Here is a 72,089-nt window from a genome sequence, read left to right as displayed (position 1 = left end):
GGCTGGGGGGGGGGGGGGGGGGGGTACATATCATGAAGGCTATGTCATCTTCTGTGTGAATGTATGCCATGAAGTGTGTATGTCGGCGTGTGTATTTGTGTCAGTAAGTGTGTTTGTGTTAGTGTGTGCATGTCAGTAGGTTTGTGTGTCAGTAAGAGGTATCAGTCAATAAGTGGTGTCTATGTCAGACAGTCAGTCAGTCAGTCGTATCTGTGTGAATAAGTGTGTTGTGTGTGTCAGTAAGGGGTATCTGTGTTAGTAAGTTTTCTCTGTGTCAGAAAGGTGTGCCTGTAAATATGTATGATAATGTGTCAGTAGGGGATATCTGTCAGTAAGTGGAGTCTGTGTCAATAAGCATGTGTTTCAGTAAGTGTTTGTGTCAGTAAGGGGTGTCAGTAAATGTTTGTATCAGTAACTTGTATCTCTATCACTAAGGGGTGGCTCTCAGTATGTATATGCCAGTAAGTGGTGTGTAAGTAAGGTGTGTTTGTCTGTGTCAGTAAGGGTGTCTGTGAGTAAGTTTTGTCTGTGTCAGTAAGGGTGTCTGTGAGTAAGTGTTGCCTGTGTCAGTAAGGGTGTCTGTCAGTAAGTGGTGTCTGTGTCATTAAGTGTATGTGTGTCAGCGTTTGTATCAGTAAGATGTGTCTGACATGTCAGTAAGTGGTATCTGTCAGTAAGAGGTGTCCATGTCAGTAAGGCAGTATGGGGGCAGTATGTATGGGGGCAGTATGTGTGTGTGAAACTGCATGCAGTTGAGGGAGGGGGGACCTACACTGATGGTCTAAATCTGGCTCTGGATGGGGGTACAGCGAATTGCTGTAGTGGGAGGAGCAGGCACACACAAAATGGACATAACCAGGGGGGTAGTTCTGATAAGAGGGCCCCCCTATCTAAAGTACCCCAGGCCCCCTGAAGGCTTAATCCGGCCCTGTATATATATATATATATATATATATATATACACACACACACACACACACACACACACACACACACACACACACACACACATATATACACACATATACATAGCATATTAAACATGAATATATATACAGTACACATATATATATACACACATGTATATATATCATGTGTGTGTGTGTTTATATGTATGTATATACATGTGTATATATGTATGCACATGGATATATAGTACTATAATTAAAATAAAGTAAACTTTTATTAAGCACTTATAAGTACCACCAGGAAGCCAGCAGGCATAATAATAGTCATGCAGAAAAAAATATATATATTTTTTTCTTTAGTGAGGAGGGGTTTCTGGGTGCTCGGAAACCCCCCCTGCGTGCGCCACTGATTCATATTAGTCCCCGCCCTTTTGGTGCTTACAGTGTGAATTCCGCAACACCTCCCAGTATATTTTTGTAGTGTGGGAGGAAAGCCATACAAATATGGGAGAACATAAAAACATCATACAGATGTCAGTAATGCACACCAATGAGTGTGTGAGTCTTGTTTATATTATTTGCCTACATTTTTATTTTTATTTAAAATCAACAGACTACGAAATGAGTTTCACAAAGAAAAGTGAATGCAGAAAATTCAACAAAGAATGGACTCCTAAATATTTCTTTTTACCTTGTTGGTGAAAAAGCAGTGTGCTTAGTTTGTAAGGAATCTCTGGCAGTATTCAAAGAATATAATTTAAATCGTCATTTCGAGACAAAGCATGCTTTGAAGTATAAAAATTTATCTGCTGAAGACAAATCGGAGAAAGTCAATGAGATGGCCACTCGATGCAAAAAGAGCAAACATTTTTCACAAAATTGTCATCTGCACAGGATGGAATTACAAAGGTGAGCTATTTAATAGCACACAAAATCGCCAAGAACAGTAAGCCGTTCACTGAATTAGAATTTATAAAGGAATGTATGGTTGACTCTGCCGCAATACTGTGCCCAGAACTGTTGTGAGGCGCATCGAGGACATATCCGAGAATATGGAACTGCAATTAAATAAGAAAGTCAACAATATGTCATATTTTGCTTTAGAACTGGATGAAAATTGTGATGTCAAAGCCACAGCCCAGTTGATGATTTTAATTTGAGGTATCAATTAAAATTTTGACATTACAGAAGAACTGGCATCAATGCAGTGCATGAAAGATACAACTGGAATGGATTTATTGGAGGCTGTAAATCAGTGTGTGTCCAAATTTGGAGTGGAGTGGGAACAATTGGCTGGTGTGCTAAAAAGAATTCAAGACCAAGTCAGTGAAAAAAATCCAGAACTCAAAATTGTCTTTCTACATTGCATCATACATCAAGAGGTCCTTTGTAAAAGTGTTTTAAAATTAAGCACCATTGTGGACACTGTTACAAAAGTGGTCAACTACATTCACGCAAGAGGATTAAACCACAGACAATTTGTAGCTCTGCTAGAGGAGACTGAAGCTAAGCATACAAATGTCCTGTATCATACCGTCTTCTCCCGCACGCTCAGCACACATCGCGCTGTGCTGAGCGGTGGGAGAGATGTGTGCTGAGCGGTTCGCTCAGCACACATTTCTCCCACATCGGCCCGTGAATACAGGCCTTAAGACTGCAAGGGAAGGGGCTTTTTGCTCATGATCTGCATTTCAGCGTGAAGTCATTTATGACAAAATTGCTGCTTTTCTCCCGTCATTTAGGAAGCAAGCAGTTCACTCATTTCTATACTTTGCAGCAAGTTGCTGTTTCAGATGAAAATCTGGAAAAATACGCATCATCAATACTCGATTTACATGGAGAGTATTCATGGAGATTCAATGATTTCAAAACAATAGAAAACGATTTATCTTGAGTCCTATTGGAGAAAGAGCGCTATATAAATAAAATTATTATTATTATTATTATCTTTGGTCTCCTCACCTTTCACATTTGATGTTGACAATGCTCCTTGTGATCTTCACCTTGAGGTTATTGACCTACAGTATGATGCTTTGCTTAAAGAACAATTCAAATCAGAACCTCTTCCACAGTTTTATGCCTCTCTCAATGGTAAAAGCTTTCCAAAGATCAAGGCTCATGCGCGGAAGATGCTTGTGCTATTTGGTTCAACCTACATATGTGAGCAGGCATTTTCTCTGATGAAATTTAACAAGTCAAAACACAGATCTTCCATTAATGATGAGCACCTTGCAGCTGTGCTCCGAGTTGCGACAACAGAGATGATGCCTGACTATGCTTCTCTGGTTAATGCACATCAGAGGTTTCAGTCATCTCACTGACTCTTTTATGTAATTGTTAATTCCACTTTTGATAGTTATTCTTTTTTTTTAACTGACGCTCACTTTGATTGTACGAAGGCTTGAGTGTTTGTTATTCTACTGCCCCTGGTTTTCTCTCTTCTCCTCCTCTTCCTCCATTTCTGTTCCTTGTACTCCTACCTAGACATTTACTGTTTTCTATATTGTATCAGTGTTCATTTTCTTATTCTGTTTGTCTTGTATAATAAAAATATTTTTTTATAAAAATCTTACAGCATTTTTGTGATAGGCATTGTATATACAAGATATTTTGTGTGTGGCCCTCGAATATTCACTGGAAGTGTTAAGCGGCCCCCAGCTGAAATAATTGCCCACCCCTGCTCTACACCCTGTGACAGAGTACCCTCCCCTACCTCTATGTCCACCTCACCTTCCTCCATTTCTGACCCTTCATTATCAGAGTCAGAATGCAGGATATGGGCCAAGGTATGTTTTTGTGGACAAATGTTAGAGGACTGAGACGCTGGTCTGGGTACTGAGTCCTTTTTCATAAACTCAGCCATAGACTGCCTTAAGTATTGCGTCTTCTTATTACGAGATAATTTCGTAGAAATGGTGGAAATCATTCCCCTAATGGAGTCCAGCCATGCTGGTTCTGCCCCACTAGCCTGGGAAGGGATACTACACTGAGTACACACTAGTGAACCCCCTGGAGAAGAGGAACACTGTGCCTTACATGAAATACACTCTTTGCCTGACATACTGTAGCAGTGACAGTACACACACAGGAAAAAGGTTAAAAGCACAATTAACCCACAAAAAGCCCTTCCAGAGAGATACAGAGCGAGTATGGAACCAGCACAATCGCTAATGTCAAGCTTAGCTGGGTTGCAGACTAAGTACCTAGATTAGGGACTTAGTACACTAGAAATCTCTCCCCCCTGCTATGACCCCCTGGTAGCGCTTAAGGTAAACTGGAGGCTTTCCAGAGGAGCTGCGCGTCCCCGTCCGTCAGCGTCTGTGTCAGCTGCAGTAGGGAAAAAACAGGATTTTAATACCTACAAGTAAATCCTTTTCTCTTAGTCCGTAGAGGATGCTGGGGACACCAAAAGGACCATGGGGTATAGACGGGATCCGCAGGAGACATGGGCACACTATAAGACTTTGAATGGGTGTAAACTGGCTCCTCCCTCTATGCCCCTCCTCCAAACTTCAGTTAGAAAACTGTGCTCAGGGAGACGGACATTTCGAGGAAAGAATTTATTGTTTAAACACGGTGAGTGTCATACCAGCTCACACCTCGAACATGCCGCAGAACGTGGCATTCAATAGTACACCAGCCGACGGCATGAAAAAATATACAGCAAATATGCTGACCGAAAATGTAACACAACTTGTGTGTAAATACGACCAATAATCGCATACCGCATGGCATGAATAACGTCAGCAACCGACTTGACTGAAAATAAACACCACATGAGTGTAACCACCAATAGCTGCAAATACAGTACGCACTGGGACGGGCGCCCAGCATCCTCTACGGACTAAGAGAAAAGGATTTACCAGTAGGTATTAAAATCCTATTTTCTCATACGTCCTAGAGGATGCTGGGGACACCAAAAGGACCATGGGGTTTATACCAAAGCTCCAGACCGGGCGGGAGAGTGTGGACGACTCTGCAGCACCGATTGAGCAAACATGAGGTCCTCATCAGCCAGGGTATCAAACTTGTAGAACTTCGCAAAAGTGTTTGAACCCGACCAAGTAGCTGCTCGGCAAAGTTGAACCGCCGAGACTCCTCGGGCATCTGCTCCAAGATGAGCCCACCTTCCTGGTAGAATGGGCCTTCACCGACTTCGGTACCGGCAATCCAGCCGTAGAATGAGCATGCCGAATCGTATCACAGATCCAGCGTGCAACAGTCTGCTTAGAAGCAGGGGCCCCACTATTGTTGGGAGCATACAGGATAAACAGAGCGTCTGTTTCCCCAATCTGAGCCGTTCTGGCGACATAAATATTAAAAGCTCTGACTACATCGAGAGACTTAGAATCAGCCAAGGCTTAAGTAGCCCCAGGCACTACAATAGGCTGGTTCCTGTGAAACGCAGAAACCACTTTTGGCAGAAATTGTTGCCGAGTTCTCAATTCCGCTCTATCCACATGGAAGATCAGATATGGGCTCTTCTGAGACAAAGCCGCCAATTCTGACACCCGCCTTGCGGACGCCAAGGCCAATAGCATGACCACTTTCCAAGTGAGAAATTTTTAGCCAGCCTTTCGTAAAGGTTCCAACCAGTGTGACATAAGAAACTGCAACACCACGTTAAGGTCCCATGGTGCCACTGGGGGCACAAATGGAAGTTGGATGTGCAGCACTCCTTTCACGAAAGTCTGAACTTCTGGAAAGGTGGCCAATTCTTTTTGAAAGAAAATTGAAAAGGCCGAAATCTGCACTTTAACGGAGCCTAACTTTAGGCCTGCATCCACACCTGCTTGCAAAAAATGGAGAAAACGACCCAGCTGAAATTCTTCCGTAGGAGCCTTCTTGGATTCACACCAAGACACATACTTCCTCCCAATACGGTGGTAAAGCTTTGCCGTTACTTCTTTCCTAGCCTGAAGCAATGTGGGAATGACTTCACCGGCAATACCCTTTCGGGCTAGGATATGGCGTTCAACCGCCTGGTCCGTGCTGTAACAGGTCCTTTCGTAGAGGAAGAGGCCAGGGATCTTCTATGAGTAAGTCTTGAAGATCTGGATACCAAGCCCTCCTTGGCTAGACCGGAACAATGAGGATCGCCTGAACCTTTGTTTTTCTTATGTTTATCACCTCCGGAAAGAGTGAAAGTGGAGGGAATACATAGACCGACTGAAACACCCAAGGTGTCACGAGGGCGTCCACTGCTATAGCTTGAGTGTCCCTTGACCTGAAACAATATCCCTGAAGTTTCTTGTTGAGGCGAGACGCCATCATGTATAATCGAGGAATTCCCAAAAGACTTGTCACTTCTGCGAAATCTTCTTGATGAAGACCCCACTCTCCTGGATGGAGATCGTGTCTGCTGAGGAAGTCTATTTCTCCGTTGTCTTCACCCGGAACGACGACCTCTAATAGAGCGTTTACATGCCTTCCGCTCATCGGAAACTTTTGCGGCTCTACCATTTCCGCTTTGCTCCTCGTTCCGCCCTAGCGGCTTACTTACGCCACTGCTGTTCAGTCGTCCGACAGAATTAAGACGGGCAGAACACGAAGATGTTCCGTTGTAAATAGCTCTTAATTCAAGAAAGCTTATTGCAGACAAGCTTCCCGGCTTGACCTTTCCCCCTGGAAATTCTTCCCCTGGAAAGACTGCTCCCCAGCCTCGGAGACTTGTATTCGTGGACACCAGGATCTAATCCTGGATACCGAACCTTCGTGCCTTCATAGGAGGTGAGAACTGTGAAGCCACCACAGGAGATATATCCTGGTCCTGGAAAACAGGATTATTTTCCGGTGCATGTGCAGGTAAGACCTGGACCACATGTCCAACTGGTCCTGCAAAAACAACTCTGTCATTTGACCTGCTCACCGAATGGCCTCGTAGGCCGCAACCATCTTCTGCATCAACGGAACGTTTCGACGGGTTTACACTGGTGCAAATCTGATCCGACTCTGGATCATCAGATCTCTTTCCACAGGAAAAAACAAACTCTTAACAGATCAGTATCTAATCTTATTCCCAACTCCGACCTCTGCGTCGTTGGGATCAACAGCGATTCTTTGTGTTGAAGAACTGTCAGAGAGAAACAACGAATTGTACCACTTGTTTCTTGACCTCGCCGTAGTCAGGAGAGCGTACCAGTACAGAATAATAATGGCTCTTACTATAGAAGGAAAACCATCATACTACCATCACTGGTGAAATGGCAATGACAATCCTGAATAGCAAAATCAGGTAAGCTTAATGCAGATGACACCGCATTTAAACCCTTTTTCTTCTTTTACAGGTTGGAGATCCCTGTCCTGAGAGATTCCATTTTGTAGTTCAATTTCTTGAGTAGAAATCTTTTTTTGGGATTGTTCCGACCAAGCTGTCCGGGCTCAGAAGCACCAAAAAGCTTGAATAACAGCTTTTTTTTTTCTTTTCTTTTTTTTTTGGTGACAGGGACAGCAAGACAATGTCCTGATCCTGACCCAACTCTTGTATGGCGTCGCATACTACCTCTCCAGAGGAGAATCGGTAAGATCTATTTGAAAATTCAGTGAGGGGAATCATTTGGAAAACTCGAGAATGTCCCCCTTTGGACTCTATTCTTAAATCACTGTGTCAAGTCCATTCCAGGACTGACTGAAGAGTATTAGACGAGTTCCCACCGGTGTGGGCTCCAGCAAGATAGACCCAGCGACCTGCGGTGGATGTGGTAGAAACTGAGGACGATATCAGGTTCTGCGAAGTTGAAAAGGCTGCAGACCTCTTACCTTTTCACCTCCCTCTACCTACAAAGAAGGGGAATAAAAATGGTATCCAACCGGTCAAAATGACTGCATCCCACAAAAAATGCGTCACCAACTGTTGTGATGGAACATAGCACAAGAAGGTAGACTTACCAGTGGTATCTGCCGAGATCAACTTAACCAAGTCATCCCCAAACCAGATTATCCCTTCATAGGGAAGATACTCCAGTATTTCTCGGAGTCAGTGCCTACCTCTTGTAGTCGCACGGCAGCAAGCTGCAATGTTCTAGATAAGACCCAAGGAATATCCCATTTCTCCCCAGGGTAATTATATCGGATAACAAGGTAACTGACCATTTCTGAATACAAGCACTCCCCCATGCGTATGTAATGCAAATATCATCAAAGCATATAATTAAAATATCACTTAGCTTCCTGTATACGATCCTTTGTGACAGTGCCCCGTGCAGACCTGGGGTTGACATTCACTTTATTCTATCCACGGCGGGAGAAGAATAAACACTCAGACTCCTGGTGAGGATTCGAGACCATCTTGTCACGGCTGACCTAGAGCTTCATCAACAGAGCGACTAGCACATGAGAAGGAATAACTTTACTTCAGCATTCATAATAAATTGAAATATAAATGTACACATTTAAATACACATATATACACATATATCTATATATACATCTCATATATATATATATATATATATATATATACACACACAATCTGTCAGGAACATCAGGGTCCCTAGTGACATTAATGTGTTCTGAATGTGTATGAACATGTACAGAAAGCCAAAGTTGTGGATCTAATCAGGAAACATTATGGCCGACATAGAACATAGTATTCGTGTCGACAACAGGGAGTAGTAACTGGGCAAAATAACATTTTTGTGACCCCGAGGGGTCTGAGGGAAACATATACCTAATTTCACTAGGACTTCCCACAAATACTACCACGTCTGTGCTCGAGCTACAGCTCACTGCAAACCATACATATATACACATACAGGTATAGGTTTTTTATATTATTTTACACCCAGTCCTAATAGTTGGTGCCGACAGGGTCACCCACATACGTCTGTGTTCCCCAAACAGTATTTACTTTTGAAAAGCTTACAATTACTGACATGCTGACACTTAATCTCATGAATCAAGTACCATCTGGAGTCGGCAATGCCGACAGAGGGATTCCCTTATCTGTTTGTGGTAGAGCACTCACACATGTCGACACGCGTGTACCAAACACCCACCAACATTGCTAAAATGGGCAGATTTCTGACAGGGAAAACACAGAAACTCTAACCAACTCCTTGTACACTCGCTCATTATATATACATATCTATAGTGCTTCACGGTTAAACCTGTATTCCACTAAATAACTGTGCCCCCCCACATTTCACACTGTTAGGTGTTTAACAGTGTTTTGGCGGGCCCAGCATCTCTGTGAGGAGAAAATGGCGCTGTATAGAGTTGTTAGGGCTAAGCCACGACCCCTTCTCGGCGCACTTCAGCCCCGCTATCTTTTTACATTTTTATACTGGCGGGGGTCCGTATACAGTGCCAATGCACTGTATACATCTTTGCCAGGCTTATTTTATGAGGTATATTGCTGCCCAGGGCATCCCCCCTGCACCCTTGTAGTGCTGCTTGTGTGTGGGAGCAATGGCGTGCAGCGCGACCGCTGCGCGTTACCTCCGAGACTCTGAAGTCTTCTGCCGTCACTGTAGTCTTCTGTTCTTCTAATACTCACCTGGCTTCTTTCTTCTGGCTTTGTGAGGGGGGTGAGAATGCTGATTTTCATACAGGACTAAAAGCAACACTTTAAAAAGACATTTCATACACTTTAAATGAAGCCGCTGCGGCCGCTATACTTAATCCGCAACCTACGGACTTTTTACACCGTTAGCGTACAGAGTCCCGTACCGAGTACAGACCTTGCGTACAAACGCCGCACTGGCTGTACAAAGTATACACAGCGCGTACACACCCAATGATACACCGTGAACCCTTAACAGCTATGCAATGCAATAGTAATACACTTTAAACCTTAGCAGGGAAAGGAAGACACGACCCTAGATTGTAATTAAACTACTGGGTTCCGACACCACAGCGTATTATTACTGAAAGGGGGTTACAATAACAAAGCAATACAATACAAAAGAATAATGGCTACAGTCAATGGTACATACGTGATTGGATTCGCCGCGCTGCCCAGTCTGGTCCTTGGTCATCTGATAGATAACTTTGTGAGTCTTGTGTCTGACCAGGCCTGCAGCAGGCTCTCTTTATACAATTCTTCCAAAACATAATACAATAGACACTGTGTGCCCTTCTTCCATTGGTTCGGGGGTGGGACATATCCTGTGCACCGGAGATCATTGGTCAGCTCAAGAAGTGAGCGATGGCTAGGACTTGAGATGTGGTTTTCTGTTGTTTGCATCTGAGTTCCCGCCCCATGACCAGTTAAACCCATCACATTAATCAAACATAAATCTGGTATTATTAATAACTTAATGTGGTAATATATAATATTCTTATTCCCATCAGATTAATGTTTACGTGACTCTGAACAATATGATCCCACACATATGATTATCTATTTCCATCCTCAAGATATACATATATCCACATATATCCATATACTCATATATATATATATATATATATATATATATATATATGTACACACACACACACATACTCCTGCTATTACAATTTGTTAGGATATATATATATATATATATATATATATATACCAACGTGGAAAGATGAGGCGGCACTCAGAGTCTTGAAAAAACTTAAAACTTGTAATAGTGCATGTCAACGTTTCGGGGTCTCCCCCTTCGTCAGGATTAGTGCATTACAGTACATAATGTGCTTAAATAGAACTTACCCCCCATAGGAACATCCCCTCCAGCGTGTGCCGCTGGCCGCGCCGTCCCGGCGTCCAGCCCGTCGTCTCCGGCGTCTCAGCGGAAGTGACGCGCCGGTGCCTGGAGGTGCGTCCATGGCCACACTGCCTGGCAACAGAGGAGCATGTAAACAACCTTAGTAATACAGTGCCGTGGACCTTACTGGTTAAAACAGTTAATGTGCCTGTTGAATGTTAGAGAGTAACTTGGTAACATAAAAACAATATCAGAATTAAAGTGCTCTCATTACTTGATGCCAGGTTAATAAACAACTTATACACACTTAAAAACAGATTTTTTGACATAATAAAAAATATGTGAAAAAAATAAAAATACACAGATGAACCAACCTAATTGCTACACCACGACCAATTGTTAACTATATACATAGAGAATCACATGTCAATACAAACATGTTACTGATACCTAGAGCTGATGTTAAACTTATACCAACTTTCCTGGTTTTTTGTTTTTTTCTACTTTTTTGCTGTTTATTTTCTCCCTTACTGTCCTACCTTAACATGATATCCATAGAATGCCAAAACCCTCTACAGTGGTTATGGAACAGATATCACGTCTCTAGACCAATTTGGGGAATCTCGACCTCCATTAAATAAAATTAATAAGACCTAAGTTGTCATTTAGACCAGCAGGTCTAAGGGTGTTTAGTCTATGAATCCACATAGACTCTAATTGTAAGAGTTTTTTGCCTCTATCGCCACCCCGCATAGACTCATGTACATGGTCTATGATTCTATGCTTGAAAGTGGCCATGGTGTGTCTAAATTTCACAAAATGTTTGGCTACAGGTTGATCCCCCTTGCCTGATGCAAGGGCATTCCGGATAGCCAACCTGTGTTGTGCCATCCTGATTTTAAACTGGCATTCGGTCTTGCCAATGCAGTACCTACCGCACGGACAAATGATGACATAAATTACGAATTTGGTGGTACACGTTAGAGGCCATTTAATGGGAAATTTTTTACCTGAGCAAGGATGCGTGATGCTATCTCCCACCGACATGTGTGAGCAGGTCGTGCACCCCGTGCATTTAAAGCAACCGTTCTTACGTTGCAGAAAATGCTTTGGAGTTTCCTTAAATTTTGCCATGTCAGTTTTAACTACCATGTCTTTAATGCTCCGCCCTTTCACATAACTGGGCATCACTCTCTGATGGCGGAACACAGGCAAATCAGGGTCAGTTGATACAAGGGGCCATCATTTTTTGACCTGCTTTTGTGTATGGTTACTGTGTACATTAAAATCACAAACCCAAGGGATGACATCACCCAATTTTTTGGCACTCTTTGGTTTCAGACTTTCAATTCTATTTTTGCTTATCGCTGAGGCGCCGGAGACGACGGGCTGGACGACGGGACGGCGCGGCCAGCGGCACATGCTGGAGGGGATGTTCCTATTGGGGGTAAGTTCTATTTAAGCACATTATGTACTGTAATGCACTAATCCTGACGAAGGGGGAGACTTGATAGCCATACACTTTTGTGCATATACTGAACCCTGCACGTTCCATGACCTTCCAGGTGCTATTAGTAATTGAATGTATATGAGATCATCTACAATTGGTGTTTTAATTATAGTTTGATCACTCAGTTATAATACATTGGCCCTCATTCCGAGTTGTTCGCTCGCAAGCGGATTTTAGCAGATTTGCTCATGCTAAGCCGCCGCCTACTGGGAGTGAATCTTAGCATCTTAAAATTGCGAACGATGTATTCGCAATATTGCGATTACACACCTCGTAGCAGTTTCTGAGTAGCTCCAGACTTACTCGGCATCTGCGATCAGTTCAGTGCTTGTCGTTCCTGGTTTGACGTCACAAACACACCCAGCGTTCGCCCAGACACTCCTCCGTTCCTCCGGCCACTCCTGCGTTTTTTCCGGAAACGGTAGCGTTTTTTCACACACGCCCTTAAAACGGCCTGTTTCCGCCCAGAAACACCCATTTCCTGTCAATCACATTACGATCGCCAGAACGATGAAAAAGCCGTGAGTAAAATTACTAACTGCATAGCAAATTTACTTGGCGCAGTCGCAGTGCGGACATTGCGCATTAAGCGGAAAATCGCTGCGATGCGAAGATTTTTACCGAGCGAACAACTCGGAATGAGGGCCATTGTACACTAATATCATTGTGATGTTTTAACATTGTTATATACCCCCGGGAGGTTGTTGTAATTTATATACATTTTTAAAATAAATGTTTTCAACTTTCTGACTGTCAAGCGCCACTTGTTATTTGTTTGGTATTCTTACTGGTTAAAACAGTTAATGTGCCTGTTGAATGTTAGAGTAACTCGGTAACATAAAAACAATATCAGAATTAAAGTGCTCTCATTACTTGATGCCAGGTTAATAAACAACTTATACACACGTAAAAACAGATTTTTTTGACATAATAAAAAATATGTGAAAAAAATAAAAATACACAGATGAACCAACCTAATTGCTACACCACGACCAATTGTTAACTATATACATAGAGAATCACATGTCAATACAAACATGTTACTGATACCTAGAGCTGATGTTAAACTTATACCAACTTTCCTGGTTTTTTGTTTTTTTCTACTTTTTTGCTGTTTATTTTCTCCCTTACTGTCCTACCTTAACATGATATCCATAGAATGCCAAAACCCTCTACAGTGGTTATGGAACAGATATCACGTCTCTAGACCAATTTGGGGAATCTCGACCTCCATTAAATAAAATTAATAAGACCTAAGTTGTCATTTAGACCAGCAGGTCTAAGGGTGTTTAGTCTATGAATCCACATAGACTCTAATTGTAAGAGTTTTTTTGCCTCTATCGCCACCCCGCATAGACTCATGTACATGGTCTATGATTCTATGCTTGAAAGTGGCCATGGTGTGTCTAAATTCCACAAAATGTTTGGCTACAGGTTGATCCCCCTTGCCTGCTGCAAGGGCATTCCGGATAGCCAACCTGTGTTGTGCCATCCTGATTTTAAACTGGCATTCAGTCTTGCCAATGTAGTACCTACCGCACGGACAAATGATGACATAAATTACGAATTTGGTGGTACACGTTAGAGGCCATTTAATGGGAAATTTTTTACCTGAGCAAGGATGCGTGATGCTATCTCCCACCGACATGTGTGAGCAGGTCGTGCACCCCGTGCATTTAAAGCAACTGTTCTTACGTTGCAGAAAATGCTTTGGAGTTTCCTTAAATTTTGCCATGTCAGTTTTAACTACCATATCTTTAATGCTCCGCCCTTTCACATAACTGGGCATCACTCTCTGATGGCGGAACACAGGCAAATCAGGGTCAGTTGATACCAGGGGCCATAATTTTTTGACCTGCTTTTGTGTATGGTTACTGTGTACATTAAAATCACAAACCCAAGGGATGACATCACCCAATTTTTTGGCACTCTTTGGTTTCAGACTTTCAATTCTATTTTTGCTTATCGCTGAGACGCCGGAGATGACGGGCTGGACGCCGGGATGGCGCGGCCAGCGGCACACGCTGGAGGGGATGTTCCTATGGGGGGTAAGTTCTATTTAAGCACATTATGTACTGTAATGCACTAATCCTGACGAAGGGGGAGACCCCGAAACGTTGACATGCACTATTACAAGTTTTACGTTTTTTCAAGACTCTGAGTGCCACCTCATCTTTCCACGTTGGTATTCATATGGTTGTTGTACCTGGAGGAGGGCACCTGAGCAAACCAGCCCCATCGTCGGGGCAGTGCCCAGTGCCGGAGCATAAAATTGTTTTTTTATATACGGGTTGAGTATCCCTTATCCAAAATTCAAAATCCCACATTTTTGGGTCCCCTACTGAGATAATGACACATATACATATATATTATATTATATATCTATATAATATATCTATATATACACATAATATATAATATATATGTCATTATCTCAGTAGGGGACTCAAAAATGTGGGATTTTGAATTTTGGATAAGGGATACTCAACCTGTATATATATATATATATATATATATATATATACACAAACACACACATCTCCAAGAGTTTAAACTATGAATGTTAATATCTCAGATTTCTAAATGTCTGGTTTGTATCTTGGTAAGCTATTTGCTAATTAAGTTTCTCGCAGCTTCGGTTCCTGGGTATTGTCTCTTCGTTTGTTTTTGTCTTCATGTGAGACAATGACAATCCAGTACTTATTGTTTTAAATAGAAACTCGGCTATCCTAGTAAACAAAGGTGTTTGCCTTCTTCATAGAATTTCAAAGCCTAGTGCAAATAAGGCCATTGTATTTTAGTCTCTGGGAGTTTTAATTTATGTGTGACCGATCTTCATGCTATTTAGAAGAAAAAGCAGACAGTGTGGGATTTATACAATATATAGATTAGATTTATGATATGTCTTTGTGGCTTTTCCATGAGAGTACAAATTCCACTGTAATTACTCATACCACGCTCTAATGCGCAGGACTGCGGGAGCGACCATACGCAATTTGCGTACATGTGCAATAACAGCCGAACACGTACGCACACGGAGGCCATCTATGTGGTGTTTGTACGCACTGTATGTGTTGTAATATTTTCTGACTTCGACAGTCCACCCTTTGGCAGTCATCAATAACTGCCACTAACTAATTAATAAACAGGAAAAAAAAAATATTACCTATACAATGGGGTATATGCAATTCACGGCGAATAGCGGCAAATTATCGCCGTTTTTTAATTCGACACAATTCGACAGGTGAATTCCGGCAGGTGGCTGCCGGAATTCACCATATTCAAATAAAAACAGATTCGACATTCCCGCGGGCGAAAAACGTCCGATTTGCCGGATTTTGCCGCAAATTAAAAAAACGGGAAAAACCCAGGAAAAAATGGCGTGAGGTCCCCCCTCCAAAGCATAACCAGCCTCGGGCTCTTCGAGCTGGTCCTGGTTCTAAAAATGCGGGGAAAAATTTGACAGAGGATCCCCCGTATTTTTAAAACCAGCACCGGGCTCTGCGCCTGATGCTGGTGCAAAAAATACGGGGGACAAAAAGAGTAGGGGTCCCCCGTATTTTATACACCAGCATCGGGCTCCACTAGCTGGACAGATAATGCCACAGCCGGGGGTCACTTTTATACAGCGCCCTGCGGCCGTGGCATTAAATATCCAACTAGTCACCCCTGGCCGGGGTACCCTGGGGGAGTGGGGACCCCTTCAATCAAGGGGTCCCCCCCAGCCACCCAAGGGCCAGGGGTGAAGCCCGAGGCTGTCCCCCCCATCCAAGGGCTGCGGATGGGAGGCTGATAGCCTTGAGGAAAATGACAGAATATTGTTTTTTCCAGTAGTACTACAAGTCCCAGCAAGCCTCCCCCGCAAGCTGGTACTTGGAGAACCACAAGTACCAGCATGCGGGAGAAAAACGGGCCCGCTGGTACCTGTAGTACTACTGGAAAAAAAATACCCAAATAAAAACAGGAGACACACACCTTGACAAGTACAACTTTATTACACACTGCCGACACACACATACTTACCTATGTTGACACGCCGACTGCCACAGTCTCCGAAGATCCGAGGTACCTGTGAAAAAAATTAGACTCACCTCAATCCAGTGTCCGGGAGATAATCCACGTACTTGTTAAAAAAAAAACACGAACACCCGTACCATGCCGGACTGAAAGGGGTCCCATATTGACACATGAGACCCCTTTCCATGAATGCCGGGACACCACGTGACTCCTGTCACTGAGGTCCCTTCAGCCAATCAGGAAGCGCTACTTCCGTGGCGCTCACCTGATTGGCTGTGCGCGTGTAACCTCTGACAGCGCATCGCAAAGCCTCTCCATTACTTGCAATGGTGGGAACTGACCGGCGGGTGACCCCACCGCTAGCCGCAAAGTTCCCACCATTGAATATAATGGAGAGGCTTTGCGATGCGCTGTCAGCTCAGACGCGCACAGAGCCAATCAGCAGAGTGCAAGGACGTTGCGCTCGCTGATTGGCTTACAAGACCTTTCAGTGACAGCTGTCACGGGGGGGGGGTCTCTCTGCATTCGTGGAAAGGGGTCCCATGTGTCAACATGGGACCCCTTTCAGTCCGTGTGGTACGGGTGTCCGGTTTGTTTTTTTGACAAGTTCGTGGATTTACCTCTGGACCATGGATGAGGTGAGTGTATTTATCTTTTCTTTTCAGGTACCCCTGGATTCTACTTGGAGAAGAGGAGCGATGTCGGCGTGTGAACATAGGTAAGTATGTGTGTGTCGACGTATGAAATAAAGTTTTACTTTCACGGTGTCGGTCTCCTGTTTTTATTTGGGTATTTTTTTTTCAGTAGAACTACAGGTACCAGCGGGCCCATTTTTCTCCCGCATGCTGGTACTTGTGGTTCTCCAAGCACCAGCTTGCGGGGGAGGCTTGCTGGGACTTGTAGTACTACTGGAAAAAACAATATTCTGTCATTTTACTCAAGGCTATCAGCCTCCCATCCGCAGCCCTTGGATGGGGGGGACAGCCTCGGGCTTCACCCCTGGCCCTTGGGTGGCTGGGGGGGGGACCCCTTGATTGAAGGGGTCCCCACTCCCCCAGGGTACCCCGGCCAGGGGTGACTAGTTGGATATTTAATGCCACGGCCGCAGGGCACTGTATAAAAGTGACCCCGGCTGTGGCATTATCTGTCCAGCTAGTGGAGCCCGATGCTGGTGTGAAAAATACGGGGGACCCCTACTCTTTTTGTCCCCCGTATTTTTTGCACCAGCATCAGACGCAGAGCCCGGTGCTGGTTTTAAAAATACGGGGGAACCCCTGTCAATTTTTTCCTCGCATTTTTAGAACCAGGACCAGCTCGAAGAGCCCGAGGCTGGTTATGCTTTGGAGGGGGGACCCCACGCCATTTTTTTCAGGGATTTTACCATTCCATCCAAAAAAATAAAAAATAAATATTATTTTTAAAAATATATAAATAATACTTGTGCCTCCAAAAAAGACAAACCAAGTACCTAATCCCTTCTAATATAAATAGATATGATATTACCAAGAAAAAAAAAACACAAAAAAAACATGTTTTAATTTTTTTTTATTAGTTTCACCCTCCAAAGTGTGTCGGATTGAAAATGACGAATTTACTGTCTAAAAGCACTGTTGTCGAATTTCCAAACTTCCATTGAATAGACTTTGGTCGAATTGCAGCATGTGTATCATTGCAAAAAAGTCGAATTTGTCAAAAGTCGAATTTCAAAAAGTCGAATTTTGAAAGTCCGTTTTTTTGTCGGAAAGTACTGAATTGCATTGTCGAATTTTTTTTTTTGCCGAAAAATTCCCGAAATTCGACAATTTCGGGAATTCGACCGCAATTGCATATACCCCAATATATACAAAAGCTTGGATGATCGGGGAAGAGTTGTAGGTGGAAAATGTATGACCTAGTGGGATAGTAAAAAGCATGTATGTATGAATCCATGTCTGAGGGGCATGTATCATCGTGCCGTATATGTTCTAGATAAGCTTCGAGGTATTGCGAAGTATACGTTAAATCCTTCTCATCCCGTATTAAGGGTCTGTAAATGGGCCAACAAACACTACCGAGCTCTTTTCGGCTTTTTTTTTGTTACAACAAATGAGGTGCACATTTAGTTGATGATACATGGAGGGGGAAACATATGTGAGTGCTAGTATATGTGGATATCACCTGTCGACTATGTGTGCCATTAACTGGAGGTTGCAGAGATGAAGATAAGACACATAAATAAAATACATTCACATAAACATTTTGGGTAGAGCTGATGTCTTTTCCGGATGGATGTATCTGGGCAGAGGGGGAAACAAAGGAAAAATGGGTGAAAGAAACAGGCCATGAAATTCATTTGCAATCCTTATCATAACACTGTCTCTATGGATGGGTCATAAATTAAATATGCTGCTATAACAGCGCCCTCGCTCCTTAGACTCATCAAATTTGTGCCGTGCTTGCGCCGCATTAGAATTTGAACACACCTAAATATCGAACCAATAATTATGACGACTCCCTGGATACAAAGGAGAAACTTCCCCACACTCATAATGACATTTTGAGCCCACTCTCCTAAACCTGAGAACCGTTTGCGTGGGTTCAACCAGCCGGTCAGTTCATTACTCACAGTCGCTAAAGTAAGGTTGTGCTTCCTCCTGAACTCCCACTTCAACTGCAAGATATCGTCCATCTTTCGATCGTTAATCTCCGTGGGGTCGTCAGTGCTGTTCGTAATATACGTACAGCACTTCACACCATATTGATTTGCCAGAGTAACACAGTACCCACCTGTCACGGCTGTGACATAATTAAGGACCATCCTGTGCTGAATCAGTTCCTTCTTGTAAGCTTGTAGCTCCCTTCCCATATACCTGAAGGTGTCGTCAGTGATATTATCTATCAAGTTCGCTAGCGCATGGATATACCTATAATTTATAGTTCCTCTGGCAGTACGGGTGATGTCTAATGCGAGAAGGAACTGAATCCCGGTGGATTCGTGGATCAAATCAGAGGCGTGCTCTGCCCTATCTATGAGGTGTCTCTTGATGATGTGTTCGTAGTGAGTATGAGTATAAGGAGCCTGAGCACTGCGGTGAACGTCTTTCATCTTATCATGGGTTATGGTCATGACCTCTGGCAGTACTCTCCCAATATAACACAATCCCTCTGAGCTCGGGGCAAGCCACTTGTACGCCTTCCTCCCACATATGAAATAGGCATCATCTGGGAGAACATAGGGGACAAAATATAACATTACCATATTACAAATTTTCCAAGTAAAGAAACCAATCCCTAGTTCTCACATCTGTTCAGTACAAGTATGGGGCTGGATGATATGAGCACAATACCCTGACGATACTCTTCCAACCCAACCCACGTGGTCTTGCTGCCACGAGTATACCTATACCGAAAATACCTCCCACTGTTGGCTATTTGGCATGCAAGTTCAGAGTCTATGGGTATCCTATCAGCTCTGCATGAAAAGGTCATTGTCTGGTTATTCCACGTCACTTCCCAATTTCCCGGTTTTCGGTAATTGGAAATATTAAAACACAATAAGGACCTGTCTACATGATACTGGTGGAGCTTCAAACTAGGGGGCCTAGAGATATTGAATTTCTTGTCCACCGGTCTCCCACCCCGTAATTCGAGTACCTCATCTATTGCTAAAGGGTACGGTACTAATCCTGACTTGCTCTGACCTTGAGGTACCTGTGAGCACACCCAGCATTCTGTCTGGTTTAAGACCTTACCCACTAGTGAGTGGTAATCACTCAATGGATGATGGTCCATGTCGATATTAAGGTTGGACTGACATCTCTGGATGCACCCATCCTCTACTATATTCTCACAATTCCTACAAATACAATATTCATCAGACAATAACCCCTCACAGTGCCTCCGAGCTCCCTGACTACCAGAGCGCTTACTGATGCCAGCCTTTACTAAAGTGATGTGCTGATCCTGAGATCCTACAAATTCATACTTGCCATCAGAACCCATTCCAGATCCCTGCTCGACCTCTCTGGGACCCTCACCAAAATAAACTGTCCTTATCAAAACCAGAATTACTAACAGGACCCGAAACGCAGTCTCTTGTGATCGATCCATTTCGTTAGGGGAAATGAGGAAAATAAGAGGGAGAAAAGAAAGGAAAAATGCAGGGGGAGGTACGACAACCGTTCTAGGTCTTGTTACTCTCTGTGCTCAGATGCCTTTCAACAGTCCTGCCTCTCAACTTTCCCGGAACAGACACTCCAGTGATACGAGATTCTCTGCACTCTGCTCTTTGTCACGAGTTCTCTCCGGGTCAGCGACCTTCTTGCAGTGGGACGAGTGGACCCAAGTCTCTCTTTCGGCGACCTTCAATGCTGTCGTGCTGGTTAACAAGACTTTGTATGGTCCTTCCCACCTGTCTATGAGGCAACCTGATCGTAAGAAATTTCGAATCATCACATAATCCCCAGGCTCAATGTCATGACAATTACTGTTCGGTAGGTCAGGAATCACCAGCTTTAAATTTCTTTGTTGATTTCTCAGCTGCTGGCTCATCCCAACCAAATATTTCACAGTCACTTCATTATTACATTTCAAATCATCCTGGGGGTCTATCATTACATGAGGTTGTCGACCAAAAAGAATTTCAAAGGGTGATAGGTTTAAAGGGGAGACCTGGGAGTGGTTCTGATGCTGTTCAACACTAGTGGCAAAGCTTCTGGCCACGACAATCCAGTTTCAGCCATTAATTTGCTCAGCTTGTTCTTAATAGTGCTGTTCACTCTATCCACCTTTGCACTCGCCTGTGGACGGTACGGAGTATGCAGCTTGCTATTAATTCCCATCAGTTTGCACATGACCTGAAAGACTTCACCTGTAAAATGGGTACCCCTGTCACTTTGAATTATTCTAGGGATACCATATCTACACACAAATTCCTGCACAATTTTCTTTGCAGTGAACGTAGCAGTATTTGTGGCAGCAGGGAACGCTTCTATCCAGTCGGAAAATACATCAATACAAACTAACACATATTTTAAATTCCTACAGGGTGGTAACTGTATGAAATCGATTTGTATTACCTGAAAAGGTCCGTCTGTCAGAGGGACATGGGATGGCTCTGTTGGTATTGACTTTCCAATATTCTTCCTCAAGCAAGTAAAACATGTCATTGCTCTCTTACCTGCATGAGAAGAGAATCCTGGCGCACACCGGAAGGCTCTTAGCAGCTTGCACATACCCTCTTTGCCCAGATGAGTCAGACCGTGTGCCACCTCAGCTAAGCTTGGAAGATATGCTCTGGGGGCTACCGGCTTACCTTGTCCACCTGTCCACAGTCCTGAGGATTTCTGGCCATACCCCTTTGACCTCCAGACTGCCTTTCCCTTTAGGGAACACTATTTTTTTTTTTCATTTTAATTTACTATCGTGTGTTATCAGTTGTGTGAAGTAAACCGTCTCTGGATGAGAGAAGAGAGGGGGATATAGTAAATAAAGAAGAGAAAAATGTCAGATTTGGAAATGTCAGGTTTGGCATTCACCAACAGGCTGTCACACCATCACGCATATCGGTGTCTGTACACAGTCTCCCTTCACCAGTATTCTCATTCTCCACCCTTTGTGCATGACCAGGCACACTGCATTAATACTGGTGTCCTTATGCTCTTATACTGGTGAGATATACTGGATTTGGGCAGAGCTCTGAAAGACCGAGTAGGCATGTGGCATCTGAACTGTAATCCTGTCGGTGAACGCAAGAGATAAAGAGGAAACTTTGAAGACAAATCACATAGAGTTTAGTAACAGATAAGTTTGTAGAGGCAAAGAAGATTTTACAAAATTTGACATCTGGATTGGGCACTACGGGGGAATGATTCTCTACTCGGTCTGCTCCCCTAAAAAAAATTCTATGTGTGTTAAATCTCTACTGGGACTATCCCAGCCATGAATCCAGTGTCCTGTCCATTTTAATTTCATAGGGAACCCGGTATCTTTGAGATAATTTTCTCTACCTGTGATGGACATGCATCTAGAACAGTGAAATGCAACATTATTCTTCGTGGGTATCCAATATACTTTGTGCTTCCTGGGCGGGAGCACTCAATATGTATTCCATCTCTAACAAAACTCCTGTTAAGTTAATTAGAGGTCACTTCTGCTAGAGGAAGAAGCAAAAGTTTAGAGGCCTCCTCCTAACCCCAGCAAGTTCTGTCAAAAGGGTAAGTTGCATTTATTCTGTTCTTCCCATTAACCGAATCTGTGTTTTCGATATGGCTCGTGATTCCTTACTATATGTCCCTTGATCCTGTCTATGTGTTTTAATAACGTGGCTAGTTTTCTCTGTCTAGGGGTCTATATTGACTATGTGTTCTACTATATCTACAATCTCTGGCAAAATGCCCTTCCTTGCTACAAGTGTAACATATCCTTGGCCTTTTCTTACCACCAGGGTTTTGGGGTTTAGGCTGATGAGACTTTGGTGTAAGAGCCTGTATACTTTCAATCCTCAGCCTCTCCTCCTGTTGTTTTCTACGCCTAACAATATTCTTGTGGTGTTCAATTGCGCACTCTCTAAGACAAGCTACTGTGACCCCTCTCCAATTAGTCAAAGATGTTTGTATCCTGTCCCTTACTGTCTTATTGAGTCCGTCCATTAGCACAGAGACAGCCACCTCCCTGTAATTCGCATCGTTCCCTGTATCTGATACCCCAATGTATCTATCCATTATTTGCAGGGCCCGATGGAAATATTCAGATGTCATTTCATTTTCCATCTGTTTTATGGAGAAAATTCTTCTCCACTTAACAGTTGTGGGGAAATACAACTCTAGTTGCATGTTAATTTGCTCTAAGTTCTCCTGATTGTGTTTGTCAGTCATACGACTATCCGACTCTAATCTACAATCAGTGATACATTTTTTGGGTGTCAATATTAGGGGGTAGGCACGCTTTCAAAAATATCCGCCAGTGTTTATTTGTCGGTTCATACGCATTACCCAGATCTCTGATAAACTTCTGACATCTGGCTAAATGCTTCTGAGGGTCAGGGAATTCTGAAATGATTGACCGCAGCTCATCTCTGGGCCACGGGCAATACATTGCATTATTCCTGGTGAGGATTACTCCCTGACTATCAGTTCCCCCATTGGGAGTTACTAATTCCAAAACAGGGTGTAATTCTACCATTCCGTTCCTAATCTGTTTACTGTGAGGTGTTGTTGTCTCTGTGTAATGAACTGTCTCACACTTACCGGTAGCTGTGACCTCACTAGTTCTTTCATTGGGAAATATTGTTACTGCTCTACCTGGTTGGATAGGCCCCACCTGAGTTTCTTGCAAAGTGACTGCTTGGAGGAGAGCTGCGATTTGGCTGGATCCTTCATCTTCCTGTGACCTATAACCTTGAAAAGACTTCAAAACAGGATACAACTTGCAAAGGTTAGGGTTAATACATTTCTCTCATACTATTTTCATTTACAGATGTACCATTGATTGTAGCCATCTTTTTTTCTTCGACCTGTGTCGGTAATGGTGTGTTTGTGTCTCCATTCCTGCTAGGTTTGGAACCTGCTTTACGAGTTTGTTCCCTTTGCACATCCCCCCTCCTGTTGCCATACATTTAAACAATCGTTATGTCTAATCCTTTGTTTTCTGGATTTAAGGAGACATATTTTACTGCTTAAGTTCTGCAATACCTCTGGTTCAAAGCTGCCCACCCTAGGGAATGGTTCCCTATCTTTGTCAGTCATACGTTCCAATTCAGACAAAAAGTCTTCAATACTTTTTCCTTTAAACTTTGCTGACCCCCTGGGCCCCTATTGACCTATATTTACTGGAAGTTTTTAGGAATAACTTACCCTTTCCAGTAAAGTATCTGTCGTTGGAGATTTTCCTGAGAGAGACCAGCGAAAACTCCCTATGCACTTTATTATACACAAATCACGCTTGCATATGCTCTACACAGCGCTAATTATACCGCGATTTTACGCAAAAGCTCGTAAAAAGAATATCGCGTTGCGCTATATATCGCACCCACAAACGCGCGGTCCAATCGCTCAGCATATAGGTACTTGTTACTTATCTGCCGTACGACCACTGGAATCGAATCACAAGCTGCGAAACCTCAGCCGGAGCGTATCAAAAACTATATGGGTCACAACACAATTTACAATTCCCTACCATGCTCCTGTGTAAGTCTCCTCATGACTTACGTATTAAACCTTATACTAACGTGAGTCAGCCGCCTCACGCCACCAAGCCTCCACTCACTCGGTGTGCCACACGATGGGATCCTGAATTCCCTGGGTTCAAATATCCACTCACTCCTACGTTCGCTCACTCAAATACACTTTGTTTTTCTGTACAGAAAATTTGGATTCATTCAGGTTGGCAGCTTTACCCCAGAGGCAATTTAAAAAATTTTTTTTAATACTAATCTGCTTTAGAAACCGGGCAGTTTTGTGCTATTGTAGCATGGCTACTGTCCCACCTTTAAACTAAACGAACTATTGTGTGGTTTTATTATGTGCACACAACCCTACGCAAGCTTGCGTAATTACGCAACCGTGCGTACCTCTATGCAACGTGTGCGGCCTTGCGCCACGTGCACGTTTTTGTACGCTGTCCTTACGTTCCGTACCACGTGTACCAATGTGCGTACACAATAAAATAAATCACACAACTTCTATAAATGTGAGCAATACTAACTATAATCGCTCACTTAACACAACACAGTTTCTTTCTGTATAAACCTTTACAACCAGGCCAGACTGCATTTGTGCTTTACACTTACTTCCTTAAACATTTATTTTAGTTTTAACTATATAGCAACAAAATGTAACCGGTTTCACACAGATCTAAATGAATCAAACAATTTGAGTCTTATGGCAACAATGTGAGAGGGTATACAAAGGGTATGGGTGCCTTTTGTTGTGTACGCTTTTGGCGCCAAAAAAAATCACAGATTTTTAAATAGCTTTTTTCCTGTTTACTTTACGGGTTCTACCAGCATCTCTACAAACCATACAGAGCAGACGTCATCTAATCAGCACACAAGTAGGGTTTTTAGTGTATCCACCGACCAAGAATAGGTTACATAGGATACTTTCTGTCCACCCTTTTGCTGATAGATTAAGTCTGCTGTGACCTGTTAGGCTGTGAGTATGTGGAATCCCTGACGGAGCCCCCAATTGAGAATGCTGATTTTCATACAGGACTAAAAGCAACACTTTAAAAAGACATTTCATACACTTTAAATGAAGCCGCTGCGGCCGCTATACTTAATCCGCAACCTACGAACTTTTTACACCGTTAGCATACAGAGTCCCGTACCGAGTACGGAATTTGCGTACAAACGCAGCGCTGGCTGTACAAAGTACACACAGCGTGTACACACCCAATGATACACCGTGAACCCTTAACAGCTATGCAATGCAATAGTAATACACTTTAAACCTTAGCAGGGAAAGGAAGACACGACACCAGATTGTAATTAAACTACTGGGTTCCGACACCACAGCGTATTATTACTGAAAGGGGGTTACAATAACAAAGCAATACAATACAAAAGAATAATGGCTACAGTCAATGGTACATACGTGATTGGATTCGCCGCGCTACCCAGTCTGGTCCTCGGTCATCTGATAGATAACTTTGTGAGTCTTGTGTCTGACCAGGCCTGCAGCAGGCTCTCTTTATACAATTCTTCCAAAACATAATACAATAGACACTGTGTGCTCTTCTTCCATTGGTTCGGGGGTGGGACATATCCTGTGCACCGGAGATCATTGGTCAGCTCAAGAAGTGGGCGATGGCTAGGACTTGAGATGTGGTTTTCTGTTGTTTGCATCTGAGTTCCCGCCCCATGACCAGTTAAACCCATCATATTAATCATACATAAATCTGGTATTATTAATAACTTAATGTGGTAATATATAATAATATTCTTATTCCCATCAGATTAATGTTTACGTGACTCTGAACAATATGATCCCACACATGATATGATTATCTATTTCCATCCTCAAGATATACATATATCCACATATATCCATATACTCATATATATATATATATATATGTACACACATACTCCTGCTATTACAATTTGTTAGGAAATATATATATATATACAAACACACATCTCCAAGAGTTTAAACTATGAATGTTAATATCTCAGATTTTGAAATGTCTGGTTTGTATCTTGGTTAGCTATTTGCCAATTGAGTTTCTCGCAGCTTCGGTTCCTGGGTATTGTCTCTTCGTTTGTTTTTGTCTTCATGTGAGACAATGACAATCCAGTACTTATTGTTTTAAATAGAAACTCGGCTATCCTAGTAAACAAAGGTGTTTGCCTTCTTCATAGAATTTCAAAGCCTAGTGCAAATAAGGCCATTGTATTTTAGTCTCTGGAGTTTTAATTTATGTGTGACCGATCTTCATGCTATTTAGAAGAAAAAGCAGACAGTGTGGGATTTATACAATATATAGATTAGATTTATGATATGTCTTTGTGGCTTTTCCATGTGAGTACAAATTCCACTATAATTACTCATACCACGCTTTAATGCGCAGGACCGCGGGAGCGACCATACACAATTTGCGAACATGTGCAATCACAGCTGAACACGAAAGCACACGGAGGCCATCTATGTGGTGTTTGTACGCACTGTATGTGTTGTAATATTTTCTGACTTCGACAGGGGTGACAGCACGGCTCCGGGAACGAGCAGCTAGGCGAACAAAGTGATCAGACCCTGTGGAGCTAATGGTGTCCAGTAGCCTAAGAAGCAGAGCCCTTGAACTCAGAAGAAGTAAGTCTGACTTCTCTCCCCTCACTCACACAATGCAGGGAGCCTGTAGCCAGCAGGTCTCCCTGAAAATAATAAACCTAATATAAAGTCTTTTCAGAGAAACTCAGGAGAGCTCCCCTAGTGTGTGTCCAGTCTCTCTGGGCACAGAGTCTAACTTAAGTCTGGAGGAGGGGCATAGAGGGAGGAGCCAGTTCACACCCATTCAAAGTCTTATAGTGTGCCCATGTCTCCTGCGGATCCTGTCTATACCCCATGGTCATTTTGGTGTCCCCAGCATCTGCTAGGACGTATGAGAAATGGCGCTTGTGAGCTGCTGGATCCGCTCATAGTGAAGCCCCACCCTTCAATGGCGTGCGGTCTTCCCGCTCTTCTTTATACTGGCTTTATGTGTCTGTGTGCATAAAATGGAGTAAGCCCCCTTTTATGGCTATAGTGCCAGTCTGGGTACTGTGTACACTATAGCAGTGGTTTCCAAACTTTTTTGAATCACGGCGCCCTAGAATATCAGAATTTTTTTCACGGCACCCTTAGGCCAAAAATTTCTTATTGAGAAGTTTAGAAAGAAATATTACATTAAGTGGATCGCGTTTATATGTCATCCTTAGGTTCAGTTATGTGGTGAGGGACAAGATTTGCTTCTGTTTGGCCACATATTTTATGACTGGCAGCCACCAGCACTGGTTTTGTCTATTATATTGACCATGAATAATTTGAATTGGTCCTGGACCACCAACCCAGGGCACCCCTGCAAGTGTCCCGAGGCACCCCAGGGAGCCACGGCACACAGTTTGGGAACCTCTGCACTATAGTGTACTTAGTCAGGAGACTCAGTCCACCCCGTTTAGAAGCCGCGCGTCTCCGTACCCTCATGCCGTCATAATGGCTGGCGACCTGCTAACCGGGATGCCAGCTTAGTACTCACCACTCTACATTCTTCTTGCTCTGTTAGGGGTGGCGGCATGCTGCGGGAATGTACGCTCGCCGTAGTGGGGCTTGTGAATAGTTCCCTCAGGAGCTAGCATCCTTTCAGCGGGGAACGGGACCATTAACTCTTAGTGCAGTTGGGCCGTTCTCCCCCTTAAGTCCCACGAAGCAGGCAGGCTGCACATGCGCACGCAGGGGGGGGGGGGGGTTTCCGAGTGCCCAGAAACCCCCCCAAGCTGCCGATCTATAGCGCAGCAGTTTACCTTTTTTTTTTTTTTTACTACCCATTCACGGCGGTCTGACTGCTGCTTGACCTTAAACCTGCATTGTGATAGTCTCTCTGCGCAGGTGCAGCAGTTGCCTCACACACGCACTAGGAGGCTGCAGCTGCTCCTCCTACATGCAGCAGGCTGAGAGGTAAGACAAGCCAGCAGCCAGCCCACGGAATCTGGATTGCAGAGCAGCGAGGACCAGGAGGTGATTTTGTGTGTGTGTGTGTGAATGCCGGGGGGCAGGTGCCAGTATTTAATAATAATAGATTATTCTGTAAACGGCGCCAGTATGACTGCAGGGTCCGGGGAGGGGGAACAGCGGACGGAGAGAGGAGGTGCTGGTGCCTGTATTTCATATTAAATTATGCGTTTATCGGGGCCTCTGCCTGCTTGGGGTAATGTAGTCTGTCATTACAGTCGGCCTGTTTATTTATGGGGTTCAGGATGTTTCAGTATTATAATGATAAATTGCTAACTGCCTCTTTCCTCATTTGTGTAATTGATTAATGTATCCAGTTTGCAATGCACGCTGGTGAATTACAGGTATGTCATAAAACATAAATATATTACAATGACATGTTTGTACTTCTACCAAACATAGGGGAATACACAATCACTCTTTTAAACCTATTGGAACACTGCTCAACTTGTATTTTCATTGGCCATGGTGATGGCTCTGGCATTGAACAGATAGTAACAGGCCACAAAATCAGTTCCAGAACTGAGAAGAATTAGAGAAACTGACTTTTGCAGATCCTCACACAGGGGTGTATTCAATGCTTGTTGGATCCTTTCCGACAGAAAGGATCCGACAATGCAGTATTCAATTTGCGGACAAATCCGACAATGCCAATCCGACTTTTTTTCCGAAAGTCGGATTGACATTGTCGGAAACGGGGCTAAAACCTGTTGGATTTGGCCGCGAATCCGACAAAATACGTGGTTCTTAAGCCGCCAATCCACGTGCTTTCGAACAAGTTGGATTTTCTGACTTGTTGGATAAACGGGAGTATGAGTGAGTAGGTTGAATCTGGATTCGACCTATTACTCCAGTTAATCCGACAAGTCGGGAAATCCGACTTCAGTTGAATATACCCCTACGTAGCACAACCCACCTAATACATAGCAGTTAGGAGGTGATGGTCAAAGGCACCCTGCTCTGCTACTGTTACTGGCATAGGCAAACACTGGTGGGACGGACAACGACTTCATTACATCCCGTTCACTATCTAGTGTTTAAAAAGAATAATGTGCACATATATGTACCAGGGTCAGTATTAGTTTCTTCTACTGCTACCTCAGACTCACGCAGTTGCTCCAATGTTCTGCAGAGTGTGAGATGGTATATTTCATTTGGAAACCCCCCTCTAGAAATCCTGCGTTTGCCACTGGGCTGGTGCCATCCAGCCCTACCTGAAAATAAACTTTTAAAATAAATGCAGAAAACTCTTCAGGAGCTTCCAGAGACGTGACCGGCTCCTCTGGGCACATTTTCTAAACTGAGTTTGGTAGGACGGGCATAGAGGGAGGAGCCAGCACACGTAATCAAACTTCTATAGTGCCCATGGCTCCTAGTAGACCTGTCTATACCCCATGGTACTAAATGAATTCCCAGAATCCCCTAGGATGTAAGAGAAACTGGGTTATCCCGAGTGGGAAGGAAAGGTGTGGTGGATAGGAAGTAGGGAGAAAAGTAAGAGGCGGTCAGAGTGAGGGTGACCAAGGAAGAGTCTGGAGAAGTGCATATGTAAGAGACGGGAAGGAGGAGGAAAGAAACCAGCAAGGCAGTAAATGCATATGCATGAGACACTTACAAACCCGCACCAGGACAGTTATAACACCGCCCGCACATCCCCAACCTCGGCTCCTTGCGTCAGTGACTGTGTCACCAAATAGAAATACACCTTATAGAAACACCACCCGATGAGCCTACAGCCGTCTCTGCTGCTCGCTTGGACCTGCTCATCTAGCCATTGGCCCTTCTGGTGAGGGCTGTTTCTAGCCAATTTGGCTCCCAGTGCGAGATTTAAAAATGCGCCCCCCCCCATGACATAAAAAAATGTGCCCCCCCCCCCCCACACACCTAGATGAAGAAAAAAAACTTGCGCGTACACCCGGCAAGGGGGCGTGGCCTCATCTAAATGGGTGTGGCCTCATTTAAATGGGCATGGCCTCGTCTGAAAAGACTACCTCACAATCCAGTTTTTGACCCTGCTCCAACAGATCACGACCACCACAGGAAAAAAAAAATTCTACCATATTAAACCCCACACAGTAATGCCCCCTGCACCATATTATGCCACACACCGCAATGCCCTTGATACATTAAATCCCCACACTACGGCAGGCAAGAGTCCCCATTTCACACATTACGGCAGGTGTCCCCATTTTACACATTGAGAGAGAGAGAGAGAGAGAATACTTACAGAGGCGATTACCGCTCTTCGGCCCGCCTCACCAGTCGCTCCTCGCGCCGGCCTTTCCCTCTTCCTAACTTGGATCCCCCTCTGTACTCCGCTCGGGGGGGGGGAGTTTCGCGGAGTGACAGGGTTGCGTCGTGACGTAACGACGCAACCGTGTCATTACGTGAAACTCCGCCCCCCAAGCGGGTTACTCGGGGAGAAATAGGAGGGGAAAGCAGAGAGCCACAGTTAGTGCCGCGGCGGGCGCCCAGTGCGGTTGCACTGCTCGCCTGCCCCAAGAAACGGCCCTGCTTCTGGCATTTGGTGGGCAGTCCGGCCGTGGTAGGGGCCCCCACACCTTCAATGTAATCAATGTAGTTGAAATTGTATTACATGCATATAGACGTGAGGTGAAGAAGTGATGTTTAAGTTCCATCCAGCACCATAACAGGGCGGCAGTGCACTCTGGGTAGATGCTAGAATCAAGTGGGCTAAGGGACCTTTTCCGTAAGGGGGAGGAGTGCACTCTGTGCTGGCCCGCCCCCTAAATCTGTGATGTAATGCCTAGTGTGTGAGGCCACTGACTCTGGAAAGTAGAACTCTATCTGGAGTGTCCCTTGGATGCTCTGGAAGGCTCTCCAGTAGAGCTACTGTCTGCAAGGTGCTGTCCCAGGCAAGCTGTCCCACATGTAGGTGCCATCGGTATGGGACATCTCCACCCGCAGGGACCTGAACCTGTGCAATGGCACCCCTCACACACCGCTATTTGTCCTGCCCTTCTGGGATGTGTTTCATTAGTGAGGAGGGCGACAGATTTGACGACAGCAATTTTTACCATTTAGCCTCTCCTGTTGATACTGGCAGACAGAGTTGTTATTTACTATAACTTGTAACAAAACCTGTTATCAAAATCTAATAAATATCAAACACTGAATAATTTAATATCAATGCACTCTGAAACTTGTGATTATTTTATATTTTGTTACAATGTTTCTCCCTTTTCAGAATCTAGGTTGTACATTTTACTGCCAGCAGATGGCAGCGTTTCTATTAATAGTCATAAGAAATGTACGCAAGATTAACAGAAGAGATATAAAGAGCAGAATAAACCATTAGCTAAACAATTAATATAATCAGAGCTACATTTTTTTTAATCTTATTACTTATGCTGCACTGTAGTTTGCTTATTCCTTTCTTTTCAAAATAATTAAATCCTAAACATTTCACAAAACTCTATTCATAGATTTACGAGTATGAGGATAAGTGGTTCTTTAAAATACATGTTTTTTTTAATCTAATCACTATTTACTGTAACTAGATAAATAGTAGATTTAACAATTTAGATACAATTATTATTATTATTATTATTATTACTACATTTTCTAAACCTGGTAAGTGGTTTTTATTTCTTACATGATACAACCTAGTAAAGAGCTTTAATAGCCCGCAAAAGTAATATTTTCACAATTTCTATGAAAAAGATGCAGTGCAAGCTACAGTATGGTTTAATGAAGATGAATGAGCAATACTATTCTACAGTAGCTCATTTACCCGTAGCCAGAAGAAGATGTACTGCAGGTGTCTGACATCACCATCATCATCATCAGTCCCTCTTGGAATAAATACAGCTCCTGACTTCATTCCTATTCAAGCTCTGGAGATGAGTAGTTCTGCCTACTGCACTGGCTTCTACTTGAACACAATAACAACTTAGCAGCCTACCAGTCAAGATTATAAAAAGCATTTCCTTTATTTCATGCTTTATCCATTACTATATTTATTATGCAGTTAATATGTACTATTTTATCTTTGCATATGCAGAATCAGTAAATTACTAATTGGAGTTTCTACAACAGCTAAAAGTCTCTTGAATACTCTGTGCTGTAACCAATGCACATTAACACCTCTCTGGTATGACAATCAGGGGACAGGGAGCTGAAAGCACACACACAGAATAATGATGCCGAGGTGCAAGGACATGGAGAGGTCTAGCTGACATTACAAAGCTATAACTGATAACTGAGGCCGCTGGATGTTTTTTACCCTAAACTTTTCCTAAAAAAAAACAAAACAAAAATAACATTTAGCTTGTGAGCAGACCATTTATGGCTACATAACTGCCATAGGAAAAAGAAAAGTCCGGACCAGAACACTTTTATTATTTTTGTCTTTGAAAAAATGCTATTTCCCTTGATGGATACAAGTTGCATCTTGCCCTAGTTAAATTCATTTTTTATATATTTTATTGTACAAGTAGCATGATCCGTCCTGTGAATTAGCGTGAAGGTTCCTTGTATACATTTAAAATCTGCTTTATTCTGCAAGAGAATCACTTGTGATAGTTCTATATGGCATTGGCAATCCATCTATTCCCATTAAAAGGTAAGCCTTATATTCATACTACTATTATTATTCTGTCTCCATAGTACTCTGTATTGAATTTTATGTGGGCTGCATTTTATTTACTTATTGAACATTCAGAAATGAAAAAAAAGAAGAAGAAATGTCTGGAAAATAAAGGGGCTTAAATGGTGTATTTGAGATAGCTGTATTCCATATATACATTTATCAGGAGTGTGTATGATGGGTATCATACAGGTTTGATAACAATGAAATGTTTTACCATGACCACAGGAACTTTCAAATTAAATGTAACTCACCCACAATCTTTAGTATTCAAATATAACCCCTGACTTTTGAATGCTCGGTGCAATAAAAATATCAGCCACAGTGGCTATCATTAATATGTACACAAGACTAATTCTGCAATTCATTGTATTCGTCAGCCAGTTGACAAATGCTGCATTGTGGCCAATTTCTTTGAAATGTTTCTGAAGTTCTGCTCTGCTGTAACATATTTGCTAGTAGGACAAATTACTGTACTTTGCTCTAGTTGTACTAGTCCTTAGAGCCTAACAAATATAATTATAACATCTTGAATAGCTTGTTCCATCTTGATTGTCTTGGAAGTATAGAGTGTATGTACTACAGTTATTCTGCATTGTGTTTATAAAGACACAGTGAAGCTCTAGTCCTCATAATAAGTCTATACACAAAGACCATTGACCGTGTCCAGCTACTCCATATAATCATCCATGCAGTTTATTCAGTCAGGTGCATAAATATATCTCTAGAACTGATTTCAGTGTTTTTAATGTTTTTACTTAAATTGCAATGCTAAGCTGCTGTACTGTAGATGTAAGTGGCATAATGATTTACACCTTATTTCTTTACTAGAATCAGAAGTACACAAGTAATTGCAGATAATTAAGATGCAAACAATAGTTCAGAGCATGTGGACATTTTCCTCATTTCCATTACTTGGAGAGTAGGCAATGATGAAATAAAGCTTGTTCAATGAATTATAAAAATACAATATTACCCAATGTCCAATGTATCAAGAAATAAATATTGATCCATGCTTGGTAATTCTAATTATTAAACACACTGCACAATATAAAAAGATCACTTACAACATGCAAAAACAGCTCAAAGAAGAGCAAAAGGCCTTTTTGAACATTTTTTATGCCATAGTTATGTCTATGCTCATGAAATTGATGGCTTTGGTGACCAGGCACAAAATGCAGTTTAAGAATGCGGATCCCAGGCAGTAAAAGGCAATCGCAAACAGCATGAATGAGCAAGGAGATCGGGAACACAATGCATATGTACAGTATATGCATTCATAAGTATTAAGGAATGGACCAAATGCATGAATGACACCCAGGGGTGTGATACGGATGAACAACAATCGGTATGCTGGCAGTCAAAAGACCGACAGCGGCATCCCGATGATGAGAATCCCAACATGGAGCTGGTAAGTATATTTACCTTACCCCCTAACCCTAACCCTCCCTTTCTGCAGCCTAACCCAAACCTCCCCCCCTCTTCCCCCCCCCCCCCCACCGGCAGCCTAACCCTAACCCTCCCTGGTGGTACCTGCACCTAACCCCCCTCCCCGCATGCAAACCCTAAATCACCCCCCCCCCCCAGCAGCCCGTAGCCTAACCCTCCCCGGTAGTGCCTAAACCTAACAACCCCAACCCTCCTCTCCCCTCCATGGCCTAACCCTAACCGTCCCTGGTGGTACCTACACCTGAACCCCTTCCATGCAGCCTAACCCCCCACCCACCCCTGCAGCCCGCAGCCTAACCCTTCCCAGTGGTGCCTAAACCTAACACCCCCCCCCCCTGCACGGCCTAATCCTAACAGTACCCAGGATACTAACATTGGGGATGCCGACTCTTGGGATTCCGGCAACGGTATTTCCAGTAATGTTGGAATTCTGGTGCCACATTCTGTCCGCGTCCTAGGATTTCAGCACTGGGATTTTGACTGCTGGCATCCTGTATGCATACCACACCCAGACCCTTTATCATAGATGTGTATGCTTGGTTCTTAAGCATACACAGCATGAAAAGTCAATAATCATACCACCCAAAATTCCAGTAAAGAACAGGTATCAATAAGCTAGAGATGAGCGCCTGAAATTTTTCGGGTTTTGTGTTTTGGTTTTGGGTTCGGTTCCGCGGCCGTGTTTTGGGTTCGAACGCGTTTTGGCAAAACCTCACCGAATTTTTTTTGTCGGATTCGGGTGTGTTTTGGATTCGGGTGTTTTTTTCAAAAAACACTAAAAAACAGCTTAAATCATAGAATTTGGGGGTCATTTTGATCCCAAAGTATTATTAACCTCAAAAACCATAATTTACACTCATTTTCAGTCTATTCTGAATACCTCACACCTCACAATATTATTTTTAGTCCTAAAATTTGCACCGAGGTCGCTGTGTGAGTAAGATAAGCGACCCTAGTGGCCGACACAAACACCGGGCCCATCTAGGAGTGGCACTGCAGTGTCACGCAGGATGTCCCTTCCAAAAAACCCTCCCCAAACAGCACATGACGCAAAGAAAAAAAGAGGCGCAATGAGGTAGCTGTGTGAGTAAGATTAGCGACCCTAGTGGCCGACACAAACACCGGGCCCATCTAGGAGTGGCACTGAAGTGTCACGCAGGATGGCCCTTCCAAAAAACCCTCCCCAAACAGCACATGACGCAAAGAAAAAAAGAGGCGCAATGAGGTAGCTGTGTGAGTAAGATTAGCGACCCTAGTGGCCGACACAAACACCGGGCCCATCTAGGAGTGGCACTGCAGTGTCACGCAGGATGTCCCTTCCAAAAAACCCTCCCCAAACAGCACATGACGCAAAGAAAAAAAGAGGCGCAATGAGGTAGCTGTGTGAGTAAGATTAGCGACCCTAGTGGCCGACACAAACACCGGGCCCATCTAGGAGTGGCACTGCAGTGTCACGCAGGATGTCCCTTCCAAAAAACCCTCCCCAAACAGCACATGACGCAAAGAAAAAAAGAGGCGCAATGAGGTAGCTGACTGTGTGAGTAAGATTAGCGACCCTAGTGGCCGACACAAACACCGGGCCCATTTAGGAGTGGCACTGCAGTGTCACGCAGGATGTCCCTTCCAAAAAACCCTCCCCAATCAGCACATGATGCAAAGAAAAAGAAAAGAAAAAAGAGGTGCAAGATGGAATTGTCCTTGGGCCCTCCCACCCACCCTTATGTTGTATAAACAAAACAGGACATGCACACTTTAACCAACCCATCATTTCAGTGACAGGGTCTGCCACACGACTGTGACTGATATGACGGGTTGGTTTGGACCCCCCCAAAAAAGAAGCAATTAATCTCTCCTTGCACAAACTGGCTCTACAGAGGCAAGATGTCCACCTCATCATCACCCTCCGATATATCACCGTGCACATCCCCCTCCTCACAGATTATCAATTCGTCCCCACTGGAATCCACCATCTCAGCTCCCTGTGTACTTTGTGGAGGCAATTGCTGCTGGTCAATGTCTCCGCGGAGGAATTGATTATAATTCATTTTAATGAACATCATCTTCTCCACATTTTCTGGATGTAACCTCGTACGCCGATTGCTGACAAGGTGAGCGGCGGCACTAAACACTCTTTCGGAGTACACACTTGTGGGAGGGCAACTTAGGTAGAATAAAGCCAGTTTGTGCAAGGGCCTCCAAATTGCCTCTTTTTCCTGCCAGTATAAGTACGGACTGTGTGACGTGCCTACTTGGATGCGGTCACTCATATAATCCTCCACCATTCTATCAATGTTGAGAGAATCATATGCAGTGACAGTAGACGACATGTCCGTAATCGTTGTCAGGTCCTTCAGTCCGGACCAGATGTCAGCATCAGCAGTCGCTCCAGACTGCCCTGCATCACCGCCAGCGGGTGGGCTCGGAATTCTGAGCCTTTTCCTCGCACCCCCAGTTGCGGGAGAATGTGAAGGAGGAGATGTTGACAGGTCGCGTTCCGCTTGACTTGACAATTTTGTCACCAGCAGGTCTTTCAACCCCAGCAGACTTGTGTCTGCCGGAAAGAGAGATCCAAGGTAGGCTTTAAATCTAGGATCGAGCACGGTGGCCAAAATGTAGTGCTCTGATTTCAACAGATTGACCACCCGTGAATCCTTGTTAAGTGAATTAAGGGCTCCATCCACAAGTCCCACATGCCTAGCGGAATCGCTCCGTGTTAGCTCCTCCTTCAATGTCTCCAGCTTCTTCTGCAAAAGCCTGATGAGGGGAATGACCTGACTCAGGCTGGCAGTGTCTGAACTGACTTCACGTGTGGCAAGTTCAAAGGGCATCAGAACCTTGCACAACGTTGAAATCATTCTCCACTGCGCTTGAGACAGGTGCATTCCACCTACTATATCGTGCTCAATTGTATAGGCTTGAATGGCCTTTTGCTGCTCCTCCAACCTCTGAAGCATATAGAGGGTTGAATTCCACCTCGTTACCACTTCTTGCTTCAGATGATGGCAGGGCAGGTTCAGTAGTTTTTGGTGGTGCTCCAGTCTTCTGTACGTGGTGCCTGTACGCCGAAAGTGTCCCGCAATTCTTCTGGCCACCGACAGCATCTCTTGCACGCCCCTGTCGTTTTTTTAAAAATTCTGCACCACCAAATTCAAGGTATGTGCAAAACATGGGACGTGCTGGAATTTGCCCATATTTAATGCACACACAATATTGCTGGCGTTGTCCGATGCCACAAATCCACAGGAGAGTCCAATTGGGGTAAGCCATTCCGCGATGATCTTCCTCAGTTGCCGTAAGAGGTTTTCAGCTGTGTGCGTATTCTGGAAAGCGGTGATACAAAGCGTAGCCTGCCTAGGAAAGAGTTGGCGTTTGCGAGATGCTGCTACTGGTGCCGCCGCTGCTGTTCTTGCGGCGGGAGTCCATACATCTACCCAGTGGGCTGTCACAGTCATATAGTCCTGACCCTGCCCTGCTCCACTTGTCCACATGTCCGTGGTTAAGTGGACATTGGGTACAACTGCATTTTTTAGGACACTGGTGAGTCTTTTTCTGACGTCCGTGTACATTCTCGGTATCGCCTGCCTAGAGAAGTGGAACCTAGATGGTATTTGGTAACGGGGGCACACTGCCTCAATAAATTGTCTAGTTCCCTGTGAACTAACGGCAGATACCGGACGCACGTCTAACACCAACATAGTTGTCAAGGCCTCAGTTATCCGCTTTGCAGTAGGATGACTGCTGTGATATTTCATCTTCCTCGCAAAGGACTGTTGAACAGTCAATTGCTTACTGGAAGTAGTACAAGTGGGCTTACGACTTCCCCTCTGGGATGACCATCGACTCCCAGCGGCAACAACAGCAGCGCCAGCAGCAGTAGGCGTTACACGCAAGGATGCATCGCAGGAATCCCAGGCAGGAGAGGACTCGTCAGAATTGCCAGTGACATGGCCTGCAGGACTATTGGCATTCCTGGGGAAGGAGGAAATTGACACTGAGGGAGTTGGTGGGGTGGTTTGCGTGAGCTTGGTTACAAGAGGAAGGGATTTACTGGTCAGTGGACTGCTTCCGCTGTCACCCAAAGTTTTTGAACTTGTCACTGACTTATTATGAATGCGCTGCAGGTGACGTATAAGGGAGGATGTTCCGAGGTGGTTAACGTCCTTACCCCTACTTATTACAGCTTGACAAAGGGAACACACGGCTTGACACCTGTTGTCCGCATTTCTGGTGAAATACCTCCACACCGAAGAGCTGATTTTTTTTGTATTTTCACCTGGCATGTCAACGGCCATATTCCTCCCACGGACAACAGGTGTCTCCCCGGGTGCCTGACTTAAACAAACCACCTCACCATCAGAATCCTCCTGGTCAATTTCCTCCCCAGCGCCAGCAACACCCATATCCTCCTCATCCTGGTGTACTTCAACACTGACATCTTCAATCTGACTATCAGGAACTGGACTGCGGGTGCTCCTTCCAGCACTTGCAGGGGGCGTGCAAATGGTGGAAGGCGCATGCTCTTCACGTCCAGTGTTGGGAAGGTCAGGCATCGCAACCGACACAATTGGACTCTCCTTGTGGATTTGGGATTTCGAAGAATGCACAGTTCTTTGCTGTGCTGCTTTTGCCAGCTTGAGTCTTTTCATTTTTCTAGTGAGAGGCTGAGTGCTTCCATCCTCATGTGAAGCTGAACCACTAGCCATGAACATAGGCCAGGGCCTCAGCCGTTCCTTGCCACTCCGTGTGGTAAATGGCATATTGGCAAGTTTACGCTTCTCCTCCGACAATTTTATTTTAGGTTTTGGAGTCCTTTTTTTTCTGATATTTGGTGTTTTGGATTTGACATGCTCTGTACTATGACATTGGGCATCGGCCTTGGCAGACGACGTTGCTGGCATTTCATCGTCTCGGCCATGACTAGTGGCAGCAGCTTCAGCACGAGGTGGAAGTGGATCTTGATCTTTCCCTAATTTTGGAACCTCAACATTTTTGTTCTCCATATTTTAATAGGCACAACTAAAAGGCACCTCAGGTAAACAATGGAGATGGATACTAGTATACAATTATGGACTGCCTGCCGACTGCAGACACAGAGGTAGCCACAGCCGTGAACTACCGTACTGTACTGTGTCTGCAGCTAATATAGACTGGTTGATAAAGAGAAGATGTCTATGTAACTATGTATGTATAAAGAAGAATGAAAAAAATCCACGGTTAGGTGGTATACAATTATGGACGGACTGCCTGCCGAGTGCAGACACAGAGGTAGCCACAGCCGTGAACTACCGTACTGTACTGTGTCTGCAGCTAATATAGACTGGTTGATAAAGAGAAGATGTCTATGTAACTATGTATGTATAAAGAAGAATGAAAAAAATCCACGGTTAGGTGGTATTACAATTATGGACGGACTGCCTGCCGAGTGCAGAGACACAGAGGTAGCCACAGCCGTGAACTACCGTACTGTGTCTGCTGCGACTGGATGATAAATGATATAAAAAATATATATATATCACTACTGCAGCCGGACAGGTATATATTATATATTATATAATGACGGACCTGCTGGACACTGTCTGTCAGCAGAATGAGTTTTATTTTTATAGAATAAAAAAAAAAAAACACACAAGTGAAGTCACACGACGAGTGTTTAACTTTTTCAGGCAATCACAATATAAGTATACTACTAACTATACTGGTGGTCAGTGTGGTCAGGTCACTGGTCAGTCACACTGGCAGTGGCACTCCTGCAGCAAAAGTGTGCACTGTTTAATTTTAATATAATATGTACTCCTGGCTCCTGCTATAACCTATAACTGGCACTGCAGTAGTGCTCCCCAGTCTCCCCCACAATTATAAGCTGTGTGAGCTGAGCAGTCAGACAGATATATAATATATATAGATGATGCAGCACACTGGCCTGAGCCTGAGCAGTGCACTGCACAGTGCACACAGATATGGTATGTGACTGACTGAGTCACTGTGTGTATCGCTTTTTTCAGGCAGAGAACGGATATATTAAATAAACTGCACTGTGTGTCTGGTGGTCACTCACTATATAATATATTATGTACTCCTGGCTCCTGCTATAACCTATAACTGGCACTGCAGTAGTGCTCCCCAGTCTCCCCCACAATTATAAGCTGTGTGAGCTGAGCAGTCAGACAGATATATATAATATTATATATAGATAATAGATGATGCAGCACACTGGCCTGAGCCTGAGCAGTGCACACAGATATGGTATGTGACTGACTGAGTCACTGTGTGTATCGCTTTTTTCAGGCAGAGAACGGATATATTAAATAAACTGCACTGTGTGTCTGGTGGTCACTCACTATATAATATATTATGTACTCCTGGCTCCTGCTATAACCTATAACTGGCACTGCAGTAGTGCTCCCCAGTCTCCCCCACAATTATAAGCTGTGTGAGCTGAGCAGTCAGACAGATATATATAATATTATATATAGATAATAGATGATGCAGCACACTGGCCTGAGCCTGAGCAGTGCACACAGATATGGTATGTGACTGACTGAGTCACTGTGTGTATCGCTTTTTTCAGGCAGAGAACGGATATATTAAATAAACTGCACTGTGTGTCTGGTGGTCACTCACTATATAATATATTATGTACTCCTGGCTCCTGCTATAACCTATAACTGGCACTGCAGTAGTGCTCCCCAGTCTCCCCCACAATTATAAGCTGTGTGAGCTGAGCAGTCAGACAGATATATATAATATTATATATAGATAATAGATGATGCAGCACACTGGCCTGAGCCTGAGCAGTGCACACAGATATGGTATGTGACTGACTGAGTCACTGTGTGTATCGCTTTTTTCAGGCAGAGAACGGATATATTAAATAAACTGCACTGTGTGTCTGGTGGTCACTCACTATATAATATATTATGTACTCCTGGCTCCTGCTATAACCTATAACTGGCACTGCAGTAGTGCTCCCCAGTCTCCCCCACAATTATAAGCTGTGTGAGCTGAGCAGTCAGACAGATATATATAATATTATATATAGATAATAGATGATGCAGCACACTGGCCTGAGCCTGAGCAGTGCACACAGATATGGTATGTGACTGAGTCACTGTGTGCTGTGTATCGCTTTTTTCAGGCAGAGAACGGATTATAAAGTAAACTGCACTGTCCTCACTAGTAAACTCTCTCCACTCAGTCTCTACACTTCTACAGTAACAGTACTCCTCCTAGTCAGCTCCAGTAAATCTCTCTCAGTCTCTTATAATCTAAATGGAGAGGACGCCAGCCACGTCCTCTCCCTATCAATCTCAATGCACGTGTGAAAATGGCGGCGACGCGCGGCTCCTTATATAGAATCCGAGTCTCGCGAGAATCCGACAGCGTCATGATGACGTTCGGGCGCGCTCGGGTTAACCGAGCAAGGCGGGAAGATCCGAGTCTGCTCGGACCCGTGAAAAAAACCATGAAGTTCTGGCGGGTTCGGATTCAGAGAAACCGAACCCGCTCATCTCTACAATAAGCCTCATCTATATTCTACCCAATCCATAGCCAGATATATCCAAACTACACCCAGATCTGGTGAAACCCATTTGCATTCTCACCAGGCTATTTCCCTTTCAGAGTCCAACAATTGGGCAAGTCCCACCAAAATAGAAATTGCTGTAGTTTGGTGCACATCATTTTTTAAAATTATTATTATCTTTTATTTATATGGCGCCACAAGGGATGTTGTAGTGAGTAGAGAGTAGAAGATAGTCTAAGTAAAAGAAGGAAGAGGGAGAGGAGCCTGCTTGTAAGATCTTATATTCTGAAGAGGAGGGACAGACAGACAGTGGTGACACAGTTCGGGTAGAAGTGAGTATAGAACAGACAGGATGATAGATGTCTAGGTTTGATGAAGAAGTGGGTCTTGAGAGCCCATTTGAAGTTTTGTAGAGAAGTGGAGAGTCTGATATGGAGAGGTAGAGAATTCTTAGAGGTAGGAATGGGAGGAAGTAATCAGATGGCAGGAGAGGCGGCATGCATTTAAGGAGCGAAGAGGGTGAGTGGGAGTGTACAGGGAAATACGGTTAGATATGTAAATGGGAGAGGAATAGGTGAGGACTTTGTAAGTGAGTGTGAGAAGCTTGATTTGGATTCTGAAGGGGAAGGGGAGCCAATGTAGGGTTTGTAAGAGAGGGGAGGTGGACACAGTAGTAGCAGTAGGCAGGGAGGCCAGACAGGAGGTGATTACAGTAGTACAATCTGGAGATGACCAGTGAGTGGATGAGGGTCTTAGTAGCATCCAGGGTGAAATAGGGTCTGATCCTGGAAATATTTCTAAAATGGAAATGGCAGGACTGCAAGAGGTACTGAATTTGTGGTTTGGAGGTGAGCGAGGTGTCAAGGACAACTCCAAGACAGTATACTGGGAGGCAAGAGGAGATAGTTGTGCCGTCAATACAAAATTAAATTATGGGAGGTGAGATGATGCAGGAAGGTGGGAAAATGAGCAGCTCAGTCTTAGACATGTTAAGTTTAAGAAAGCACTGGGTCATCCATGAAGTGATAGCAGAGAGACAGTTGGAGATATGAGTGAGGAGAAAGGGTGAGAGGTCAGGGGAGGAAAGGTAAATTTGAGTATAATCAGCATAACGATGATATTAGAAGTCAAAAGAGCTAATGAGCTCTCCTAAAGAGTACATATAGAGAGAGAAAAGGAAAGGTCAGCGAACAGAACCTTGATGGACACCTGCTATTAGAGGAAGTGGGGGGAGGTTGAGTCATGAGAAGAGACAGAGAAGGAGCAGTCAGAAAGGTAGGAGACATCCAGGAGAGAGCAGTACCACACAGAACGGGGGCAGGTTGTTGAAGGTCTGGGGGGATGTGATGTTCTGACATATGGTGTCAATTTTGGATGTGAAGTAGGTGGCAACGTCAAGGGCATACAGTGAAGAGGGGAGTCAAGACCAGAGTGGGCAGAGAAGGGAGTTGACAGTGGCAAAGAAATGCTGGGGGTTTAAAGACTGGGAGGCGATGAGATTCTTGAGGTACAACTGTTTAGAGACAGAAAGGGCAGCACTGTAAGATGATTTCCTCCACTGTCGCTCAGCGTTACGTGGCCATTTTTTCAGATATATAGTGAATTTGTAAAGCCAGGGTTGAGGTGTTGATCTGTAAGGGAAAATAGTTGTCGCTGGAGCAACAGAGTCAAGAGCAGAAGTAATGGAGTCATTGTACAGGGAAGTGGCTTGTTCAGGGCAGGAAAGAACGAGAATAGGAGAGAAAAGTGAGCCGAGCAGGGAAGATAATGAAACAATGTTGATGATGGTAGTCTTAGAAGGTAGAGATGGAGATGCAGACAGCAATAATTAAAAAGAGAGTAGGTGATGGTCAGTAAGTGAAAATAGGGAGTTGGAGTAGTCAGAAATATCATAATGGTGAGTGAGGACTAGATCAAGAGAGTGACAACTCACATGGGAGGTTGAGAAGGTCCACTGGGAGAGGCCAAGTGATGATGTGAGGTTATGGAGTTTAGAGGCAGAGGATTCTGTAGGGATATTGATTGGGATGTTGAAATCACCTAAGATAATGGAGGGAATGTCTGAAGAGGGGAAGTGAGGAAGCCAAGAAGCAAAGTGGTCGAGGAATTTGTTAGTTGGAAGGAGTAACCGGAGGATAGAAGACCCCAACACCACCACCGTGGCAACCACCGGGCCAGGGGCGATGTGAGTATGTGAGGCCACCAGTAGAGAGAGCAGCAGGAGAAGTGGTGTCAGAGGGGGAAACCCAGGTTTCTGTAATGGCTAGGAGATTCAGGGGATGAAAAGGTCATAGGGGAGCGGGGGGGACGTGACCAGTTTGTTACAGACAGATCTGGCATTCGAGAGGGTACAGAAGAGCGGGAGAGAGTGAGGTGAGATTAATTTTGAAGGCAGGGAAAAAGAGTGTTTGTGATGGTTTGGGCTTCTGAACTGTGAGCTGCTGGCATGCCCCCTCTCCCTCTAACTCCAGGCAATAGACGATGTGCGCATGCGCACAGCGTCTATTCACCGCTGGTCTGCTAATCTGCTAAGTAGCAAGTGCAGGAGCCTCCCAACTGCCCCCCCTCCACACACACACCGCGGGACACTGCGGCCCGCGGGTGGGACAGCAGGGACAGTCCCAAAAAATTTTGACTGTCCCACGAAATTCGGGACAGTTGGGAGGTATGTGTTTTGTGACTGGTTGACTTAAGTTAAAACCTCCATTTCATCTGGTTTTAATCATCCACAGAACCTGTGTAATTCAAAGTGTCCCCTATTAAAGTGATGTCCTGGCAACCCTGTAATTAAAGTCATTGGTCAAGAGTACATAGTGGTATATGACATTAGGAAATACAAAGCAAGGGACAGTCCAAAGGGGACAAGTACGAGATGTGGGGAATGTCACATTAATTACATCATCACATAGAATGAGTGTGCCATGATGATGCAATTCCCATAGAATCACTACATCATCTACTTCAGACAAAAGTGAAGTGTGATCTGGGAAGGTGGCCTTCCCTACCTGGTGTCCTAGTGGATATCCCAAAATTCAAGAGTCTCCCAGATAGTCTTGGGAGTTAGCAAATAAGAGCTGAAGGCAAATCTCTCCAAAGTACCTCCTTTAGCCAACATTCAGTTATAAGGCATTGCGTAACGTGTTTATTGGTTTTCCCTTCACCTGCTCTATCTCAATGCTCAGATTTCCATGCTTTGTTTTTTTTAAATGAATTGTTAATAAAAATTATATTTTTCTCTAGAAATGAATTTCATGAATATGACAGACAAGGTTCGCAGGAAAAGCTGCAGCAATGCACCTTGGCTCAGCAGTTCATGTGATCTGGATCTAAACATATCTTCAGCTAACTTAACTCATGATCATTCCCAGCTACCTACCTTCACTCCAGCCGCCAAGGCACGAGTGGTCATTACTTTTGTCATTTTCATACTCTCAGCATTCTGCAACTTGGCTGCTCTCTGGTCAGCTGCACGGACAAGCAGAAAGAAAAGGTCACATGTACGAATCCTAATCCTTAATCTCACCACGGCTGATCTGCTTGTCACGTTCATAATCATGCCACTGGACGCTATATGGAATATCACTGTGCAGTGGCAGGCCGGGGACATTGCCTGCAGAATACTGATGTTTCTAAAGCTTCTCTCAATGTATTCGTGTGCATTTGTCACTGTGGTAATCAGCGTGGATCGCCAGGCTGCCATTCTCAACCCACTGGCCTTCAATGATGCCAAGAAGAAGAACAAGATGATGCTGTCAGCAGCTTGGATCATGAGCGTCCTGCTCTCACTGCCACAGGTATAGACCTTTACAGCTTGCTTGCTTACTTACAGTAAAAAGGATCAGACCATGGCTAAAAACTACTGAAACATTAATGTGAGGTAGCAGTACCTAAAAATAAAGACTTGCATAAATGGGTAAACTCATACTTCCCTACTTCTAAATGTGTTTTCTCCTATAGACCCAGATGGGGTGATAGAGGTGGGAGGGGCAGGGCATCATACTGTACAATGCACTGTATGATGCCCTGCCCCTCCCACCTCTATCACCCCATCTGGGTCTATCAGAGAGAACACATTAATGTGCAATGTCCTTATATGTAGCAACAGGGGCAGAGCCATGATAACACAAATCACCATGCATTACATCATCCATTCACCGAACTACCCAATTCACTAGGGAAGCAGGCGGCAACTGGGAGCCTACTTTACTCTCTAGAAGTCCTGGAAAGCTTCCTCCTAATTCATAAGTCTGCCTGACATGCTGGTACAGTAGGCAAGTGGTGGTCTTCTGGTTGCCGGTGGCCGGCCTCCCTGCGCCCACCATACCGGTGCCGGAATCCCAACCACCGGTATGGTGGAATCCCGACCGCCGGAATCCCGACCGCCGGCATACCGACATCTTTTCTCCCTCTTGGGTCCACGCCCCCCCCTGGAGGGAGAATAGTGTGGCGCGCGTAGCGTGGCAAGAGCAGCGAGCCCGCAAGGGGCTCATTTGTGTTCGCCCAGCTGTCGGCATTTCGACCGCCGGGATTCCGTCCGGCGGGATCTTGACCGCATCCCCTATAAACGTGTAGTCAGAAACTGTCTCACATATCTCAGTTCATCTATACATATAATAACACTGTAAGAGTTGTGTCTGTACAAAGCATTTTTTTATTAGAAATATGCTTCTAGGGATTGTTTATGAACTATGGAGATTTAAAAAAAAATGTCAGAATTTTTTGTCTGTTTGTTTGTCTGTTTGTCCTGGCATCGTCAAAAACTATCAGATAAATTTGGATTGTGTTTTTTCACTATTGTATAGCTTAGTGACCTAAAACGAAAATGAGGTATGTAGGGTCTTAATGTGACATCAGGGAGAGGAGCAATAAACCAGGCGCTTGACACTTGGTGCAGGCTCCACAAGTCCAAAATGACTATGCTGTATTCTTCCAGCGCACAGCATTAGACTGAGTTGGAATTGGAGTTGGTATTCCGATTACTGCGGAACATGATTTTGCCCAAGTTATGCAGTGGAACCCAACTTTATTTTACCACGTATACCCATTATCCCCAACAATTTTCCTTTTCAATTCAAGAGTCTGCAGTTTCCTGTAAGCGTCTGCTTTGCTATGACGATCAACAAGTTGCAGGGGCAAATGCTCAAGGCTGCAAGCATAGATCTCAGGACCAGCGGCTTCTCCCATGGGCAGCTTTACGTGGCTTGCTGCTGGCGAATTTGTAGCCCCAAGCATCTTTTTGTGTTAATCCCTGAAGGAAACAATGCAGACATTGTTGACAAAGACATTTTGTGTAAAACTTTAAAAAAAAACACAACAACTTTATACCAGACGTTTGTTAATTAAAAGAACAATTTATCCCAAATTTTATAGCAATTTGGCTTCATAAATTTAGCTACAGGCTTCAATTATGATTGTGAGTGCATAAAAGTAAAACAAGGTTTAACCAAGCAGAACACCAAAAGAATTAATATGGAAATACTGTACTATGCTATTTAATCAGTAGAGCGATGGTTAGAGTAAACCCACAAATAACCCTATTTGCAATTTTCCATTTTTGTTTTGATTTTATATTTAATTAATAATGAAATTTTATACATATTAGATCTCACCTTAACTTTAAACTGTGCAAGTTAAAAATGGTACCAACAAATTATTATCCTGGGAGGTGGATCATCACCTATACCGGAGTTCTAGGGGATATGATGATGATGTCTCTATCCTCCAGGCTGAAAATAATAAATATCGACATACTAAGGAACTTAGGGGTACATTTACTAAGCAATGATAAGAGCGGAGAAGTGAGCCAGTGGAGAAGTTGCCCATGGCAACCAATCAGCACTAAAGTAACATCTATAATTTGCATAATATAAAATGATACAGAGCTGCTGATTGGTTGATGGGAAAATGTCTCCACTGGCTCACTCCTCCGCTCTTATCACTGCTTAGTAAATGTACCCCTTAGTAGTATATCAGCATAGAGGATTGAGACATCATCATCATATTCCCTGGAACTTGGATATTGGACCTCATTCAGTAAGGATTACAATTTCTGCTAAAAAGCAGTTGCTGGGATCAAATAGTTGTCGCCTAGAAATAGAGAAAAAACACCCAATGCAGAAATTGTGAATGCATCGCAATATGCAAGCTGATCACAAAACCATACGCAATTACCGGAACATTAAAGATTTTTCCTATATGCGCAAGACAAGGTCATCCACAATTATTGCTACACAAGATGCTAGAAGTGGTCTTCGCTGATGTAAGGGGCCCTTCTTAAAAATGCCTGGGCAAGCCTTTGTTTATCAGACACACCCAAAAAACGTCAGGTTTTCTCCCAAAAACGCCAACTTCCTGCCAGTCAAACAGCGTCTGCATTGCGATCACGGTGTGTACGCATTTTCTGTCGCTATTATTACTCGTGCGTGTGCAATCCGAACGCTGCGCATGTGCAGTCGTTTGATAATCAGCCAGATTGCAAGTCGCTAATTTTACAATCCTTACTGAATGAGGTCCAATATCCACTGATGAAATAAACATAATTATTATGGATAGTAATAATTTTTATTATTATGCCATTTGTGGGATCTGCTGGGGTCCCTAGCTGGCACACCACCACCCATTTATGTTTTATGGCTCTGTCTGTCAGAAACAAGCTGACACCTCTCCTCCATGAACATGCATTTAAATAAATGGGAAGTTGACTGAGGCAGCTTTGGATTGTAACATCAACTGGGGATACCAGCAGGTCCATGGAGCATTGCATCTACCCTTAAGTTTGCCCATTCTTGCCAATCCAGAATTGCTTCATAGCATAGCAGTTCCAAAACCAATGTTATAGGTTATGCCTCCAATTTGGTACACTTAGGACACGTCAAAGAATTAGTGAGCCCAATAATGGGGGTCATTCCGACCTGATCACACGCTAGCTTTTTTTTTGCAGCGCTGTAATCGGGTCAAAACTTGGCAAAACTGTGCATGCGTATGCACCGCAATGTGCAGGCGCGTCGTACAGGTACAAAGCGGATCGGTGCTGAGCGATGGATTTAATGAAGAAACCATTCGCACAGCCGATCGCAAGAAGATTGCCAGGAAGAAGGCGTTTATGGGTGGCAACTGACCGTTTTCTGGGAGTGGTTGGAAAAATGCAGGCGTGTCCAAGCGTTTGGGTGTCTGACGTCAATTCCGAGACCGGACAGGCTGAAGTGATCGCAGCAGCTTAGTAAGTTCAGACCTACTCAGAAACTGCACAAAACTTTTTTGTACCGCTCGGCTGCACAAGCATTCGCACACTTGCAAAGTGAAAATACACTCCCCCATAGGCGCCGATTATCTGATCGCAGCGCTGCAAAAAATAGCTAGCGTGCGATCAGGTCGGAAGGACCCCCCATGTGAAGTAAATAAATATTCCCTATAAAATATTCCATAAAACATCTCTCTGTAGCTGGTAGCTGAAACACTGTGAATAGAATACAATTACATGGTGGCTTCACCAAGAGTGTGGAATTGTTCCTGCCGTCTAATTATGCACGTAAGCTTCAGTTTTAAAATATGAACTCATCCAACTCCACCCAAAAAGACATTCTGTTTTAGTTTTGGATGGAGTAAAGTAAAATGCTGGTTAGTATAATTGGGAGTGTTTGGAGTATGGATCTTCATTTGTCTCTCTTTTCTTCTAGCTTTTTCTGTTTCATACAGTAACTATCACTGAACCACAGAACTTCACCCAGTGCACCACCAGAGGCAGCTTCCGCGAGCACTGGCTGGAAACACTGTACAACATGGTGAGCTTTGTGTGCCTGTTCCTCCTTCCACTGCTGATCATGATCTTCTGCTACTCCAGGATTCTGTTGGAGATCTCGAAGCGTATGAGCAAGGGAACACGTGAGTTCTAGCCACACTGTATGCCAGTTTATGCTAATACATTACTGTACGTCTTTATGCTCCCACAAGGTTTAACAGTCATTGCTCCATTCTGAAAACACTATTTGCTCTTTAGACCAGTATATTCCTAAATCTTTGGTACAGCAGTCAGAATTAGAACATATAGAAGAAGTCAACAAATAGTACAGTTCCTGTTGTATAGGTTTTGCAGTCTCCACCTGTGTGAAATGAGTCTCTGCGAAGTACATCATCAGAAGATGCCAAAGTCTTTGCGACTATAGAGGATGCCAAGTTGATATACAAAAGGTATGGGCGTCTATTCATGTAGAAAACAGTAACAGAATTGTTGCTTTTCGCAATATATCGCATCAGTTCAATGTGATATATAGCTTTCTAGTTAAGTAACAATTCATGTATACTTACCTTTCCGACAAAGCGATCCGTTTTCAAGGCTCTGGCGATGCTGTCTTCTCCTGTGGTCCTCTGCAAAGCAGGGAGCTGGCAGCCTGGTTCATTCTGTACATATGCTGGCAACTGAGGTCAGGGGAGGCTGCAGGAGGGGGGGGGGCACCTGGGATATCGAGGTGGTGGAGCAAGTGCTGGGTGCCGGGCAGAGAACAGGGAAGCATTGAGCTTCCCTACCATTTTCACATTAATGTTCAGATTACGCTGGCTTCAGATGGCGAATCTGAACACACAGGAGAAGCAGAAAGCTGACCTTTCTGTCCTTTAATGGATTGCACACACCATAATAAAGTATGGGGATGCGATTCAGACATGGAGCAAGGGTGCCGCTGGAGAAGTCAGGAACTTCTCCACTTCTCCTCATTCTCTGTGAATGGCACTAAGCAGAGAAAAGCCCTGTTTCCCGCAAAACAGGGATTTTCTCTGTTCTAGGAAAAGACCCCTTAGGATTTCCCATAAAAACATACTGTATTTGGACAAAAATAGATGCATAGCATCACAAACTAACATTGCAGTAGTGCTGTCTGCAGAGCCGTAAAAAGAAGTATGTACACCCAAGGCGAGAGAGAGCACTGGCACCCTCCCCCAATCTCTTATTGATTTTGTGCCATATTCTCTCCTTTACATGCATACATAGTTTTATATTGATTTTTCTGGATTTTTCTCTCTTTCACCCCCTCTCTACAGTATATTCTCTCCCCCACCTATTCTTTTATTATATATGTCTTGTATTCCTTTATTGAGGTGTTACATCTTACTCTCTTTTTGTTAAATTGCAAATGTTTCCAGTACATATTATTGCTCTAGTTTTCAAAGAAGTTCAACATTCATCTGATGTACATAGCCAAATATTACACTGCATGTCCTGCATTTACAGACTCCTGAAAGGTCACAGAAACTTTTGTTTTAATTATCTTGCTCAGCTTAGTGGTTTGTCAAAGGAAATATTAATGATACTATGGCACTGAAGTAACAGAAAAGCTGGCACATATATATAACAGTAACAGGCACATATAATGAACTTCCCCATAACATGATTCATACTTACATTATGCCACACTGTAGTATCCCCTGCTCATTATGCCACACTGTAGTATCCCCTGCTCATTATGCCACACTGTAGGGTCCCCAGCTGACATTAGATCACAATGTAGTGCCCCACATTATGCCACACCGCACTACCCCCATGTGACATCTTACAGTAATGCCCCCAATTTATGTTACATTGTAGGGCACCCATTTTAGGTCACAATGTAGTACCCCTATATTATTCCACATTGTAGTGCCATCAGGTCACATTCAGCCACACAATGCTGCCATTCAGACTACTCCAATGCTACTGATCGTGGGGATAGTTCACTCTACTGCTCCACTGATAGTCTGGCTCTTCACTCATGTGATCTTGGTCTTGGCCCTCTCCTTCTTCTATCCTGGTAGAAGGTGCTGCCAGGAGATGTAGTTTTTAGTCCCATTATATTTTTGTAACTGTCAGATGAGATGTAATGAAATGAAAGGTACAGTACTGCATTAGTAGGATAGTAGCTGGGCCGGGTGAGCCGCTCCATTCCTATGGCTTCACTGTTGCAATCTTCCAGGGTAGCAGTCATGCCATCCACAGGGAATTGCACCCTATACGATGGCACCTGCCGCACCTCCCTCACTACAGCCCTGGCTGTGTGCATTCATTTTTGCAGTTTAATAAGTTACCTTTTTATTTTTAGATCTGCACTATTAACCAATAGCATTCTTGATAATTTTCTAAGGTGTGTTGTGTTTGTCCAGGGCCATAGCATCTAATTGTATTCAGTCCTCATCTCCAGCTCATATGGAATGTCTTCTAATTTGAATTGGTTGGGAGCTGAGTAATGTCTGACCAAGCAGATCATTAGAATGGTCACTGCTTAATGGCTGTGGAAAGAGGAATCATGCTTTAAGCATGGGGCTGATTTTACCTGAAGGTAGGTCACATGCTTTTGTGCTTTTTCTCATTAAGGGGCCTATTTATCACCATCCGCATCCAGGATGCGGATGACAGGTGATAAAATCACCCAAACTCGCACTGCGATAATTGATTACATCGCAGGGATGTATCAATTATCGCATGCAGGGACAGAGCTTACGGTCAAGCTCTGTCCCTGCGATGACACTCCGCAGCATCATCGGGGTATTTTTCGGAAAAAAATGCTACCGCCACCCGGTCTACCCCTCCCCCCCCCCCCCATCGCGACTACCCCCACGCGCTGCGGATCCCCTCCCCCCCAGCAGATCAATATACTTACCAGTCCGGGGAGCCGGTCCACGCTGCTACTGCTGGGCTGCCTGACGCCGGATCCTGTGTGCTGTGGTGACCCCCGATGCTGTAAAGTGCGCTGCCGCTTTGCAGTGTCACTTTACTGCAGCGGGGTCACATTGCAGCACATGGGGGACCCGGCGCTCAGCAGCGCTCAGCCGAGCAGTGGACACCGGATCACTGGACAGGTGAGTATGGTTTTTGTTTTTTTTCCTTTTAGTTTTTCCTTTTTACACTTTGATCAGCTTGTGTGTCCATCGGACACACATAGCTGATCACTGGAGCTGGGTCCCGCTCAGCTTTCTCTGCCAAGGGCAGATAAAGCTGGGCAAATGCCTCCCTATAACAGTGCTGCCCTGAGCTGGTGAGATTATCACAGGGCACACTGCGGTATTTCTTCACATTTTTTTTTTGTTGTAAATTTGGCCACATCACATTTCCCATTATAAGTATGGGGAATGCGATGTGGCTTACTAAAAAAAAAAAGTGAATTAAAGGGTTTGGAGCAGTTTTCCATGAAAACTGCTCCAAATGCCCTAATACATTCAGGTGATACTAAAATAATGTGAAAAGGGTGTGAAAACAACCTTTTTTATATTATTTTAGTAAAAATAATGTTAATAAATAGACCCCTAAGAATTAAGCCCAGTGAAGGGATAACACATGTTGCAGTGGGAGATGCCTGGTGCGAGTGAGCTGACAGGTCCTGTGCAACTCCGCTAGCATCAGGCGTCTTATTTTGCAAAATGCATCTTAGTCGCAATGCGATGCAACTAGGACGCACCAGAAGACTATGCTGGTTCATTTGATATGTGACAATTGTATACTGTATCTCTGTGTGACTGAGTCTGTATATAGAGAACAACAGCTTGCTTGGTCTACCCCATCTGTGTCACCCCTGTCTGTCTGCACCTCCCCTTTAGAATGTAAGCTCTTACGAGTAGGGTCCTCTTCCTTCATGTGCTTATCCTTTTCTTACTTTAATAATCCTCAACTGCCCAAATCCTGCAGTTTTTTGGCCACCTTGAAACTTATCTCTGTGTCGTCTACTGGTGTAGTTATGCTTAGTTACCCTGTTCTTGTCCTACATTGTCTTCAACTGTAAGTCACTGTTATCCTGTTTTGATAATGTGGGTATTTACTATGTAATTGGGCGCTGTGGAACCCTTGCGGCGCCATATAAATAAAGGATAATAATAATAATAATAATAACAACAGAACTTGGCATGGAAAAAGCTTTGGCCACTCATTTGTTGTACTTCAGATTCAGAGACTTAATCCCGATTAAGATGCAATTAAAATGCATTAAAGTAGTCCGATGCTATCTGCCAAGTATGTTTGGTAAGGTCACCTTTACATGTTATTCCATGTAGCTTTATATTGTTTGTAATTGCATTCCTTTCATGTTTTGTACTCTGCTTTACAAAACGTCTTCTTCTTCTTTTTATTATTTCACAAGCTTTCTGTTTCTAGTTGTATGCTAGTTCTATGTAAAATATAACATTTATTTCGGGGAACAGTGAATGTGGTTTTGAAAATGCTATATATAAATGAAAATAGCAGTATTTATTAACCTATGGTTTGTTTGAAATCACACCCGATATGTGGTGGTTTGCAAAATCCAAATGCTTCACCAGGTCACACAAACGCACTGTACTGTAAAGGGCACCATACACTAGAGCGATAATGCCCGATTTCATCCAATTTCGGGTATTCAGCCCGATATATCGGATGAAATCAGGCATTTTGGAGGCGTTACCGATCCGATCAGATGCGTGTTCCCGTGAGCATCGGATCGGATCCCCCAGATTGAATGTGCTGCACATTCAATCTGGTCCGACCCCGCAGGTGTGGCTGGGATCGCCCAAGATACATTGTATGCTAAAGAACAGCATACGATGTATCGTGGGCGATCCTGCCCCCCGGGAGGCTGGTGGGGGTGATCACCCGCTACATGTCCGTCTGACATATTGCGCTAGTGTATGGGGCCCTTCAGTCTGGAATTCAGTGTCAGTTTCAATAAAAATGACTATTAAAAAAAACCCTTGATGACGATAGTGATAGGTAGACAGCTGCTGGTACTTGTATTATCAACATTTCTTTTTGTGATTTGTCGCACCCATGTCTTACAGAGGGAAGCTTTCGCCAGATGCAGCCGGCAACACCTCATGACAGCTATTGCTGGTCTGGTGGTTTCATATATAATAGAACTTTCTTCCATGCTATTAACAGACCACTAAACCTCGAGCAGCACATACAAAAAAAAAAATATATCCCAATGCCCTTTGCGTGACCTTGATTTTGAAATAGCTCAGTATTCTGTATCTTATTACTGTGAAACATTTAAGATTTCAAATTTGTATTTGGCAGCATAATTGAGATTTGACAACAAACTATTGATGTGCACATACACAGGTAACCAAAAAGAGGGGAAAAAACGTGTCTACATCAGATAAACTATTTCCCTGCTGTCATTTGATTCTCTATTGCTCAGATGTGTTGCATTTAAATCAATCTGGAGGATACAATTTGTTTTCTTGTAGCACAAGATCTAACTGGAAACAGAAAATTCTCATTCCCAATATATGCAGAAAAAATGCAATTTCTTCCCTCAAATAAACATCTAACTGGAAACAGAAAATTCTCATTCCCAATATATGCAGAAAAAATGCAATTTCTTCCCTCAAATAAACATCTCAATTTATCATGCTTACTTTTTCAGCTACAGCATACAGAATGACTCCAGATAACGCAGATCCTAAGTAGCAGAAACTTTCTTTTCATAGTCATCATGAATTGGAATGAGATTTCAGCAATCTCCCCTATTGGACAACGCACATATCTTTATAAACTTCACAGGTCAGATGCATACGCACGCCACTCAAGCACACTTATCTTAGTAAATAAAGACACAACAACTGTAATTGGCGTGAAAGGGGTCAGCTTTTTATTTTAACTGAGAGGAAGGCCTATTAATACTAAAACTAAAAATGCAGACTTCCCTCTCTAACTAAGGTGGCGGGGAGAAGAACGGTTAAGCATGATAAACAACTAAATAAGGGTGATCCCAAATTATATGACAAAATAGAGCAATAAACATATGTGTGAGGGGGCCTTCTGCCCCCGATGTTCCGGGATCGGCCTCCTGCCTCCATCCCGAGCAATAAAAAACATGTGTGAGGGGCCTTCTGCCCCAGATGTTCCGGGATTGGCCTCCTGCCTCCATCCCAGACATCGTAAATCCAAAATCCAAGGACAGGGGTCGACCTTCTGCCACTACCCCTGCCCACCAACAGTATGTAGGGACGGAGGTACGCTCCACCCCTGCGGGGTAAAAATTGGGCCTCCGGCCCAGATATCCACATATGTTTATGATCTATCATATGGGCCCCACCAGGTACGGTTGTGGCCATCAATTAATAATAAGACTATAAAAATACCTAGAAGTTCACCCGAACTTACTAACAATAAACTCCTTAAGTTAAACTGAAATAACCGTTCAGAAACCGGCCACCAAAAGCCGACACAAGGAACCCCACTGTAGAAACAAAAATTCAACTCCCCAGGGCGGGAGGGTGGGTCACGGAAAAACTGGAAGAGGTAGGATGTCCTGGGTCTGAAGACTATATGTATGTCAGACCAGCCCCTATACAGAATCCAACCAATCACCATTCAGCCAGTTTTCCTTACATTCCTCCCACAAAAACTGTAACCCCTTCCGTGCCAGAGTGATGCATTAAGAGGTGTGCCGCATGCCCAGCTGGTGAGTTTATGCTGTTACGGCCATATTACATGACCTACACAGTCTTAAACTTCACACGTCAGATGCATACGCACGCCACTCAAGCACACTTATCTTAGTAAATAAAGACACAACAACTGTAATTGGCGTGAAAGGGGTCAGCTTTTTATTTTAACTGAGAGGAAGGCCTATTAATACTAAAACTAAAAATGCAGACTTCCCTCTCTAACTAAGAAGGCGGGGAGAAGAACGGTTAAGCATGATAAACAACTTAATAAGGGTGATCCCAAATTATATGACAAAATAGAGCAATAAACATATGTGTGAGGGGGCCTTCTGCCCTCGATGTTCCGGGATCGGCCTCCTGCCTCCATCCCGAGCAATAAAAAACATGTGTGAGGGGCCTTCTGCCCCAGATGTTCCGGGATTGGCCTCCTGCCTCCATCCCAGACATCGGAAATCCAAAATCCAAGGACAGGGGTCGACCTTCTGCCACTACCCCTGCCCACCAACAGTATGTAGGGACGGAGGTACGCTCCGCCCCTGCGGGGTAAAAATTGGGCCTCCGGCCCAGATATCCACATATGTTTATGATCTATCATATGGGCCTCACCAGGTACGGTTGTGGCCATCAATTAATAATAAGACTATAAAAATACCTAAAAGTTCACCCGAACTTACTAACAATAAACTCCTTAAGTTAAACTAAAATAACCGTTCAGAAACCGGCCAACTGCCAGGTTACCAACCTGCCACCGCAGCGAAAACTCAACTCAACTAAACAAATCACAACTCAAACTAAAGAAAACAGAACACACTAAACAGACCTCAAGACCCGGCGTACCAGATCCTTGCCACCCACAGGCAGGACCAGCCAATCCCGTAGGCCAGCCCAGCGGAAGCCTCTACGCCCCAACCAGCGCACAGCCTGCAGCTCCGGAAATTTAATCGTTGCGCAAGCCAGAGCCGACACCGACAGCCAGCATACATAGGAATGGCCGACAAACCATATAAAGCGCGGATCTTGCCACCTTCCTGCAAAAGAAGGGTGTGGCTGAGGTTAATAAACGAAATATGGTATGGAGAAAATGGGCAACCTAACCTGCGTCCCTAAGGAGGGGGGGGGGAGTCGCCCAATTTGACATGAGGCAAAAACGCAAAACTTTGTCAGCCGTAATTAAAACCAACAATAAAACAAAAATTCCTCAAGGCCCCCGCAATCGCAAAGTGCAACTGCGACGAGCGGCTAGTCCTCAAATGGGCGCACTGGGAGGAAAAGGCCTGATATAGCGTCTGACTGCACCAGACCTCCACCTTCGGACTTCGACTTCGGACCAACCCGCCACAGCGGCTGCTGAAGCAGCGCCGATGCAGAAAGATTGAGTCCCATAGTCGGCCGGAGATAGACCCAGGTATAAAATACAATGCCCCAAAACCGACCGGAATTGATATCTGGTCAACGGGTAACCGTCACAATGGACGAGCCACCCGGTGGACGTCGGAGGGCGTACGGACGAATAAGTCTGGGCCGCGGCAACTGGACAAATGCCCCGCACACGAGGCCGACCCATTCGAACCCACTGCCCCCTGCCGACTACGTCAGTCCTGGAGCGCTGAATCCCACACCACAAACCGCCGGGGCGCACGACGACGTGGGCCGCCAGCATGGGCGAGGCAGAAGTCCGAGAGACTAACACCAGCTCACCCACCCTGAACGCACCGTGGAAAGCCATTGTAAAGGCCGCCATGAAGAGGCGAACCTCGTATCCTGAAGAGCAAAAAACTCCATAGGAATCCGAAAATCCGCCTCCGCAAGGCACCAATGATCAGCTGGCGAGTATGCGGGCAAGGCGGGATCGCCCGAGCCCAACCTTTCAACACCCGCCGGAGGAAAAAGGACTTTGTAAAATCCACTTCCCCCGAAGCTGCAGAAAGTTTGATATACCCGCCAGAACCCTGCTAACAGACGCCCGCGAAATCCCGTCGGAGTACAAAACCCAGATGTATTCTAAAAGTAAGTTGTGAGAGGTCTTACCACTCCGGCCTTTCTCCAGGAGGAAGCGACACCACCGCTCCCAGGCGGCCCGATAGGCCGAAAAGTTGAGGGGCAACGACCTGTGGGCTAACTCCTCCAATCCGGGCGGATAACCTGCCACCCATAAGCAGGACATAATTCCCCCTGGATTAGAGCTACAGGAGCCAAGCGCCTAAACCGCTGCCAATCGCCACGAGACAGGGCATCCGCAATGTCGTTACGCACGCCCGGGACATGCTTGGCTCGCAACATAATGTTGTTCACCAAGCGTAGCAAGACTATCCGTGCAATGACCCGCAGGATCGGCAAGGACGTGGATTTTTGCTGGTTAATGTCGCACCAGAAGATAACATGTGCGTTACGAAGGGCATCGTACCACAATTCCAAAGCGACCAGAATGGGAAAAAATTACCAGCAACAGCATGGTCGTCGTGAGGCCCATGTTAAGCCAGGCACCCGGCCAAGGAGAGGCGCACCATCGGGCAGCAAAAAAAAAAAAAAAGCTCCGAACCCAAAAGCGCCAGAGTCGTCCGTGAAGAGCTCCAGGGACGGGCTAGACACGACCGCCTTCTGCCAAATACAGATGCCGTTGAAAAGAACTAGAAAGTCATCCCAGATACGTAAATCCCTTTGGATTTCGAGGGACAACCTAAGAAAATGATGCGGATGGCTAACCCCCACGGTAGCCCGTTCCAATTATCTACAGACAAACCCTGCCCATGGGGATCACCTTGCAAGCAAAGTTAAACAGGCCCAATAAGGATTGAGCCTGCTTAAGAGTGAGCTTGCCCGCAGCCAGCGCATATAGGATACCGTCGTGTAAACGCAACACCTTTTCCGCAGGGAGCCTACAGAGACTACCGACCGTATGAATCTGAATCCCAAGGTAAACCAAGGAGGCGGAGGGACCTTCCGTCTTTTCAGGTGCAACCGGAACCCCGAAGTGTGCGAAGATGGCAATGCCCCCCGCAGCCAGTTGACGCAGCGATCTGAGTCCGAAAAAAAGAAAGTCGTCCAAGTAGTGCGAAATTCCCCGTTCGCCCGTCGCCTGCTCGAGACACCAGTGGAGGAAAGAACTGAATCTCACGAAGTAGGTGTAAGAGATAGAACAGCCCATAGCCATCGTCCAGCTTAAAACCCATAAACCGAAAGGCGGAAGGGTGCAGCGGAAGGAGACGAAACGCTGACTGGATGTCCAATTAACACATCACTGCCCCCCGGCCCAAAAGACCGGATGGTGTCTATGGCCGAATCAAAGGATAGGTAAACAACCCTACACTGATCATAAGGGAAAGCATCATTAACCGATAACCCCAGAAGACCGGAAAGATGTTGGATGAGCCAAAATTTTGGGCGCGGTCTTTTTTTTTTTTTTTGGCCACTATGCCTACGGGGGACAAGACCAAATCTGGCAAGGGGGGTCCCCGGAAAGGGCCTATCTGACGCCCTAACGACACCTCAGCCTCCACCTTCTGCCGGAGCACGCCAGGAAACTTCCGGGCCGAACGCAGGTTCGTACCCGACCCGGGACCCACCCGTCAATGTATCGGCAAGGGGAAGCCCGACGCGAAACCCGAGTGTAAGAAATGAATTGGGCGTACACCGGCCGCGGGTACCGTCGCAGCCAGGGAATGAAAGCCCGAAGTCTAATTGGGGTGTGGGCTGTGGTCAGCGCCGGTTGCCGCGGGAGCGCAACTCTGCCGGGTCTGCGGGCCGAAAGCACCCCCGGTCCCCGGACTGGGGCAGCCCTTAATCCCGTGGCCCCGCCACGTCTGATACAGGAGTGACTAAAGCGACACCGCCCACCCAAGTCGCATTATTAAAAGTGAAGCATTTGCCATGCCCTGCGCGCCCTGAACCGCCGCAAACGCCAGCAGAACGAGAGGCAGGTCGATTTGCCCATCGTCTCGCCGAGCCGCCTTCCTCAGTGCCGGCTGAACCCTGGGTCAGTTCCGAGCACAATTCCGCGTCTTTGTTACCGAAGCTATAGATCTGCCGCCCGTGTTGTTTACGCCGAAAATCCTCATCGTAACGCCGCCAGGCCGACCCTTTGGACTTATGGTACAGCATGGGCATGCGGAAGTGATATCGCACAACGATCAAGTGTTCGTCTGGGCGCGTCTCTAGGTAACACGCCGCAAAGATCAACATGCATCGAACTCAATGCGGGTAGGAGCGCAAAGCATCCTCGCTGCCCTGCCCCTTTTCTTAACTGAAAGCAAGGCTTTTCGATCGTCGCTAGTAAGAGCAAAAATATTGACATAGTGACCCGTACGGGTGTGGTCCCGGACCCGGGCCCTGAGCCCACGTTGCACAGCCATATTAGCGCAGTGCACGGTGTCCGACTCCACCGATACTTGGGAGGTGGACGAGGTTGAATACCGACGCTCACGCCGTCTGCGACGCTTAACCCTGTGCAAGCCGCCGTCCGAGGAGGACAGATCTTCCGAGGACGTGGAGGCAAGGGAAGAATCCGTGCCCCGGCGCCTGCTCTGCTTGCTGGAAACCCTACGCGCACCGCTGCCTACGCTAGAGGAGCTGGAGTGAGTACCCGGTCCCAAGCCGCTACGGGGTGTAACCGCGCTCCCCTCGGACCAGTCGGGGTCTGACGTAGACTCACCTGAGGGAATACCGTCTGTCCCAACGGCCACCGGACGACTCGTGGATGCACCGACTGATTCCATTCCTGACCCAACGTCCGCGGCTGGGGAGACAAAAGAGACATTGTTCCCCTGCTCCCCCACCGGACCCGCAGCCGCCGGGAGCGGGGCAGGCAGGGGCCCGTCGCGCCAGAGGACAGAAGCGGGGTAAGAGATTGCGCAATGCTTTCCGCAAAAGAAGCAGTGGGCCGCCCCAGTCCTCCGGGTACGGAGGATAACAAGGGAGCCACCGCCGACACAACAGCGGCACAAATTGCGGACAGAACTGTGGCGTCCGCCAAGGGTGCAGCCACAGTGGCAGGCGTAGGGAGATTAGAGCCTCCACGCGAGTTGCGCGCCCCACGGGAGGTTCGCAAACCTCCTGTCGGGAGCAAGGACCTGGATGATCCCTCACTGTCAGCTATCACGGCACAGTCATCCTGCTGCGATAAACATCGCGCAAATCGCCGGCGCCGCGACCTACTCCTATCCCGAGCATTGGCCGCAGGATGAGAAATCGGAGAGTCGTCACTACTAGACGGAGGCAGCGCGACGTCGGAGCGAGAGCCGTCCGCAGCGGCGTCGGCAGGAAATAGGATGCGGGGAGGAGCAGAACGTTCGCCATCTGCCAGCGCACGCCGCCTCCTGATGGGGTGAGTGACCGGCGGCAGAGCTCCCAGCTAGCTCCTGGGAGGAGACGCACGGCCCCGGGCGGCGGCAGCAGCGCTAATCGTCATGGGAGGCAACCCGGAAGGGGCAGGCGCTCCAGGGCCATCCACAGCAGGAGAGGCCAGGTGGCCGCCACACCGCGGGTGGACGCAGAATGCCCTCGCCTGACCGGCCCTGCCCTACCCACGACCGGCAAAGGCCCAGCCGCAGCAGCAGAGCAGGGGAGACGCCCCGCCCTGTCGCGGGAGGGCGCTGGCCGGACCTGAAAGGCCGAAGAGGAGAGTATACCAGAGGGGTCAGGCCTCATCTGGGCCCCCCAGCTGGTTGGCTGAACAGCGGCACGCGCATGCTGCCTAGACTGCACGTGTCCGGCAGCCGCACGACCCCCCGCCCGTCCCTCAGCCTTGTTCTTTTAAATGCCTCACTCATTGTAGCTACTACAGCTGCACCTAGAAGAATACTAGTCGTGCCCCCCCTGGCGGTAGAGAGCCGCTGATCCGCGGGCCGGGAGCTCCGTCCCGGCCCCACGTGATCTGAGCGGCCGCCAGCAGCGACAAGTGGTGGGCTCAGGGACGGCAGAACTCCGTCCCTAGCAAGACGCCAAACACATCCCCTTCCCTCCAGCGCTCCGTCCCCCGCCGCGGCCAGCAGCGGGGACGGAGATGGAGAGCGCAAGCGTGGGGGAGCACGAGCGGGCGGCCGAGCCCGGCCGCGCGCGCCCCGAGTCTCCCGCACGCCAGCCGCAGCAGGTATTCCCCGGGCCGGCAGGACATCAGAGGAGTCCATGAGCCGGGCGGGGAGGCCAGCGATGCGGCTGGATCTGATTCTGGCGCCATTGAGGGGGTTCAGGGACACAAAAAGCAATAAGGAAAGGAAGGAATAGGAAAAGTAGAGGAGTGGAGGGAGATATAGTAGGAAAAGCAAAGAGGAGAGAGAGTGGAATAAGAGCAAAGGAATATATATATAAAAGGATTATGAGATAGAAATAGGAGATGTATAAATGGAATAATACTTAGCAGCCTCACGGAAAAACTGGAAGAGGCAGGATGTCCTGGGTCTGAAGACTATATGTATGTCAGACCAGCCCCTATACAGAATCCAACCAATTACCATCCAGCCAGTTTTCCTTACATTCCTCCCACAAAAACTGTAACCCCTTCCGTGCCAGAGTGATGCATTAAGAGGTGTGCCGCATGCCCAGCCGGTGAGTTTATGCTGTTACGGCCATATTACATGACCTACACAGTCTTTCTTTTTGTATGTAAAGACCGGGATAATAATTTTAGTTTGAAATAATGGCATCTGATGTGGTATTTGGTGGAACCTCACTTGTAAACTTCTCCATTATTGCCTATTCTCAGAAAGGTAGATGGTTTCTAACATCTTGGGAATGGCTTTGTTCTTAGCTTGATTTTTAATGCCTAAATAGATGTTTTATATTTGTGAATGTTATGTTGGAAATATAAAAACCAATTAAGTTTTTTTTATTGTTTTTGCTGTATTTCAGTCTCCTCTAAAGAGGTTTACTTGCGGCGTTCCAAAAACAACATCCCTAAAGCACGGATGAGGACTCTAAAGATGAGCATTGTCATTGTTGGATCCTTCATCATCTGCTGGACCCCTTACTACCTTCTGGGCTTGTGGTACTGGTTCTATCCTGAAACAATGAGGGAGAAGGTGTCCCAGTCTCTCACACACATCCTCTTCATCTTTGGTCTGGTCAACGCCTGCTTAGACCCAATTACTTATGGACTTTTTACTATACACTTTCGGAAAGGCCTTCAGCGCTATTGTGGAGGCAGAAGGACAGCAGACCCAGACATAAACTCCTCTGTGACTGGTTCATTTCGATGTTCAGTGTCTTCTTTTCGTGCTAAAAAGATGACAGTTCTGAACCAGGAATTGCAAGTACTGCAGTCTTACAACGGTTCTACAAACAACTCGGAGTTTAGGACAAATGGCCTCGATGGCAGCTATGTCTAAAGTCTTTTATAGAACTACAGATCTGTTTCCATCGACTACACTGGGATTCACTGTGGAACACTAAAAAAAACATGCCCTACAGCATGCTCTAAGTACAATGTGTTGCAAAGAGCATCTGTTCTCCCAGTAGATGCAAGATAGTCGTCAATAAAGATAACACAGTAGAACATAATGTTTTATTATTTTTGCAACATAAAGATTCCTACATGTATTATGTGCTCTGACTTTTAATCTTTTAATTCCAGATACAGCCAAATGTTTCCATCAACATATTTCTAGTGCTTATATGAATTTATAGATGGCATATAGTTGATGGCAGGGCTGCCACCAATTTTTCTAGACGGTGTGGCCAAACATATGGGGCCATGACCACGTCCTGTTGGGAACACAAGGCACTGCCAAATGGGGCTGTGCTTGCCCTGCAGGCACCAGTCCCCATACAAGCCTGGGTTATTTGTTCCTGACCAGCGCTCTTAGCAAACCTGCTTGATAGTGTCATCCCCAAACTGCAAATTTGCAGAACAGCTAAGGCACAGAGTAATACAAGAGTTTGCTGAATCAAATGGTAGCAAGAACGGAGGAGAAAACATTTACACCAGACGATAGATGGAGTTGGATGCAGTAAGGGTGGTTCCTTGCTCAGTACAAAGCAGGCACAGCACCCAGCTTTGTAAAGCAGGGTAAAAATGAGTTTCCATGCTGTGGAATGACACTCCTGACATTTGGTCCCCGTATGGAGAGTGTGCATTTTCACTGGCATGCCTTGCTGTGCAGAAGAGATGGCGGAGATTGGGTCTCATCCTATTATATAACAGTGGGTAATTATATCTTACAGTTGCACTTACTTTACTTTTCCTAACTGCACGTGGATTCAGTCAATAGATCGACAGTCATTATGTCAACATTTTTTATGTCGGCGAACTTTTCCGACACCAGTAAAAGTATGTATTCCATTGAAGACTGTTCAGTTTGTAATGAATCATATGAATGAGGGGACAGTGGGGGTAATTCAGATCTGATTGCAGCAGCAAATTTGTTAGCAATTGGGCAAAACCATGGGGGTCATTCCGAGTTGATCGTAGCTGTGCTAAATTTAGCACAGCTACGATCATCTTCCCTGACATGCGGGGGGACGCCCAGCACAGGGCTAGTCTGCCCTGCACGTCAGTGCATATCAGTTCCTGCCCCCCCCCCCCCTCCCCGCAGCTCCTGCGGCTGGCCGGGAGTTGTGTGTCGCTGCCGCTGGCCGCATCGGCTGCGTGACGACACGGCACGCCCCCCCAACGGTCCGGCCACGCCTACTTAACGCCGCCGTTCAGCCCCCTCCCGCCCAGCGACCGCCTCTGTGGCGCCGGTGCATGCGCAGTTCCGACCCGATCGCTGTGCTGCGACAAACTGCAGTGAGCAATCGGGTCGGTATGACGCCCCATGTGCACTGCAGGTGTGGCAGATATAACGTGCAGAGAGAGTTAGATTTGGGTGGGTAATCTCTGTGCAGGGTAAATACTGGCTGCTTTATTTTTACACTGCAATTTAGACTTCAGTTTGAACACACCCCACCCAAATCTAACTCTCTCTGCACATGTTATAGCTGCCCCCCCCTCTTGCAGTGCACATGGTTTTGGCCACCTACTAACCTACTAACAAATGTGCTGCTGCGATAAGATCTGAATTAGGCCCATTGTATTTATTATATTTGTACTTTTGGGTATTTCAGTGTTTTTATTACTTTGGTAGAAATACAAGTACAATTGAAAGGTGCAAAATGCATTCCATTAAAAGTATAGGACCAGATCTCTATGCTGGCAGAGGGTCAGTTCTTTATGAAGCCTAAGCAGCACAATATGCCTCTTAGCAATTCCCTTACTCATTTTCACATATTTTCTTGTTTGTAGATGGCCACTTGCATTTCTGGGCTGTGGAACGTTGGTAGTCTACAGTATTGTAGACATTCACAATGTTAAGATTAGGCTGCCATTAGGGTCAGGCCAAAAACAGGACTGTCAACACTTTGGACATGTCGAAATTATGTCGATGTTGACACTGTGAACGATGACATGTCACATGTCAACATACTGAATATTTTAACATCCAGAAAGTCTACACACAAACCATGTTGACATTCTGAATGTGACATGTTATACCGCACCCTTTTGTACAGTATTAATATTTTGCCCTGTGCAGGGTCACTTTACTGGTTCCTCGATTCTTTGCAAATATGTCTCTAGGCGCTAATATTATTTGTTAAATGAAATACAAGGAAAATACCCCCCAAAAATCTTAATTATTAATCAGCTGCAAGCAGTGATAATATGCCTGTGTGCGCATATAAAAGATCACCCCCTGTTGCTACAGGAGACAGGGGCGTATCTACCCATTGGCCAGGATGGCACTCGCCAGGGGCGCCGGCAGAAGAGGGGCGCCGCCTGGAGGTGCCACTCGCGGCCAATGGGTATACTTACATAGACTAGGCACTAGGCAGTTACCTGTTCGGACCGGAGACATGCACAGCAGTCACTCGGTGTAATTAGCGCCGATGTCCGGCACCAGACTTTAGTGAAGCAGCACTAAAACTACAGCTCCCAGCAGCCCTTTCTGCCGGGAGCTCCGGGCAGCAAGGGCTTCTGGGAGCTGTAGTTTTACTTAGAGCTGCTTCACTACTGTAGCGCACGCAGGGGGGTTTCTGAGTACCCAGAAACCCCCCACCCCCCTGACAGAGACACTCTTGTCCAGGGTCCCCAGCCACAAAAGGAGCTGCCCGGCGATAGCCGTCTACAACTAGCAGCGCTTCCGCGTCAGGTGGCTTTCATGTCCATACCACCTGACGCGGAGCACCCATAACGGAACCTGCAGCGGCCGAGCAGCTTCAGCGTGCCATTATTACAGCGCCCCACCAGGCAGTGTAACGGAGGATGGAAGCTCTGTGTGTATCCATGCTGTGTGTGTAAGTATGCTATGTGTGTATGTGTATGTGTATGTGTATGTAAGTGTGTTTGTAAGTGTGCTGTGAATGCATGTGTGTATGTGTTTGCCCTGTGTTTGTAAGTAAGTGGCCTGTGAGTATGTATGCTACAGTGTCGGTGTGTGTTTAAGTATGCTGAGAGAACATAATAGACGCATTCCTTATAGAGGCAGGATGATTTTTCTTATATGGTGGGCACTTTAGTTCAGAAATCCAGGGTCCTTTTAGCTAATGCTTCATTTAAACTGTGCCAGACACCTTATCAATAGTGCCTCATATTGTTCCAATGCATGCAATAAAAGGCAACAAAACCCAACAACCGCATGGCATAATATGTTTTAATGCATCAATACAATGAAATACACACAAAATATAAACACTCAAAAAAAACTGGGATCAAAGTAGTGGTAGCTGTAATGAGTAAATTACCCGAAATAACGGATCTCGTGTTAAGCAGTCGGAATTCCGGCATCGGTATCCTGACCGCCGGGATCCTAACCTTCAATAAAGTAACTACATCCCCTCCTCTATTTGTCTTTCACCGAAACCAATTCCTGCTACTGGGCTGAGTGACCACTCGCACTCTGGACATTAATAGCAGTGCTGCAGTGAGTGGGCCATGCAAGCAATCCCAGGTCAGTGCTACCATTCCCTGTCCCAGCCCAGTACCTCCCTATCTAACCAACCCTCACCTATCCCAGTGTCTCCCCCTCCACCATCCCAATGTCTTTCACCCTGTTAGTCCAGTGTATCCACTAGAGATGAGCGCCTGAAATTTTTCGGGTTTTGTGTTTTGGTTTTGGGTTCGGTTCCGCGGCCGTGTTTTGGGTTCGAACGCGTTTTGGCAAAACCTCACCGAATTTTTTTTGTCGGATTCGGGTGTGTTTTGGATTCGGGTGTTTTTTTCAAAAAACACTAAAAAACAGCTTAAATCATAGAATTTGGGGGTCATTTTGATCCCAAAGTATTATTAACCTCAAAAACCATAATTTCCACTCATTTTCAGTCTATTCTGAATACCTCACACCTCACAATATTATTTTTAGTCCTAAAATTTGCACCGAGGTCGCTGTGTGAGTAAGATAAGCGACCCTAGTGGCCGACACAAACACCGGGCCCATCTAGGAGTGGCACTGCAGTGTCACGCAGGATGTCCCTTCCAAAAAACCCTCCCCAAACAGCACATGACGCAAAGAAAAAAAGAGGCGCAATGAGGTAGCTGTGTGAGTAAGATTAGCGACCCTAGTGGCCGACACAAACACCGGGCCCATCTAGGAGTGGCACTGCAGTGTCACGCAGGATGGCCCTTCCAAAAAACCCTCCCCAAACAGCACATGACTCAAAGAAAAAAAGAGGCGCAATGAGGTAGCTGTGTGAGTAAGATTAGCGACCCTAGTGGCCGACACAAACACCGGGCCCATCTAGGAGTGGCACTGCAGTGTCACGCAGGATGTCCCTTCCAAAAAACCCTCCCCAAACAGCACATGACGCAAAGAAAAAAAGAGGCGCAATGAGGTAGCTGTGTGAGTAAGATTAGCGACCCTAGTGGCCGACACAAACACCGGGCCCATCTAGGAGTGGCACTGCAGTGTCACGCAGGATGTCCCTTCCAAAAAACCCTCCCCAAACAGCACATGACGCAAAGAAAAAAAGAGGCGCAATGAGGTAGCTGACTGTGTGAGTAAGATTAGCGACCCTAGTGGCCGACACAAACACCGGGCCCATTTAGGAGTGGCACTGCAGTGTCACGCAGGATGTCCCTTCCAAAAAACCCTCCCCAATCAGCACATGATGCAAAGAAAAAGAAAAGAAAAAAGAGGTGCAAGATGGAATTGTCCTTGGGCCCTCCCACCCACCCTTATGTTGTATAAACAAAACAGGACATGCACACTTTAACCAACCCATCATTTCAGTGACAGGGTCTGCCACACGACTGTGACTGATATGACGGGTTGGTTTGGACCCCCCCCAAAAAAGAAGCAATTAATCTCTCCTTGCACAAACTGGCTCTACAGAGGCAAGATGTCCACCTCATCATCACCCTCCGATATATCACCGTGTACATCCCCCTCCTCACAGATTATCAATTCGTCCCCACTGGAATCCACCATCTCAGCTCCCTGTGTACTTTGTGGAGGCAATTGCTGCTGGTCAATGTCTCCGCGGAGGAATTGATTATAATTCATTTTAATGAACATCATCTTCTCCACATTTTCTGGATGTAACCTCGTACGCCGATTGCTGACAAGGTGAGCGGCGGCACTAAACACTCTTTCGGAGTACACACTTGTGGGAGGGCAACTTAGGTAGAATAAAGCCAGTTTGTGCAAGGGCCTCCAAATTGCCTCTTTTTCCTGCCAGTATAAGTACGGACTGTGTGACGTGCCTACTTGGATGCGGTCACTCATATAATCCTCCACCATTCTATCAATGTTGAGAGAATCATATGCAGTGACAGTAGACGACATGTCCGTAATCGTTGTCAGGTCCTTCAGTCCGGACCAGATGTCAGCATCAGCAGTCGCTCCAGACTGCCCTGCATCACCGCCAGCGGGTGGGCTCGGAATTCTGAGCCTTTTCCTCGCACCCCCAGTTGCGGGAGAATGTGAAGGAGGAGATGTTGACAGGTCGCGTTCCGCTTGACTTGACAATTTTGTCACCAGCAGGTCTTTCAACCCCAGCAGACTTGTGTCTGCCGGAAAGAGAGATCCAAGGTAGGCTTTAAATCTAGGATCGAGCACGGTGGCCAAAATGTAGTGCTCTGATTTCAACAGATTGACCACCCGTGAATCCTTGTTAAGCGAATTAAGGGCTCCATCCACAAGTCCCACATGCCTAGCGGAATCGCTCCGTGTTAGCTCCTCCTTCAATGTCTCCAGCTTCTTCTGCAAAAGCCTGATGAGGGGAATGACCTGACTCAGGCTGGCAGTGTCTGAACTGACTTCACGTGTGGCAAGTTCAAAGGGCATCAGAACCTTGCACAACGTTGAAATCATTCTCCACTGCGCCTGAGACAGGTGCATTCCACCTACTATATCGTGCTCAATTGTATAGGCTTGAATGGCCTTTTGCTGCTCCTCCAACCTCTGAAGCATATAGAGGGTTGAATTCCACCTCGTTACCACTTCTTGCTTCAGATGATGGCAGGGCAGGTTCAGTAGTTTTTGGTGGTGCTCCAGTCTTCTGTACGTGGTGCCTGTACGCCGAAAGTGTCCCGCAATTCTTCTGGCCACCGACAGCATCTCTTGCACGCCCCTGTCGTTTTTTAAAAAATTCTGCACCACCAAATTCAAGGTATGTGCAAAACATGGGACGTGCTGGAATTTGCCCATATTTAATGCACACACAATATTGCTGGCGTTGTCCGATGCCACAAATCCACAGGAGAGTCCAATTGGGGTAAGCCATTCCGCGATGATCTTCCTCAGTTGCCGTAAGAGGTTTTCAGCTGTGTGTGTATTCTGGAAAGCGGTGATACAAAGCGTAGCCTGCCTAGGAAAGAGTTGGCGTTTGCGAGATGCTGCTACTGGTGCCGCCGCTGCTGTTCTTGCGGCGGGAGTCCATACATCTACCCAGTGGGCTGTCACAGTCATATAGTCCTGACCCTGCCCTGCTCCACTTGTCCACATGTCCGTGGTTAAGTGGACATTGGGTACAACTGCATTTTCTCTATCGTCCTAGTGGATGCTGGGGTTCCTGAAAGGACCATGGGGAATAGCGGCTCCGCAGGAGACAGGGCACAAAAAGTAAAGCTTTTCCAGATCAGGTGGTGTGCACTGGCTCCTCCCCCTATGACCCTCCTCCAGACTCCAGTTAGATTTTTGTGCCCGGCCGAGAAGGGTGCAATCTAGGTGGCTCTCCTAAAGAGCTGCTTAGAAAAAGTTTAGCTTAGGTTTTTTATTTTACAGTGAGTCCTGCTGGCAACAGGATCACTGCAACGAGGGACTGAGGGGAGAAGAAGTGAACTCACCTGCGTGCAGGATGGATTGGCTTCTTGGCTACTGGACATCAGCTCCAGAGGGACGATCACAGGTACAGCCTGGATGGTCACCGGAGCCGCGCCGCCGGCCCCCTTGCAGATGCTGAAGTCAGAAGAGGTCCAGAATCGGCGGCTGAAGACTCCTGCAGTCTTCTAAAGGTAGCGCACAGCACTGCAGCTGTGCGCCATTTTCCTCTCAGCACACTTCACACGCAGTCACTGAGGGTGCAGGGCGCTGGGGGGGGGCGCCCTGGGAGGCAAATGTAACCTATATAAAGGCTAAAAATACCTCACATATAGCCCCCAGAGGCTATATGGAGATATTTAACCCCTGCCTGGATTCACTAAATAGCGGGAGACGAGCCCGCCGGAAAAGGGGCGGGGCCTATCTCCTCAGCACACGGCGCCATTTCCTCTCACAGCTCCGCTGGTCAGGACGGCTCCCAGGTCTCTCCCCTGCACTGCACTACAGAAACAGGGTAAAACAGAGAGGGGGGGCAAATTTATGGCGATATTTTGATTTATATAAAGCAGCTATAAGGGAGCACTTATTATAAGGCTATCCCTGTTATATATAGCGCTTTTGGTGTGTGCTGGCAAACTCTCCCTCTGTCTCCCCAAAGGGCTAGTGGGTCCTGTCTTCGTTAGGAGCATTCCCTGTGTGTCTGCTGTGTGTCGGTACGTGTGTGTCGACATGTATGAGGACGATATTGGTGTGGAGGCGGAGCAATTGCCAAATATGAGGATGTCACCCCCTAGGGAGTCGACACCAGAATGGATGCCTTTATTTATGGAACTACGGGATAGTGTCAACACGCTAAAGCAGTCGTTTGACGACATGAGACGGCCGGACAATCAATTAGTGCCTGTCCAGGCGACTCAAACACCGTCAGGGGCTGTGAAACGCCCTTTGCCTCAGTCGGTCGACACAGACCCAGACACAGGCACTGACTCCAGTGGTGACGGTGACGAATCAACCGTATTTTCCAGTAGGGCCACACGTTATATGATTTTGGCAATGAAGGAGGCGTTACATTTAGCTGATACTACAGGTACCACTAAACAGGGTATTATGTGGGGTGTGAAAAAACTACCTATAGTTTTTCCTGAATCAGAAGAATTAAATGACGTGTGTAATGAAGCGTGGGTTGCCCCTGATAAAAAGCTGATAATTTCAAAGAAATTATTGGCATTATACCCTTTCCCGCCAGAGGTTAGGGAGCGCTGGGACACACCTCCTAGGGTGGACAAGGCGCTAACACGCTTATCTAAACAAGTGGCGTTACCCTCTCCTGAGACGGCCGCACTTAAAGATCCATCAGATAGGAGGATGGAAAATATCCAAAAAAGTATATACACACATGCAGGTGTTATACTACGACCAGCTATAGCGACTGCCTGGATGTGCAGTGCTGGGGTAGTTTGGTCAGAGTCCCTGATTGAAAATATTGATACCCTGGATAGGGACAATGTTTTACTGTCTTTAGAGCAAATAAAGGATGCATTTCTTTATATGCGTGATGCACAGAGGGATATCTGCACACTGGCATCACGGGTAAGTGCTATGTCCATTTCGGCCAGAAGAGCTTTATGGACGCGACAGTGGTCAGGC

General features: G+C 45.5%; 1 protein-coding gene across 1 annotated transcript; it reads left to right on the top strand.

Annotated features, from left to right (window-relative positions):
* The first annotated feature begins 32,090 nt into the window (after positions 1 to 32,090).
* On the top strand, positions 32,091 to 63,718 carry LOC134935161 (gonadotropin-releasing hormone II receptor-like). The gene is made up of 4 exons (XM_063930396.1): positions 32,091 to 32,837; positions 45,073 to 45,626; positions 49,509 to 49,713; positions 63,061 to 63,718. Exons 1-4 carry the CDS (start codon positions 32,804 to 32,806, stop codon positions 63,534 to 63,536), a joined length of 1,269 nt encoding a protein of 422 aa, XP_063786466.1. The 5' UTR covers positions 32,091 to 32,803; the 3' UTR covers positions 63,537 to 63,718.
* Positions 63,719 to 72,089: the final 8,371 nt, after the last annotated feature.

Source organism: Pseudophryne corroboree, chromosome 6, assembly GCF_028390025.1.
Source record: "Pseudophryne corroboree isolate aPseCor3 chromosome 6, aPseCor3.hap2, whole genome shotgun sequence".
NCBI lineage: Eukaryota > Metazoa > Chordata > Amphibia > Anura > Myobatrachidae > Pseudophryne > Pseudophryne corroboree.
This window is presented reverse-complemented; position numbering and strand designations above follow the sequence as displayed.

Coding starts and splice junctions, on each gene's coding strand:
- LOC134935161 (XM_063930396.1), top strand. CDS start 32,804: ATGGCATTGGCAATCCATCTATTCCCATTAAAAG. Junction 32,838..45,072: donor CCATCTATTCCCATTAAAAG/GTAAGCCTTATA, acceptor ATTTTTCTCTAG/AAATGAATTTCATGAATATG. Junction 49,714..63,060: donor GCGTATGAGCAAGGGAACAC/GTGAGTTCTAGC, acceptor GCTGTATTTCAG/TCTCCTCTAAAGAGGTTTAC.